We start from the raw sequence: 59,221 nt of genomic DNA on the forward strand, positions 1-59,221 counted from the left end.
GCCCCTGATTTTCCCACCCAATTAAAAACCGGTATGGAATAGCTAACCAGAACCATAACAATATCTGACATTTATGAATATATGGCTTCTTTAACAGCGTACACACATTTGCATAAAAAATCGTATCTAACTTTAACGGAATGTTCGGTACCCCTTTTCCCCCATCGGCAACCTCCTGATACATTTGTACTCTCTTTACGTACTCGTAACCTCCCCATATAAAGTTAAATATTCCCCTCATTATTTGTGCTCTAAATACTTGTGGCATCGGGAACACATAGCCTAGATACAATAATTTCGGCACCACCTCACTCTTTATCACTAACACCTTCCCAGTAATTGTAAGCTTCCTCATTTTCCATAGTCGTAATTTCCTTTCCACCTCTGCCATCTTCCCCTTCCAGTTCCAAATAGCATCGCCCTCATTATTCCCAAAAGAAATTCCTAGAATGTCCATAGGACCTTCACACAAAGTATAATCACAAATATTTTCCCTTCTACCTTCCCACGTCCCCAAGTACTTATATTTTGTCTTTTCCTTATTTATTTTTGATCCTGTAACTTCTTCATATATTTTTAATATTTCCACAACTTCTCTTAAACTGTCGTCGTCCGCTAAATATAGTATAGTATCATCCGCATATTGAGATATTTTCAAACATTCCCCCCCCGGCATCATTATCCCCCTCACTCTTTTATTTTCCCGAATCGCACAAGCCAATGGTTCAACATATAATACATAGAGTACCACCGATAACGGGCACCCTTGTCTCAACCCCCTCGCTTGATGAACTTTTTCCGTGAGGAACCCGTTCAATTTGATTTTTGAATATATCTCTTTATAAAGGATCCTCACCCACCTTATAAATTGTTTTCCCAAGCCCATCTTAGTCATTACCTCCCACAAAATTTCGTAATCTAGCCTATCAAATGCCTTTTGTTGGTCTAAACTTACACAGATTGCCGCCATTTTTCTATCCTTTACATATGCAAGTATGTCTCTATGTAATTGTATATTCCATGAAATTTGTCTCCCCTTCACCCCACACGTTTGATCACTTCCCACTATATCCGACATTACCCCTACCAATCTATTTGCAATTATCTTACTTAAAATCTTATAATCTACACATAACATAGTGAGCGGTCTATAATTATCAAGTAAATGAGGATTCCCTTTCTTAAATAATAACGAAATCACACCCGTCCTCATACTCTCCGCCATCTCTTCCCCCTCTAATATTTCTTTAAAGACCTCCAACAAATGTAACCCTATCACTCCCCAAAATACCTCATAAAATTCTTTCGTTAATCCATCTATTCCTGGTACCCTATTTACCTTCATTCCCTTCACCACCTTATATGCCTCTTCCATCGTTATTTCCCTTTCCAGAAACTCCCTATCTTCCTCTACTAATCTCCTCTTTAATGACCCCAAAAGAACATCTCTTTTTTCTGTCCCTACTTTTTCTTTTCTAAATAAATCCTCGTAATATTCTTTTACTACCCCCAACATGCTTTCCCTCCCTATAATCTCCTTCCCATCCTTTTCCAATTTCTCTATAACCCCCCTTTTATCCCTACTTTTCATCTTTTTAAAAAAATATGCGGAACACCTTTCATCTTCCTCATACTCTTTCTGTTTTAATTTATATGTTTCTGCTCTTGCCTTCCTCTCTAATAACTCTTCTTGCCTCACCTTTAAGTCTTCAATTTTCAAATCTACATTTTTTTCCTTCCCCTCCTTTTGTATAACATAAATATGTTCTATCTCTTTTTGTAACATATTAAATTCTTCTTTTCTACGTTTAGATCTATCTGTACAATATTCTATCGTAAATTTTTTTATCTTGCATTTTACATCCTCCCACCAATCCCCTTTTTTTCCATAAAGTTCTTTTACTTTCACCCATAAAGGGAAGATCTCTAAAAATTTATCCCTATAATCTTTTTCCTTTAACACCTCATTATTTAATTTCCAATATCCCTTCCCGTATTCCATCCCTTCTATCTCCAAATCCACCTCTACCGCCTGGTGATCCGTGAGTAGAACCGGAATCGTTTTTCCCCCTTTAATTTTACACTTTTTATCTATCAAAATATAGTCCAACCTACTCTGTACCCCCCTTGTATTTCTCCATGTATACCCTACTTTTTTCCCCAGAAGTCTGCCCATAACATCCGTTAACCCGTATTGTCTTATAAATGTCTTTAATGGGAGAGAAAATTTTTCTTTTTCTAAAGATACATTAAAATCCCCTCCCACTATAATATTTTTCCTTGTAATAAAACAAGTGTCCATCGACAAAAGGAGTTCTCTTCTTTGTTTTGGATCCACATGTGCATACACATTTATTATCCGGCTTTGGACCCCGTTTTTTTCTACATCTACCACCATCACTCTTCCCTGTATCACCGTATAACTTTCTTTTATTTTTATACTTTTATTTCCACACAACACTCCCACCCCTGTCCCATATACTCCTCCTATACTCCATGCCGATTCACCCCCCCTCCACTGCTCCGAAAAAATAACAACATCCTTCTCGTCCTTCAAATGTACCTCCTGTAATAAACATACATCAAAATTATAAAACAACAGAAATTCATATACCATTTGTCTTTTTCTGGCATTTTTTAACCCCCTTACATTTAACGTAATTATTCGGAACCTCACCATTTTGTAGTAAAAAAAGGGGTATCTATACACCTAAACAGAGGGCACTTAATAATTTTATAACAAAGAAACAAAAGAAAAAAACAGATACCATCTCCTAGTTGTCTTTTTGATCTTCATATCCCCTGAAAAAAAGGAAAACTTTACAAAATTAGAGCCGAAAAAGAAAAAAAAAGAAAAACCTCTGTCGTCCATTTTCCCCTCCCTTATTAGTCCATGTTGACTTGCGCCAGCAAATTTTTTATAAATGAATCTTCCGATCTTTCTTCACTTTCTACTTCTTCTTCTTCAACGTCTCCATCACTCGTTAAATCACTCATTGGTGTGTGCATACATTCAGTCTGCGTCCCTCTCAACACATACGCTCCCATCTCCCCTCCCTCTTCCATCCGCTCTCCTTTACCTTCTTTCAAATTAGTCTCTCCTGGAGGGACTCCCGAGCTCACTTTCCTACGCCTTTTGGCCGACTTTCTTCGTGGCTTAGCTGCCACTTCCCATATTTGTCCTTCTTCGCACTGCTTCTCCCCATTTTTCTCCCCCATCTTATCGCCTTCTTCTTTTCCTTGTTCGGCCCCATCCTCTCCCCCCCCCCCTTCTTCCTCATTAGTCTGATTCCTTTCTGCTGGTGGCGCCTCTTGTGCGCTTTCCCCAATATTTGTTCCTATATCCGTTTCTTCATACCGCTCTACCTCGGTCCCTGCTTTAGCTGCTTCCGAATATGATCTGGGCCTAGTGCAATCTCTTGCCATATGTGTATCTGAGCCACATAAGTGACACCTTCTAGGCTCTTTGCAGTCTCTTGTGATATGGCCATTTTTCCTGCAGCTCCTACACCTCACCTGCTCACAATTGTCTGCATTATGTCCCGTACTGCCGCATTTTCTGCATGCTTGTGGCTGTCCTGCATACACCAAAAAACCTCTGTCTGCTCCGATGGAAAACACTGCAGGCGGGTGGCAGTATCCATCTTCCGTTGTCATATCCATTTTAAGTTTTACCCGAAACTGTCTTTTTCCAGTCCATAGGCCTAGCCCGTCCTTTATTTTTCGTACCCCTGGGAGCACTGTAACGTACCGCCCCAGGAAGTACTTAATGGTCTCTTCTGTAACCCAGGGATTATACATGTGCACCGTTAAAATCCTATAATCGTTCCTGTATAACGGGGTTACCATATATTTTTTTAGTTCTTCATTTTCTTCTGTACCACATCTCTTTCTCACCTCCTCCGCGTACTCTCCCGTGCAAAAAGTCACGTCATAGTGCTTACTTGCCGTGCTTTGCTGGAGGCAGTAGATTTCCTCTGGTTGTACCTTCAATGCATCATAAAGAATCCTTCGTCCGAAGTTAATTCTGTCATGGAAATCCTTTTCTTTATCCATTAGTTCGAATCTCAAGGTATTCCTCGTTCCATACGACCATGTATTCCTCTCCGAAAAATTGGCCGACGTCGCCGCCATCCTACATTGCTTCTCGCCTTGTAACTGATAAGAACAGATACTACACTTGATCTTAGCCAAAAGGCCGAGAAACGATACCCACATATCGCACGACAGAAACGACTCATTCTGCTTACTGCAACTCTAACTCATGGTTACAATGAAGAACACAGTCGCCTTCTAACAAATGGTAGAGGACAGGTCGATGTTTTACTGACGTTTTACCTCCGAAACATCACAATATAACTATGGTCGGCATGTTTCAGTTTTTAAACGGCGCCACATATATGACGACACTTTAGTTTCTGAAACGCCGGTCAGCGCATGCCGGTTAATGAGATTCAAAATCACGTGGTCGCCTGCAGTCCAATCAGCGGTCGTTGAGACGGAGCGTCTTCAATTCATTTTTATAACTTTCTTGGCGTTATAATTGTTTTCATAATATGATAATTACATACTGTTACATTTTTAATGTTTCTCCTCCCGGTAACTGTATTCCTGTTATGTCTGGGCTTTCCCTAATTGCACAAGCCAACGGTTCTACATATAACATGTACAGTAAGACTGAGAGGGGGCGACCTTGGCACAGACCTCTCATTTGTCTTTCATCCCAGCTTTTTTGGGGGTGACTGGGTGGGGGGATATTGCTCACAGCAAATTCCTAAAAACTCCTATTGATCATTGTTGCTCCCATAGATACATTTCAGTTTACCAGTCATGAGGCTCCAAATTATACCAGGAGTGGGGTTTGAACCCACGAGAGCATGCGCTCATTGGAGCTTAAGTCCAACGCCTTAACCACTCGGCCATAGGGTTTACAGGGATGGAGGACTCAAATGAGAAAATATCCAGCGAGCAGCAGTTTTTGGTGCAATGTTTCAAAACAAGCTATGCAGAAGAGCATGTTTGGGAGCACCGTACATCTGACTTTGAAGCAGATGGGCTACAGCAACAGAAGGCCAAAATGAGAGCCACACTAACAGCTACAACAACTTTTTCAAGAATATTATTTTATGACAGACTTGAGCATGAATGATGAATATGAATCGGAAACAACAATGAACAACAATGTGAAACTGCTCATGAATCATTTAATCTATGAGTGAAAGTAGTTTTCTTTAATCTCCTCCTCCTTTAGTTTGCCTCTCCTCTTTATAAGCTCCAGCTCTCTTCTCCTACTCACATCTCTAAACAGTAAAGATCATTTACACCTCACACTGACAACATGCTGTGGACCTTCTGCACTCTCATCACTGCTCTAACATGTAAGATCTTCTTATTCCATTTTTTAGTCCATATTTAGAGCTAAACTTTAAACTTCTATTTTTTCTGTGTTTCCTGGCAGATGTTGATGCAGTGATTGTGTTGACCCAAACACCTGCTGTCCACACAGTTTCTCCAGGTCAAGAAGTTGTTCTCAACTGTAACATAGAGAGAGATGATGGGAATTCTGTTAGATGGTATAAACAAGTTCCTGGAACGGTTCCTCAGTATGTTCTAAGATTTTATCATTCTAGCAGCTCACCCAGCTTTGGTACAGGATTCTCCTCAGACAGATTCAACTCTAAGTCCTCATCAAACATTGATTACCAGTTCATTATCAAGCGAGCAGAGACAGGAGACTCTGCAGTGTATTACTGTCAGACATGGGATGACTCTGCCAGTGCAGCTGTACCACAGTGATTTAGACAGTGACAAAAACCTCCTCATTAGTACTTCTGCTTTTTTAGAAACTTTCACATGCAAAAAAAAAAAAGACCCATAAAAGAAACCCTGTAATGTGCTATTAAACACTAAATCCTCCATTTTTAAATCCTTTTTAATCTTCATTATTAAGGCATAAAGAGGAAAGCACTGAAATATGTACATCTCATTTACTCACATCAGATCACATAAACCAAACTATCCAACATATAGTATTATATGTTGCTGCAAGCTATTCTTAATAACAGAAATTTTATAGATACTACTCACAGGTCTAACTGTCCAACAGCAGTTTAACTTATCATTTAAAAAAAAGTGTAGTTAACATGCAGTTTAAAAAATATATATAAAGCTATACTGAAGCTAGTTTAGAGCTTCTACACCATCTTCATTTACATTTAGTTTTGATTATTCAGAAACATATTTTTAAGGCAGAAGGAAAATATAGAAGTGTGAGGATAAGGACACTAGTGATAAATGTTTGATTCTTTTACAACCATTTTTAAGAACACGGTGTGATTTATTGTAGCTATTGTATTATTATGGTATATATTTTTCTATCATTTGTAAAAATGATGACGATCAAACTGACTGACATAATACTCATGGGAAGGAAATATACAGTATTTACTCAGTGTCTTTTCTGCACACTGCAATTCTGTCAAGAATACTTGAATGTGTTTTAAGTATTTTACTATTGGGTGGCTGTAGCTCAGGTGGCAGAGCAGGTCAGCCACTAATCAGATGGTTGGTGGTTTGATCCCAGGCTGCCTCCTGGCTGCATGCCAAATATCCTTGGGCAAGATACTAACCCCATGTTTGCCTACTGGTGGTGGTCAGAGGGCCCGGTGGCGCCAGTGTCCGCCTCTGTCAGTGCGTCCCAGGGCAGCTGTGGCTACAATGTAGCTTGCTATCGCCAGTGTGTGAATGACTGAATGTAGTGTGAAGCGCTTTGGGGTCCTTAGGGACTAGAAAAGCGCTATACAAATGCAGGCCATTTACTTGTTTAAATGATTAGCACTAGTGCTCATAAACCACAACGTAATGATCTGTGAATGTGCTTGAAAGCGATTGTTTACAGTACACAGCAGTTATGTTAAAAATATGCTTCTCTGTTATCCGAAATAGAAATACAAAAACTAAAAGTTTTTTTATTTGCAAAAACTAACAGATCGAAAAAATACATTCCCCAAACAAACAAAACAAACTTTGTTGTTGATGACTGATGAATAAAAATAACAAAAAAGAATGCAGTACAGTAGAATTGTATTGCATGGGATCATTTTACAAATAAACTAATGCCAACAAATAACTAAAGCACAATAAACAAACATTGAGCTTATTTGAAATTCATCCATCCATCCATCCATCCATCCATTTGCTTCCGCTTATCCTTTTCAGGGTCACGGGGGGCGCTGGAGCCTATCTCAGCTGTCATAGGGCGAGAGGCAGGGTACACCCTGCACAGCATCAGGAAAAAGGAGCACGAGAAGCTTGAGAAATACCAAAGGCTCAGAGAAGAGCTCGAGAAGATGTGGAGGGTTAAGGTAACAGTGGTCCCAGTGGTAATTGGAACACTCGGTTTGGTGACTCCCAAGCTAGGTGAGCGGCTCCAGCAGATCCCAGGAACAACATCAGAGATCTCTGTCCAGAAGAGCGCAGCCCTAAGAACATAAATAAACATAAATCAGAATAAATTTGATAGTATTGACATTATATAAATTAGAGATGGACCGATCCGATATTACGTATCGGTATCGGTCCGATACTGACCTAAATTACTGGATCGGATATCGGAGAAAAATAAAAAATGTAATCCGATCCATTAAATATCACGAAATCACCTCGCAAAACTTGCAACATGCCGTAACTCACCTCAGAACGTTAGCACGTCGGAGCAGTATGCATCACGTGATATAGCGGCTGTGGCATGCGGGACCTGTCGGTGGTCTGGATAGCATTTGGAGCTTCGCTAGCAACCTGGCATTTCATCTCCGACAAAGTTATCCCCGAGAGAAGTAAAGCAAGTGTGTAAGTCCATCTCTGAATGTTTGTAAAGCATTCCTGCGTTAAGCTTAATAAGCGACTGCCTCTTCTTGCTAACAAATGCACAAAAAACCCCCCAAAAAGAAATCTTTCTACCTTCTGCAAAGTTCATCGCCCCAGAAAGACAAGTCAAAACAAGTAAAAAAAAAATAAAAATGTAACAGCCTCCCGATTATGACCAATATATCATTTACGTCACTGATACATCCGTAACTGAAATTAACTCAGAACAATTTGTTTATTTTTTTAAATGGTCATTCAGAATCAGAAGATTATTTACGGTGATGTTTTTGGTGGGAGTGAAACAACAATCTACTGATAAAACCAATAAAAATAAGATATGATAATAAGAAATAACCACTGTTGGAAGCCTTATTTACTCTTATCGCCTTAATCATGTGCAGTAATTAAAGTTGAAATGAGAAACTTTGCATTTGAAAGATGCTCTTCTACTGGGCACTCAAAATGCTTTCTTACAACAAGCATCATTCATCCACACCTTCATACATAATGTGCGCACATTTTAAATATAAATTAATATTACTGTAGCAGTATTTTTTTTTTTTAAAAAAAGATAAAATGGCCACATTTAAGAAGGCAGGACCTGCAGTTATTGTCCTTTTCCAGACATTTATCTGGCACTTACTTTGGGGTTTTCTGCAGCTCGTCCTCGGGGCCCTCCAGACACAGAGACAGCAGGTCGTAACCCAGGATCTTCTGGGCTATGGTGAACATTTCTTTAATGTTGGGGTATTTCAAAAGTCCTCTGCCCATGCCCACAAACTGGCTGCCCTGACTGGGGAAGAGGAGCACGGAGCAGCCGCTGCTTTTGGGTGAGGTGCCGCGGCTGGCTCGCTGTTCGGGGGAAAAGCGGGGGCTTCAGCCGGAGGAGGGTAATCTCCAGCCGTGGAACCGGGCTTGTTGGTGGACAGCGTCCTGCTCAGAGAGACCAGCGACCTGACCTTCCCTCTGGAAGATGCCGCCATCCTGACTGCCACTGATGCCAACATGAGCTGTTCCTCATCCAACGACGTGTCTGCAGATGAAATAAGACGCACAGCCCGCCCGGACAAACTGTAATCACCAAAAGAGTCAACTCAATTCTGACATCTGCTCGGCATGACACCTCACAGGGAGACGAAAACAACCGCCAGAGGAAAGAAAAGAACAAAATCTTCAGCGAAGGAAGATGATATCTCCAATAAAACTATTTTTGAAGCCATTATGGGACTTGACAAAAAATTTGAAGCACAACTGGAGGATATCAAGGAACAAAACAGACAAAGTGCAGCTATGGTTGCCAGCTTGGCTAAGGCTGTAGAGTTTAACGCTGCAGAGATAGCTGATTGCAAACTGAAAGTTGTTAAACTGGCAAATGCGAATGAACTGCTGCTTAAAGAAAACGAAGACTTGAAAAGAAGAGTGAGAGAACAAGAGCGCTACCGAATGAGGTGGTGCCTAAAACTGAAAGGGGTGAAGGAAGACAAAGACGAAAACATTAGAGTGAAGGTTTTGCAAACGCTTCAGAAGATTGCCCCTGACTTGAACTTAGAAGAGGCTGTTGATATTGTCCACCGCTTAGGGAAACAAGTTGATGGCAGAAACAGAAACATCATTATTCTATTCACACAGAGGCGAATTAAAGAAGAATTGTGGAGGCGCACCAAAGATTCTTCAACCTGCAAGCAAGAAGGCATCAGCTTCACAGAGATGTTGCTGCAGGAGGACATACAAGATCGACAGCGCCTATGGCCTCTGGTGGAGGAAGAAAGACGTGCAAAACTACAAATATCTGTAGTTTCCACTCCGTATATTTTCAAAACAAACTCGTTACTTTGGGTTTAACGCATTTGGGGGAAGTTAATATTTCACGTCACTGCAGGCCTTCAAACAATGAGATTTGAGCCTAAACAGTGAAAGGCAGTCGCGTTTTAATCAGTAGAGGATGTCGCATAAAAAGAGATGAAAGAACAAACCATGTACTGTAGTGTTGATTTATTTATTTTTAGCACAACACCAGAACAACCCCACGTGCCCATAATTTGCGGTACTTCAGAAAAAAAGGAGTGAACATAAAAGGGAGTAAAATGTTGTGTCAGGTAATTTCAAATGCAGCATTTCTATCACCTCAACAAACACTAACTGTGTTACAGTGTGTTGCTATCTAAAGCTCTACTTGCTGTATTTCACAGGAAGAGAAAGAATGAGAGCTAACTTCACTCAGAGATATAGAAAGAAAGAGAAAGAAACCAGGCTGTATTTAAAGGTAAGGACTGCTTAGTGATATTTGATAAAATGTAGTTGTATTTTCACAGGGACATAAAGTGCTTGTCTTACTCCCTTCTTCTAGCTCGAAATTACTTGCCAAGTGGTAAGGACCGTTCATGGTCACACGGTGAGAACATTGGTGTTGACTATGAAGAGATAGGGTCAGACAGGGGAGGGGCCAGTCAGATTTATCAACTCAACCTCCTTAAAGCATGGAGAGAGGCTGAAACCAATCTCTGGTGAGCCCGGTTAAGGAAAGAGATGAGTTGGTGCCTGAGATGCCAAATTCCAACATCCTCATTCCCGCCATTGAGATAACACTCTCACACAGGCCCAGAGAGCAGATGTTGCTGCATTGCAGATGTGTTATACCCCCTGCCCAGCCGAATGACTCTCAAAACGAAAATTTTGCAGAAAATCAATGTGATCGCTTGAATCACTGGAATTATCATCTCGATATCTCTTGTCCTTCTTTCATTTCAGACGTCTTGAAAACAAGTTTTAACAAAGTCCTGGAGAAGTGCCCAATGCTGGAGGACCTCCTGCTTTACCCCTGGCTCAGATAAACTCCTCTCTGACACAAACACACACGCATACTGAATTCACATCTTGCCATACAAATGTGATACAGTAACCAACTTTCTTTCTTTCAGAAAGAAAGAAAATTGGGAGATTCAAAAATTTCCTCACAGTAATGTTTGCATCAGTCTATCAGACGAATCCCCTCCAAGTCCAATATTTACATCAGTTACAGTGATAATGCTTGGTGTCTACTTTCAGCCACCGCAGTAGAATGCCAGGAATGAATCTCATTGAAATTGTAGTTGCATTTGCTATTTCATTTAATTGTCATGGATGATACACAGATAACCCAACAGCAAACAGAGGAAAACAATGGGCTTAAATACACAGAGGGATAAATGAGGGAATAAGACACAGGATGAGAGCACAGCTGCGAGAAATCACAAACAACAAGACCATGGGGAAGGAAAACTGAAAACACTAACATAGTCTAAGGAGCTTAGAAAGAAAACGTCTGGACTTCTTTAAGTTGCTTGAAGATGTTCAAGCAAAGTTTAAGTTCTTTTCATCCGAGAAGGTGAAACATCTTCAAGCAACTTCAAGTCCAGACGCTTTCTTTCCAAACTCCTTAGACTACGATGACCTAGATGACTGAGAACCTTCACAGACATGAAAACACTAACACAGCACACATGACTATCAAAGTAAAACAGCAAACAAGAGACTTTTACAAAGACACAGAGTTGACACAGAGACATGACTGACTGGGGAGAAATTGGGGAACATGGAAACAAGAGTGACTAGACATGACACGTGGGACACAGGGGCAAGGCAAAGTAACAGAAACCTAAAGCCTAAGAATATAACACAAGAAGAAAACAATAAAGAGAACCAAAAACATACATAAGAATAATCAATGAATATAAATGAACAAACACAAAACACTGGGTCACAGACTCACTACCATGACAGTTAAATGTACATAATAAATACTTTAAATCAGATGACAATGTAGCTGACACTGTGTTTATTATAATGTGTGTGGTCAACCACAAATCTTCATACTGTCATCCATAGATGAGGTCTTTATACAAATGATGAAAGATAATGAAAGAAACTGTTTAATTGATATGAAATGATTGAATTATAAGAAATATTATGGCTTTGTCTGCCAGTGTTTTTCTGTAAACTACTTTGAACTACTGGCAGTCAGTGAAGTCACTGAAAGGCAAGATTCTATGTTGTGTTGCCGTAGTTTCCAGAGTTTACTTATAAAGCTCACTTACAGAATTCAGTTAGAAAAGTCAAGCATTTGAAGGGTGCACATTTGAAGGAATATTAACTCAATCTTAGCTCATTACGGTTTACATTTTCGATTTTAAAGGGTCTCCGAAATTACAATGAAAAAGGAAACAAGAAAAATTGCCACTCCAGCCGATAAGAAAGATTCGGGAGATCAAGGTAAGTAAAATAATAAAATCAAATCCTGGTAAAATCCAAATCCTAGAAATGTTGACACTGTGTGAATCATTTTTGGAGCAATTGAATCATATGTTTAATTGAAAATAGCTTTAATACAAGATGTCTAATCAAAGAAAGGTTACCGGTCTTTTGGTAAAATAATGTAATAAGTTTATTCTTGGACTCAACAGTAAAAACAGACCAACAAGTGCCATCAAGATCTAAGACTTAGTAAACCTAGTATCAACTCGCACTGATCAGTTATTTTTTTCATCCCAAGATTAAACTTGTGATCATTTAAGCAAAAGCAATTTCAAATTCTTTGCCATCAAACTGCTTCCAGTCTTGATGTCGGGGACTCTTTTTCACCACTGTGTTGTTGTCGTTTATAGATTGTAAGAGCAGGACTGCTAAAAGAAAGGCCAGTCCTGAAAAGAAGACCCCAATGAAAAGGAGGAGGGTCGCTGAGCAGGCTGGTCCTTCCACCAGCTCAGATGTGGTCAAAGGAGTGAAGCGCAAGGTTGTGCAAGATGAAGAGGACACAACAAAGAGAGCAAAGAGGGCTAAACTTCTTGACCATATGAGCGGTGACAAGGAGCAAGCATCCTCCTCGTTGGACTCTGGTAAAGGTAGGCTAATTAGTTGAATAAGGGGGTAGATTAAGTGTGGTTGCTAGGTTTAAGATATTGGTGTTTAGTGTTTGTGTCTATCATCCAGTGAGCTGATATGCTTTTGGTGTTTTCCACATCTCCAGACTTGAACAACAAACAGGTGTGCGCAAAAAATGGCAAAAGAAAGGCCACGGGAGACGACAGAGAGTCACCCAAGAAAAAAAAAAGGAATGTGGACCAGGACAAAAAATCAGTGGCAGACCAAAAACGTAAGTAGCAAGCAGCTTGGGTTTTATATTCAGGGGAAGGGCAAAAGGAACATTTAGGCTACAGAGGAGAGTAATTTGTGTCACAGCTGTAATAAAACAAGATTTGCTGTTTTGTCTGTTCAGGTGAATTCCAAGCCAGATATGTGGAGGAGCACCAGCTCGGAGAAGGAGGCTGCGGAGCAGTGTTTTCTGGCTACCGGATAGAAGATCGTTTTCCAGTAAGTGTTCAGATGATGGTAGTAAGACAGGCAGTAACGCAGATAATGGATAATATCGTAAACTGAGACGTCTGCTGTGTTTCCACCTTTCATTATGTCATACTGAGGAAATGCTCACCAATGCTCTGTGTCTTCTAGGTTGCCATCAAACACATTCCCAAAAATAAAGTCTACTGCAAAGTGGCGGTAAGCGTCCAACACTTGAATTAGTTTTACATTACTGGATTGAATGCGGCGTTCCTCATCATCCACTTTGTTGTAATATTTCAGGATGAAAGCGGGAAGATGCTCTCGGTGGAAGTGGCCATTATGGTTAAACTTGCAGGTGAAGCAGAAGGGTCAGTGGGAATATCAGCACCTGTGTCCTTGCTGGAGTGGTTCGACCTTGGCACAGAGCTGATCCTGGTGCTGGAGAGACCTGTCCCCGCTGTGGACCTGCAAAAATACAAAGCAGAATATGGAAGAACCTTACCAGAGGACAAGGCCAAGGTAGGTTGACTGGGAGAGCCTTAGACTGTACAGCATTCAATCAAGGCAGAAAAGCATTAACTCATTATTGTGTTTTTCATCTTTTCCAGGTCATTCTGAAGCAACTAGTTGATGCTGTAAAGGAACTTGAGGATAAACACATCTTTCATCGGGACATCAAGGGAGAAAACATTCTGATTGAGACCGGCTCCGATGTGCCTCGAGTTCGCATCATTGACTTTGGACTGAGCTGCTTTGTTAAACAGCGATCTCTGTATCGCGTCTTCTATGGTAACATATTCTGCTCCTGCTTTTCACAGATGTAGCAATTTGTGTCTTTTGTTTTAGAAGAAATTGTAATTGTGTCTGTTTGTTAGGCACTCCTCTTCACACCCCTCCCGAGTGGTACAGGAGGAGCTGCTACAGGTGTGGACCCACCACGGTGTGGCAAATGGGAGTGGTGTTGTATGAAGCGCTTCATGCACGGCACTTTAGTACCGAGAGGTTCCTCGCAAAGAAACTGAGCATCAAAAAGCGTCTGTCCACAGGTAAGAAAACTTCACACTTCCAGATTCACTGATGCCTTGGATCACTAGAACTATCATCTTCATCTTTTTGATCTTTTCTTTCTTTCAAGAATGCCAGAATTTCTTGGAGGCATGTTTAACTATAGCCCCGGAGAAGCGCCCAACACTGGAGGAGCTCCAGCTTCACCCCTGGCTAAGATAGCACACACAAACACACAATTCACACCTTATCATATAAGTGTGATACATTGTGGTAACCTCCTTTCTTTTTTCTGTTGGACAGGAATGGGTCAATCTTAAAAAATAAATAAATAAAAAGTTAGCTTTTTCGGACTTCCTGTAACCCCCCCAGCCATCCCAGGAAAGGGGATCTCTCTTTGAATGGGCTTTCCCGAGGTTTCTTCCCATCGATCTGGCCCCCTGGGGAGTTTTTCCTCGTCTTCATAGAGAGCTTGGGCTGGGTCAGGAGCTCCATCAAAACTGTCTTTATTTGATGACATTAAAGTCATCAAATAAAGATGTGTTTTACTTAAAGTAAAATTGGATCAAAATAAAACTTGTTTAATTCATCTTTGCTGAGGATTCTCCTTCATTACTATTTTGTTTTGTTTTGTTTTTTTTACCCATGGTGCATTTTGACAAATAAGAAAACTGAATCAGGTTAAAGTGTGCACAAAGACAGTCACACTGCAAATGATCTGAAGACTTGCATCTGTTGCTCTAACCCCCAACTAGTTTAGACAGATTTCCAGGTTCTACCAGAGGTTTTTTCCTTCAAGAAGGGAGTTTTTCCTTCCCACTGTTGCTGAGTGTTTGCTCATAGTGGGTTGTAAAAGCATAAAAGTTAATAAGAGGCATTCATAGCAGAGTTATCACAGAGGGAACTATATAGCTTAAATGTACAATTTCTACAGGACGAATTATAACTTCATTATGTATAAAAGCTTCTGTGGATAATTACTCCTATTTGTAACTTTACACAAGAGAAAGTTTGGTGTCACACTATTTATAACAGGTTGGGTTTTGTCCTCTGAGTTGAGCCTTTGGTTGCAGTTTATTGAAGAATTTCCTCTAAAGTAGCTGTTGATAAAGATTTAAAGTCCTGTTTATATACAGAAATATGCTTTAGTTCATGTTTTTTACATGTCTGCCTCAGTGGATCAGTAGAAGATCTGGCACAGGAAACTAGATGATGAAAAAAGGGTACGAATACACATATATATCTATATCTATATAGATACAGATATATAAACACACACACACACAGGTTGCAACGTAGTATTTTCATTTTTTCTTAGCATTTCTTTAACGCCTTGGTGCAAAAGAATACCTTCATCTGTGTGTTGGAAAAAAGAACTACAAATTTGGAAAGGAATTTATTCATGTTCTTACTCATAGATGGAGTACATGGTTTAAAAAACACTGAGGAAACAGATATGAGGCGGCTGTATTAACATAAAAACATTAATACAGTTAAAAATGAATAAAAAGTTGCACGCTTAAACTTATTTCTCTACAGTTTGTACAATTAATCCATGTAACAATAGGTTCTCCCTTAATATAGTAGTTATTAAAATATCTTTACATAAAAATAAATTTTTAAGTACTCTCCAGTGGAAGTCTGTTGTGGCTTATGTTTCTAAATGACACAACCATAAAGCAGCCCACAGAATATACAAATATGTCTTTGATAAGTGAATGTTGGCTCCCACAATGGCCTGTTAAGTTATTGCAAAAATAATTTACTGCATAATATGTCAGATTAGAACATGTTATGAGCACAAAACTGAAGGGGAAACAATAAAAACAAAAATGAAAAAACAAATACTAAATTAAGTTAAAGGATATTTCTTACTATACTATATAATTGTATAATGTTGCGTTTGATTGCAAAAGAAAACCCACCAAGAAAAAAAGAAAGAAAGAAAAAGAGAGAATAGTTTAATATATTCAAAACACATTCTTTTCTTTTATTTAAGCTGTAGCGAGATTCAGATGGACAAAAGAGAAAGAAAATTATTACAGATTTGTTTTATTAATCATGAATAAACTTTATTATACACAACTCTAAATTTCAGTTGGTCTTAGTCAGATGTGTTTTTAATTAAATCCTGCAACACTGTGCTCGCTGCCATCACTTTATATCTTAGTGTGCAATTCAAATATATACTTATTACAATATTTTCCCCCTTAACTCTCAACTCGCGTTTTTAAAATGTCTGTGATCATATTTGTCCGTTGACTTCTGTCTGGGCCTCGAACGATTCATCAGACAGGTTGGCAGCCTCCAACTGATGCTCCAGACTTTCATCATCGCCTCTATTCTGATCAACTCTTATCTTAAACTTAGTGATGAACTCATTACTGGCCAGCGCGTCCTCCTTTTTAGGGCATGTGGGCTTTGATAACAGCCGGCTTTCCAGTCGCTCTGCAAAGAAAATTCACAAAACATTTCTTATTTGGTAAGCTTGTTAACAAATTTTAGTTCAGTTTTGCTGAAAGTTATAGCATGCATCAAGTAAGAAGCAATTGGTTTTTAAAAAGCATATACATTCCCCAAAACATTTTTATTATGTGCATTTTGGAGAATAAAAGATTGTACACAATTTCCCTTTTTAAAGTAAAAAGATTATTAAGTCTAATTCTTACTTATTCAGTAGATTAAAGTATTGAAACATCATTATTCATAAAATATGCACATTACAAAATTAAAGTTATTCAAAAACTACTCAAGTACTTACTCCAATACTCACATTATTCAAGTAAATTTAATTTTTGCCAATGTAATGTCACATAAAATCTTAATCTGAATAAGGGATTTGAACCCCACTGTCACGGCCAGGGGATCAGCAGGCCGCTGACTAGTAGTGTTCTCTCTCTCTCTCTCGCCAGGGCGGAACTCATGGTGGGTTCACGCCCTCGGCCCACGCCCCTCTGAGGAGGAAACACCTGGGCCTCATCAGTGCAGCCAGCATTTAAGCCAGGGAGTGGCTTCTACTCATCACTGGATCGTTGTGTGTGACTCGCGTCAGTGCAGCCCGGCTCTGAGCAAGTTCTCTTTTGCTTCCCTGTGCAAAACCTCTAACGTGTGTTTCCTTCTGTACATAGATCCCCTGGACCCGACTCTGCATCCCCCGAGCGGTGTTTGGAGAGAGAGTCAGAAGAGGAGCAAGTGTCTTTTCCCTACCTGGATTTCCCCAGAGCCTTTTCCCTGTCACCGCTTTGTATATAGCACTATCCCCTGCACTGTTTGTATATACACCTGGTGGAACTGTAATAAATACAGACTGTGCCTCTGAGTCCTGCGTGTGAGTCCTCAAGCGAACCGTGACACCCACACAGATGAGAGCTTAGCAGTGAAGCTCTCTCTTAAAATTTGAGTTATAAAGTCAGAAGTTATCACTGACAGAGATCCATGTTCTTTTAACATAAGAAAGAATATTTGCTGAAATTGACATTAATCCAAGCCCTTAAAACGCCATTTTGGATTAAGCATTTCCTTTTAGAAAAGTCTTCAATGAGCAGGAAGCTCCAGTACTGAAAAAAGAAGCCAACATCAACTGCTAAACGTGCTAAAAGTAAGTAAGTCCCCGTAGACTCCTATGATCAAAACACATACAGTATAAAAGTTATAGGTTACAGATCTGAAAAGTAAAACAAATGTCAAAGTGCAAAAAGACTTATGGTCCCATAGAAGTCTATTCCATTTGCCTGGAATTAGGTGAACACCTTTGTGACAAATTTAATGGCTCAGTCATTTGTTTCATGTCATATTTAATAAAAGACTGACATGGTGGCATGTGGAATTGTCCATTTTGCACATATTTGGTCATTCTAAGCGTCAGAAGGGGAAAGATCATTCTGGGAATGCCTACTGGCGAAGGATGTGTGACTGACAAGTCCAGTGTGTGAAGTTTAACTACAGTCTAAGGAGCTTGGAAAGAAAAGCATCTGGACTTCTTTAAGTTTCTTGAAGATGTTTCACTTCTCATCTGAGAAGCTTCTTCAGTTCAGAATTTCTTCAGAGAACTGAAGAAGCTTCTTGAATGAGAGGTGAAATGCTCCTTTTCCTTCACCTGCATCTCAGCCTGCATGCTGTCTTTTATCTATGCACACACACACACACAGCTACATAAACAGATGCACCAACAGAGCGGTATAAACTGACCTATTCCTGAATTACCTTTTCCTGGACTGTCATAACCATTTTTCCAAATCATTAAAGACTAGGTGTGAATTTTATAATGACAGTCAACATTTTGCTGGAGTTCTCAAAGATCAAAGTCAAGGAGAAAAGACTCTGTACATAATTGGTGTCAAGTGGAAAACTTTTTTTTTTACCATCACAGCCTCTTTCAGCTGTCTTTCCAGTTCCAGCTGCACCTCCCTCTGCTTCCTCCGCTCTCTCGCCTCTGCCTCCCTTCGGCGAGTTTCCAGTTCCCGTGCATGCTGTGAAACAGATGAAAGAGACATTGTTTGCTTTGTGTTTTCACCTCTATCCAGCAGGTGACACTAGGCCATCAGCTTCGAGGTTCAACGTATTGTGCTTTCAGCGGTGCTCTTCTTGATAACTTGGTTGAAGTAAGTGGGTATTTGAGTTCATGTTGCTTTCCTTACAGCTGTAAGTAATCTGCTCATTCCGCTTTTGATCTTTGGCACCAACAAGTGATTTTTTCCCAGAGAAGTGCTGCTCACAGGAGATTTCCTCCATTTCAGACCATTTTCTATAAACCGGTTAGATGGTTGTACAGTTTCTGAAATACTCAGACAAGCCTGTCCGACACAAACAACAATGCATGTTCAAAGTCATTTAAATCCCCTTTGACCTTCAGCAGGTCATCTTATTAATGTATACATGCCTAAATGCACTGAGCTGCTGCTATGTGATAGGCTGATTAGGTATTTGACCTAATGAGCAGCTCAACAGGTGTATCTAACAAAAATTTGGCCAGTGAGTGTACAGTGGGGCAAAAAAGTATTTAGTTAGCCACCGATTGTGCAAGTTCCCCCACTTAACATAAGAGTTATGAGTTATAAGATGCAGGTCGATGTGTAAAAATAACTCAGTTGTTTGGTGGTGGCTATGGCAGGGCTTCCACAGAGGCCAGCAGGTGGATGAGGGAAGGGGAAGCAGGAGGAGAGCCCCGAGGCGGCCACCAGTCCGAGTGTCAGGTGAACTGAACTTCAGGTAAGAAGTTATGACCTGCAGTCTATCTGGGTCAGATATAAACCAAGTTTAGGTGGAGTTTATTTTCGTTGTGCTGACTTTTTACAGTCAGTTACAATACCTCATACTGTGTGAGCTAGCATGACAAGTTTATACAGATGTTCGGTTGCTATGATGTTACTGATAGTGAACTTTATTTTATTCATAAGGTTAGTTAGTAGAGTTGCCAACAGCTCCTTAAAAAATGGAATGGTCCCTCATTCAGAGAAAATATTACGCGTTTGGTATTGAGCTGAGAAGAGACGCAGTTTGTCCCGGACTTCAGCTAGGATGGAAAAAGACACAAAACTGGAGTTATTCTGTCTTTACGCTGCACAGCTGCCTCTTCTCCTCTCATTATCTCTCCTCTCTCTCCTGTTGCTACTTCAATCATGAAACTGATCAATGATCAGCTGATCGTCTCTCTTGTTTGTTTATCACCCACTTTGAGCCAGAAAGAGGAAACCAGCAGATGTCGCGCTAAACAGCAGCAGCACGTTTAAGCTTGATCAGCTGTTGTTAGAATTTATTTAGTTAGAATGTTTGCTGGAGCCACAGCTGTAAAGCTGTAAAGCTGCTGGTCATGATGTCGGTTTGGATATGTGGTGAGAGGGAAACATGAAGATGAAACCAGGAGATGTCCTTACTGAATCATCAGAGCTGAACAGGTGATGGAGAAACAGGTTTACCTTTTAGGTGACAGGAATGAGTTGAAGTTATGAACTGTTTCTGAGAGATAAATAACACCAGGATCCTTTTTTTATGTAGCTGACAGCTGGTAACTGTGCAGGGGCGGGTCTAGCAAAGTGTTGCCAGGGGGCCAGGTAGGGCATTAACAGGGAAAGGTGGGCACAAAGAAATACTTTTCTTTTTTATTCTCATTTAAAATATCTAGCTTTTATTAAATAATTATCTGAATCTTGTGAAGAAAGTTTTTATCTGACGTAAAATGTATGGAAATCATACATATACCAAAAAGACTGTACATCACTGTCACAACAGCATTTGTTTTCATTCAAAGGCTTTATGGCTTTAATACCTGGTGGGCCAATCTGTAGTGAAAATGCCCAATTTTTTGTCCCAGTCCAGCCCTGCAGGTTAATACTGGCAGTGTCACCATGCCAGCTGACTGCATTTCATCATCAGCCAGTGTTGTTCTCAATATTACCAAAGTAAGGCAGCATATAAAGTATTTACTTGCTTTCAGGTTTTATTCAAATGTTAGTCTTTTCAGTTGTTTCTCCACTTTTTTCCTGTTTCAAAATCAAACACCAGTTTGTGAGAAGATTATCTTCTTTTTTTTTTTTAACAGGCATTGGTTTTGCATTGGAATTGGCTAATTTGCCAATTGTATGTTAAAAATGTTCGTATTTTAATATTCAAAAATGTTTTTGCCCAAAACACATGTGCACTACATGTCAGTAAAAATACTATGCAAATATTGATGTCCTTGAATGCTGAATAAACACTGACTGATTGTATCTCTTGTACTTAATCAACACAGTATCTAAACACTTTGCACCGTAGTGGTTAAAATCTCATTCTAATAAGGTTACGGTTATTAGGTTTACAGGGTTATTGAATTATGGTGAACGGTTGGTAGAATTGTTTTTAACATTATCTGCCAATTACATCTGCCACCCTTCTCCAAATCTGTGCCCCTACCTGGCCCCCCCAACAAAAATTTTCTAGACACGCCACTGCATCCTGGTGCATATATATTGTGCATGCGTGTTCCTTTAGGAAACAGGAAGATTGGTAGGAGAAAGAAACGTATTAATCTTGTTTGTTAGGATCATAGCCATAAATGGAGGACTCTTATAAAGTCCATGGATTTTCATTCACACATATTACATGAGGTATCTACTCTTTACACACTAAGGATCCACACTACCAGGGCTACGGCACACAGCTGTTTTATAAATCATCAAAACCAATACTATCCTAAGATTTATTATATACAAAAATGATCTGTTCCAAAATGTTTTCATGTAATCCTGAAAACAGAAAAACAATCTTCTGCACTATTAACCATCCACAAATGGAAACAACAGACAATACAGGTGATTTTAGCTAAAAAGCCAAGAAAAAATTGTGTGGTGTTTTTTTTTTTCAAACGATGTAATTTACAGCCACAGAGGACAGAAAGCTGCAGTATGTAGAGAAAGAGAAGAGTTAAACCTATAATCAACATGAGTCCTTGTAGATGGCAGCCTCCGGTTTTTAAAGACTTCTATTGGTCTCTAGTGGACAACAGAGGTAACTGCAGGATTGGAGCCAGAATAGTGTAACTGCAGTTGAAAACGACATATTTTTTTGATTTCCCATAGAAAGTGTGTGTCCAGCCACGTGTCAGTCCAAGTGGCAGGATTTAGTAATTGTGGTAATAGTTAAATGTAAGTCATTCACAAATATTAAGTCGCAAGATTTCAGTCTGACTAACCTTGGAAGATTACACGAAGACAATGTCCAGATATGCAGACGCACGCATATATCTAGCGTATAAGAAATTTCTTTGCACAAACTGTTGAGTCAAATGCCATTTGTTTTTCACAGCTTCAGGGGGTGCACCGTTCCTAGAAATACTGCAATACCAGGTCGATGCGTGGAGTGGACGGAGCAAGCCCCTATTCCATCTCCCTGCTCCAAAAATCAATTTAATATATGGTCCCCGGGTAGGGGACGTATCAGATATTAAACTGATAAGAACAGATTTTTTTTTTTTTTTTTTAAGAACAGATTTTTTCCTTTTTTATTTTTACTTACAACACCATCTTACATTTCCATTTGCTCAACATTCCATTGAATACTTTTCATATTTCACAAAAACATCTTTTACATCATTCATAATAATCCTTCCACCTGTCCTTAATCGTGTCTATTCCCCATCTTTGTAATTCATGCCGATATATCCCCTCAAATTCCCTCTCTATATCCTTTATTGTTCCCATCTCTTTCCATTCATACCCCCCCCTATACTTTTGTTTCCACATAACACTCCGACCCCAGTCCCGTGTACCCCCCCTATACTCCAAGCCGATTCACCTCCTCTCCATTCCTCCGTAAAAAGGTCAATATCCCCCTCATCCTTTAGATGTACTTCTTGCAGTAGGCAAACATCAAAATTATAATGTAACAAAAATTCATAAACCATTTTCCTCTTTCGGGCGTTTTTAAGCCCCCTTACATTTAAAGTAATTATTCGGAATTTTCCCATATCTTAACAACAAAACTAAATCATTACCAAACAAAAACATGGGAATACGTTTATAATTAAAGTCCGGAGGAAAAAATTAAATAACTGCATTAAGTAACCTAAAAAATCTTCTTTTATTCCGAAATCCCCATTTTTAACTCTCCATATTAACTTGCGCCAACAAGTTTTTTATAAAGGAATCTTCCGACTTTTCTTCACTTTCGGCCTCTTCCCCCGTATCCCCATCACTAGTTAAGTCACTTAAAGGCGTGTGCATACATTCAGTCTGTGTACCTCTCAGAACATGTCCCTCCACATTTTCCACCTCCTCGGTCCGTTCCTCTCTGTCCTCTCTACTTTTCATTTTAGTCTCTTCTGAAGAAGCGCCCGAGCTCACCTTTCTTCGCCTCTTAGCTGATTTTCTCCGAGGCTTCGCTACTACTTCCCACACCTGTCCGTCCTCCCCTTGTTTCTCTCTCTCGGCATCCAGTTCGCGTGGATTTCCTCCCTCCTCCTTTCTCTGCTCTGCTCCACCTTCCTTGCTCCCATCTCTCTCCTCATTAGTCTGATCTTCGGCAGCCGTTGGCGCCTCCTGTGCTCTCCTTTCAGTATCAGTTTCTGTGTCCGTTTTTCTATGATATCCGTCTTTAGTTCCAGATTTTGCCGCTTCAGAATATGACCTTGGCCTAGTACAGTCTCTTGCCATGTGCGTCTCCGAATCACACAAGTGACATTTTCTAGGCTCCTTGCAGTCTTTTGTTATATGGCCTATCTTTCCGCAACTCCTGCACCTCATTTGTTCGCATCTGTCCGCATTGTGTCCGGTGCTACCACATTTTCTGCACGCTTGGGGCTGCCCGGCATACACTAGGAAGCCCCTATCCGCTCCAATAGAGAACACCGCGGGCGGGTGGCAATACCCGTCTTCGGTGGCCATATCCACATTTAATTTGACTCGAAATTGTCTTTTTCCGGTCCATAGGCCTAAGCCATCCTTTATTTTCCGCACTCCTGGTAGTACTGTAACGTACCTTCCCAAGAAATACTTAATGGTCTCTTCAGAAACCCATGGGTTGTACATATGAACAGTTAGGATCCTATAATCATTTCTGTACATAGGGGTTACCATGTATTTTCTCAATTCTTCGTTTTCTTCTCCAATACACTTCCTTCTCACCTCCTCCGCGCATTCTCCCGTGCAAAAGGTTACATCGTAATGTTTACTTGCCGTGCTCTGCTGAAGGCAGTAGATTTCCTCAGGCTGTATCTTTAAAGCCTCGTATAGGATCCTCCGTCCAAAGTTAATTCTGTCATGGATTTCCTCATCTTTCTCCATCAGCTCGAATCTCAAAGTATTTCTTGTACCTTGCATCCATGCATTCCTCTCATGGAAGTTGGCCGATGATGCCGCCATCCTGCATTGCTTCTCGCCTTATCACTGATAAGAACAGATTTTTTTTTTTTCCTTTTTTATTTTTACTTACAACACCATCTTACATTTCCATTTGCTCAACATTCCATTGAATACTTTTCATATTTCACAAAAACATCTTTTACATCATTCATAATAATCCTTCCACCTGTCCTTAATCGTGTCTATTCCCCATCTTTGTAATTCATGCCGATATATCCCCTCAAATTCCCTCTCTATATCCTTTATTGTTCCCATCTCTTTCCATTCATACCCCCCCCCCCCCTTATATACCCCTGTCTTGCCCTCCATATCTTAAGTTTTGTAATTGATAACAACATACAACGTATTTTATTTTCCTCCTTCTTTTTATCCTTAGGCCTAAGATAAGTTATTTCCTCATATGTCAAAGCCTCTAGTCCCTTATACCTCCTCTTCATTCCAGCCCATACCTTTTTTGCATATTTGCACCCCCATAGGACGTGTTCAATCGTTTCTTCCTCTGTGCAATTATCCCTCGGACATTCTTTTAACTTCCCCAAATTATGTGCATACATCGTAGTCCTTACAGGTAATTTCCTATGTAGGTGCATCCAATTAAAATCTTTCAAAACATTCTTATAACTCTTATCCTGTGCGTATTCCCAAACTTCCGAACTCACTATCCCCTGGTTGTAGTTAGCATTCCTCACCAGTTTTTTATACAGAAGTTTATGATTTTGTATTGTATCCACCTCCCTGCACTCTATATGTCTCTTTCCCCACTTAACCATCCTCTGAAAGTATTCTGGTCTTGTCTCTGCCTTCGGCCCCTGATTTTCCCACCCAATTAAAAACCGGTATGGAATAGCTAACCAGAACCATAACAATATCTGACATTTATGAATATATGGCTTCTTTAACAGCGTACACACATTTGCATAAAAAATCGTATCTAACTTTAACGGAATGTTCGGTACCCCTTTTCCCCCATCGGCAACCTCCTGATACATTTGTACTCTCTTTACGTACTCGTAACCTCCCCATATAAAGTTAAATATTCCCCTCATTATTTGTGCTCTAAATACTTGTGGCATCGGGAACACATAGGGGACGTATCAGATATTAAACTGATAAGAACAGATTTTTTTCTTTTGGAAAAATTTTTATTGATACTCAGACATATAACAACATCATCATCATCTCATTTATTTTCATAAGCCCACCCCATTTAAAAGGATTACTTCTTTATTATCTCCCATCCCCTTTTAAAATACAACAGGAAAACAAATATTTAAATGTTTTTTCCTTTTTTTTTTTTTTTTTTTTTTTCATAGAGAATTTAAATTATTTAAAAAAAACCATCCCATCCCTTCACAAGCTTCCGGTGCTCAGAGGGGACTCTCCCCAACTTGCTCCTTCCACACCGACCTCTCCCGGAGAGCCAGGCTGTTGCTGCTTAGACCTTTCTATGTGCGAACCCGGCTCCTCCATCCGAATGGGCACAGAGGCGATTCTTCTTTGCGGCTGCTCTCTCAACTTAGTATTTCTGGCACAGATCTCTTTTACTGTTGCCATTCGGAGAGCAGCCACGGGGGGGATCTGCGTGTGCTTGCTCACCAACAAGTTTCTGGAGGTCCAAATGGCGTCTTTTATAGCAGCAAGGGCGAGCCACTGCTTTTCAAAGCCTTTTCTTTGCGTTTTCACTCCTTGGCTCACCCCATAGAGGATTAGGTTTGCTGTCAGGACCTCCCTTGCTGGTAAGTACGGGAAATTTAAGGAGCCGGCCATGTCCCACAGGTCTATAGCAGCACTGCACTCCCAGAGTAGGTGCCTCACCGTCTCAGGCGCGCCACAACCCGGTCGGGGACACATTTCTGTTGTCGACATTCCTCTGGAGTGCATGACAGCCCTGACTGGGAGAATCTCATGAGCCACCATCCAGGACACATCCTGGAGCCTGTTAGAAAGGACGGGATGGTTTGTCAGACGCCACACTTCTATGGCCTCTCCAATAGGGAGGCCTCTGACTGGGACCACCTCTCCCCTCTCCTGCACAACTGAAATGAGAGAATGATGTTTTGTTAAAATGTCCAAACTCTGATCTTCCAATTTAAAGGAGGTTAAAAAGGATTTCAGCTCTACATAGGCTTCAGGAACATCAAAGGAGACGGGGACTCTAAGATCTACTGGCAGGATTTTCTTTTGTCTTAGGTAGCTACCTAACCAAAATCTAACCCATGCCTGTGTCAGAGGATTACTATTAGGACTCGTAGCCTGTCTCATATGGCTACTTGTATAGAGGCTTCCCATGAATAAATACAGATCTGGGACTCCTTTGCCACCATCTTCCTTTAATTTCTTCATTATCCCTCTTTTAAGTCTCTCCCATTTGGAGTCCCATAGAAAGTAAAAGATGGCTCGTTCTAGTTTTAACAATACGTCCTTTGGTGGCAAAAAGACTGCGCTGACTAAAAGAAGCAAGGGTAAAATCACTGCCTTAATTACTAAAACCTTCCCTCCAAGAGTCAGCTTTCTCAGTCTCCATAGGCCTAATCGTTGATTCACTTTTCCTATCATTCCCGGCCAATTTGCCTTTCCTCCACCATCCTTATCAAATCTAACCCCTAAAATTTTTTGGTCGGTTTGTGTCACATTTATTCCAAGTCCAGTCAATTCTATAGTCTCCCATGGCCCGTAGAATTGTACCTGAGTCTTGCCCCTGTTGAGTCTAGAGGCCGAAGCCCTTCCGAACCAGTCCGTAACTTCAAAAGTCCTTCTCATCGAGGATATGTCTGTACACAGGATGCTAATATCATCCATGTACAGTACACACTTTGCCACCTGCCCCCCACTCCCAGGTATGTTCATCCCGTTTATACTCTTATCTTTCCTCAAAATTTGTGCCAGGGGTTCAATACAAATAACATATAAAAGAGCGGACAGGGGACATCCCTGTCGTAAACCACAGTTCACCTGAACTGCATTCGTCAGGGTCCCATTCATGACAAATCTGCTCTTTATATCTGTGTACAACAACTTTACCCAGGATATAAGCCTTTCTGGGAAACCCATCTTCTGCAAAACTTTAAAAAGGTACCGGTGAGATATTCTATCGAAGGCTTTTTCAAAGTCTAAATTCAAAAGAATCAGTCGCTTGTTTCTCTTTCGAGCAAAACAAATCGTGTCTCTAATCAACACCAGACTATCCGTGATCTTCCTGCCCTTTACAGTACATGCTTGGTCTTGGTGGATTATCTGGTCCAAAACCGGTCTTGTCCTTTCTGCTAGAAGCTTGCTGAATAATTTACAGTCACAGTTTAAAAGCGTAATCGGTCTCCAATTTTCCAAGAGAGTTTTATCCTTCCCTTTATGAACGAGTGTGACTAAACCCATTCTAAAACTTTCAGGCAGCTTATCTAATTCACTAAAATCTGTAAAAATTGAAAGTAAATCAGTAGCTAAAATATCCCAAAATGTCAGATAAAACTCAATCGGCAGGCCATCTAAACCAGGGGATTTTCCAGTTTTAAAACTCTTAAGACACTGACCTAACTCGGCTGTAGTAAAAGGTTGACTTAACATATCACTAGACTCAACAATCTTATCAATATATTCCAGGGTTTGCTCAATGACTCTTTCCTCCACATTTTTCTCCCCATACAGGTTTTCATAATATTCTTCAATCACTTTTATTATACCTTCAGTACTCACTACTTTTTCTCCAGCTCTGTTTCTTAGCTGAGAGACAGAGCCAGGTTTGTTCATAATTTTTTTGAAAAAGTATCTCGTACATTTTTCTCCCTCCTCTCTCGCTCTCTCTCTACTCCTTAGTATGACTCCCATACTTTTATCATTTGCTATTTTCTGCATTTCTTTTTTAACCTCTCTAATTTCTTCGTAGAAGTGTAAACCCCACCTATTTAAGAGATGGTACCTCTGTAACCTTTTCTGTAGTCCTCTCATACACCTGTCTTTTGCGGCCTTCTTTCTCTTTCCTGCTTGTTTAAAAAAGGACCGAGTCCTACACTTCACCATTTCCCACCATGAGACACGTGTTGCATAGAAATCCTGGAGAGTCTGCCATTCAGTATACCTCTCCTTATACTGTCTGAGCAGATCCTGATCCTCCAGTAGGGAGCAGTTTAACCTCCACACTCCCCTCCCCATTGTTATATCTAGTTCAAGGGAAATTTTAACAGTTAACATCAGATGGTCAGAAAAAAAGACGGGCATCAAAGTGGCCTCTACTGGTGAAAAGTCTCTAACAAAGATATAATCAATTCTAGAGGCCCTGTCACCGTTTCCACTATACCAAGTAAAACCCTCCTCCATTGGATGAACCGTTGGAAAACAATCTATCAATTTAAAGTCTCTGACTAAACCTTGTAGTAAAAGTGACGTCTTATCAATCTTCACATCTTGTGTGGCTCTTCTTCTATCTTTCCTGTTTAAAATACAGTTAAAATCCCCTCCAAACACTAAAGGCGCTTTTCCCAACAAGTGGGGTTGCAAAGCCTCTAAAAGATCATATCTTTCGTGTTTGTCATTTGGGCCATAAATGTTCAAGAGCTTAAATTCCTTTTCCATATAAATAAGGTTAACAACAAGTGCTCTTCCATCACTTACTACAGTACTTCCCTTCACCGACACCAGAGGGTTTTTCACCAATATGGCTACTCCATCATTTTTATTTTCATTTGATCCACTCCAGATGGACATTTGTGGCCACATATCCTGCCACTGACCATATGCTTTTAGGAAAGGTATAGCACATTCCTGTATTAAAATAACATCTGATGTTACACTATTCAAGAAGGATAGAACACTTTGGGCTCTTACTTTAGACCTAACACTCCTGACATTTATGGATGAGAAGGTCAGAGCCATGAAGATTAATACAGAACACAAGCTAGTCATTATGAAACTAAGGAAAGATTGTTCTCTTCAAAGGCTCAACCCAAACTTTGGGGGGGCATACCATCAATTTATTTCTTGTGAGTGTAACTCTTCCTTCACCTCTCCGGGTTCCGAAGGGGGGACCGCCACTCTATTCCCTTTTCGTACTCTAGGTGACGGCCTTTGTCGCAGAGCTGCATTTACCATCCGCTCCTTTGGCGTTGACTGCAGAACTATGTTAAGGAAGGAAACCTCATTTGGTGAGTCAGAGGGGAAGACCCTGGAGTCCTCCCCTGAGGAACTCCCTGAAGGTGTTTCATGCCTCCCTCTCTTTCCTGAAACAATTGTCCCAGAAGACAGTTCTGCTGCAGTCCTCTTTGCCACCTGTGAATCAGGAAGGCCAGGGGGGACAGGGGGGGGCTGCCCTTGAGCATTTTCACTTTCACCACTTACTCCTTTCTGAACTCCACTCTCCTCCTGCCCTCTCTCCCCCTCCTCTGAGGGTTCTGGTTGGGCAGGTCTTCCATGCTCCTCCCCTTTTCCCTCCTCCTCCTGTTCCTCCCCTCCGTCTTCAGGTGCTGGGAACTGATTTAAAATATCTGTCCCAGCTGCATCAATCAAGACATCCTCGTTTACCATTGCAATCAGGTTTCCCTCATTAATCTGGTTTCCTTTTTTAAGTTTATTTGCAAAGGACCGCGGACAGTCCCTAAAGAGGTGACCTTCCCCTCCACACAAGTTACACTTACGGTCATTTTTACAATCAGCATACGTATGCCCTTTCTCTTTACATTTCCCACAGATGATTTCCTCGCATGCCTCTATCAAATGCCCATGCTCCCCACACCTCCGGCAGAGCTTTGGTTGGCCCTGGTAATGGATATAGCCTCTATTATCTCCCAAAACTATCATGGACGGGAGATGTTTTAAACCCCGGAACCCTTGGGGATCTTCCCATTGCTGTATTGGTACTTTCCATACACAATTCCATATTCCATCCACATCTCTCACCTTCCTCGGCTGACCCTTCACCGTACAATATCTCCCCAACCACACACAAATGTCTTGGGCATTCACCGTTTCATTAAACATTTTAACTATTACTGTTTTCATAGTATTGTCTGTCAGTTTCTCCACATTGAAAATTTCAAATTGTGGTCTCAAATTTTCGAATCTTCTCCAAAACTCTTCCAACAATTCGCTTGAGCTGAAACTTACATCAAAACCCCTGTTAAAAGGGAGGGTCAAAATGCAATTCAAGTCATTTGGTGAAAATCCCAACACCTGTTGAATCAATTTCCTGGAGAAATCCAGCCTGGACATCTTTGGCACTTCTCCAACCTTCTCAATTAAACTGAAGCGCACACAGTGGTGCCTCCGCATACTGGCATACCCAGCCATTGCGGAGGCACCAAAGGTTTAGAAAAAACACCTGCTACAAACACACAACAGAAGATTAAAAAGGAAACGTTTTCAATACAAACAAATAATTTCTATAAAAAACCACGTACCTTTGCGCTGCAATAAATAACCAAGGTTTCACCGCCCAGACACCCAAAGGAGAGGGTCGCAGTCCTAGACTAAGACCAAGAATCAAGTGTGAAATGATAAGAACAGATTTTTTTTTTTTTTTCTTTTTTTTTTTTACTTCTTTTATTTTCTTTCCACGACAGTTCAAAAAACTTTTTCCATTTCCATTACAAAGACATATTTACATTTCATTTCTTTCCCACATTCATTCATCGCAAACCAATCATTTTCATGTAACATATTCATATAACTTATTGCTTTTCATTGCTCCTTTTCCCTTTCTCCCTTCCTTACTCTTTACCTACCACCACTTTTCAGGTGCCTTCGCAGTAAAGAAGGAAGGGAAATCTTTCCATCTATCCTTGATCGTGTCTATTCCCCATTTTTGTAGTTCATGCCAGTATGTCTTTTCAAATTCCCTCTCTACAGCTTTAGTCGTACCTATTTCCCCCTCTTTATATCCTCCCGTTATACAACTCTGTCTTGCCTTCCACAATTTCATTTTTACAATTGTTAACAACATACAACGTATTTTGTATCTCTCTTTTTCTATGCTGTTAGCCCTGAAAAGGGTAATCTCTTCATAAGTCACCGTGCCCAAACCTTTATACTTCCCCTTTACCCTTTCCCATACCTTTTTTGCGTATTCGCATCCCCAAAGTACGTGTTCTATTGTTTCCTCTTCTACGCAGTTGTCCCTCGGACACTTTTTCTGTTTTCCCAAGTTATGTGCATACATGATGATCCTCACGGGTAACCTTTTGTGTAAATGCATCCAATTAAAATCCTTCAAAACATTTTTAAAGGTCTTATCCTGTGCACATTTCCACACTTCTGGACTCACCGGTACCTGGTTATAATTAGCTTTCCATACCATTTTCTTATATAAAAGTTTATGGTTTAGTACGGTATCCACCTCTTTACATTCAGCATGTTTCTTTCCCCATCCCAGCATCCTCTGAAAATATTTTGGTCTAGTTTCCGCCTTTGGTCCCTTATTTTCCCACCCTATCAAAAAACGGTATGGAATCGCTAACCAAAACCATAACAATATTTGACATTTATGGACATAGTTCTGTTTCAATAGCTTGCATACATTTGCATAAAACATTGTATCTAACTTCAAAGGGACATTTGGTACCCCTTTCCCACCATCTTCAATTTCTTGATACATTTGCGTTCTTTTGACATACTCATAACCCCCCCAAATAAATTTAAATATCGCTCTGGTTATTTGCGCTCTGTAGATCTGAGGCATCGAAAACACATAGGCCAGATGTAATAACTTCGGCACCACCTCACTCTTTATAATCAGAACCTTCCCCGTAATTGTTAATTTCCTTGCTTTCCAAAGGCCCAGCTTCTTTTCTACCGCACTTAACCTTTTTTTCCAATTGCTAAGCTCATCTCCTTCCTTATTTCCAAAGGTGATTCCTAAAATATTCATTGGGCCTTGACACAAAGTAAAATCACAGATATTATCTCTTCTACCCTCCCATGTCCCCAAATATTTATACATCGACTTCTCTTTATTTATCTTTGATCCAGTCGCTTTTTCATAAATATCTAAAATTTCTATCGCACCCTTTAAACTATCATCATCTGCCAGATATAATACTGTATCGTCCGCATACTGCGATATCTTTAAAACTTCCCCCCGCGGCATCGGAATCCCTTTTACTCTCTGGCTTTCCCTTATTGCGCAAGCCAAAGGTTCAACATACAGTACATAAAGAACAACAGATAATGGACATCCTTGCCTCAAACCCTTTGTTTGATACACTTTTTCTGTAAGGAATCCATTTACTTTTATTTTCAGACTTATGCCGTTGTATAAATTTTTTACCCATTTTTTAAATTTCTCTCCCAAGCCCATATACTGCATTACCCTCCACAAAAAATCATAATCTACCCTATCAAAGGCCTTTTGTTGATCTAGGCTCACACATAGTGCTGGCAAATTTCTATCTCTAACGTATGTGAGTATGTCTCTGTGTAGTTGCACGTTCCAAGACATTTGCCTCCCCCTGACCCCACACGTCTGATCCTTCTCCACTATTTGCATCATTACTCCCGCGAGTCTATTTGCCAATATCCTACTCAGGATCTTATAATCCACACATAGCATAGTTAACGGTCTATAATTATCAAGTTGTTGTGGGTTACCTTTCTTGAATAGAATAGAAACCACACCCGTCTTCATACTCTCTGTCATCTCCTTTCCCTCCATGATTTCCTTAAAAACTCCCAACAAATGTATCCCCACCATTCCCCAAAAAGTTTCGTAAAATTCCTTTGTTAATCCATCTATCCCTGGCACTTTGTTTGCCTTCATTCCTTTTAATACTTTATATGCCTCCCCTATTGTAACTTCCCCTTCTAAACTGTCGCTTTCTTCTCCCGTTAATCTCTTTTTTATTTTCTTTAAGAAAAAATCCCCTTTTTCTCCCTCTAATTTTTCTTTTCTAAACAAGACCTCATAATACTCCTTCGCCGTTTTAAGCATATTTTCCTTCCCTTCTATCATTTTCCCATCCTTCTCTAATTTTATTATAACTCCCTTTTTCTCCTTACTTTTCATCTTTTTAAAGAAAAAGGCCGAGCATTTCTCGTTCTCCTCATACTCCTCCTGCTTTATCTTATATGTTTCAGCCCTTGCCTTCCTTTCAAGTAGTTCTTCCTGCTTCAATCTTAAACTTTCCATAGTTAAATGGTTAAATAGTTAAATGTAAGTCATTCACAAATATTAAGTCGCAAGATTTCAGTCTGACTAACCTTGGAAGATTACACGAAGACAATGTCCAGATATTCAGACGCACACATATATCTAGCGTATAAGAAAATTCTTTGCACAAACTGTTGAGTCAAATGCCATTTGTTTTTCACAGCTTCAGGGGGTGCACCGTTCCTAGAAATACTGCAATACCAGGTCGATGCGTGGAGTGGACGGAGCAAGCCCCTCTTCCATCTCCCTGCTCCAAAAATCAATTTAATATATGGTCCCCGGGTAGGGGACGTATCAGATATTAAACTGATAAGAACAGATACTACACTTGATCTTAGCCAAAAGGCCGAGAAGCGATACCCACATATCGCACGACAGAAACGACTCATTCTGCTTACTGCAACTCTAACTCATGGTTACAATGAAGAACACAGTCGCCTTCTAACAAATGGTAGAGGACAGGTCGATGTTTTACTGACGTTTTACCTCCGAAACATCACAATATAACTATGGTCGGCATGTTTCAGTTTTTAAACGGCGCCACATATATGACGACACTTTAGTTTCTGAAACGCCGGTCAGCGCATGCCGGTTAATGAGATTCAAAATCACGTGGTCGCCTGCAGTCCAATCAGCGGTCGTTGAGACGGAGCGTCTTCAATTCATTTTTATAACTTTCTTGGCGTTATAATTGTTTTCATAATATGATAATTACATACTGTTAAATTTTTAATGTTTCTCCTCCCGGTAACTGTATTCCTGTTATGTCTGGGCTTTCCCTAATTGCACAAGCCAACGCTTCTACATATAACATGTACAGTAAGACTGAGAGGGGGCGACCTTGGCACAGACCTCTCATTTGTCTTTCATCCCAGCTTTTTTGGGGGTGACTGGGTGGGGGGATATTGCTCACAGCAAATTCCTAAAAACTCCTATTGATCATTGTTGCTCCCATAGATACATTTCAGTTTACCAGTCATGAGGCTCCAAATTATACCAGGAGTGGGGTTTGAACCCACGAGAGGATGCGCTCATTGGAGCTTAAGTCCAACGCCTTAACCACTCGGCCATAGGGTTTACAGGGATGGAGGACTCAAATGAGAAAATATCCAGCGAGCAGCAGTTTTTGGTGCAATGTTTCAAAACAAGCTATGCAGAAGAGCATGTTTGGGAGCACCGTACATCTGACTTTGAAGCAGATGGGCTACAGCAACAGAAGGCCAAAATGAGAGCCACACTAACAGCTACAACAACTTTTTCAAGAATATTATTTTATGACAGACTTGAGCATGAATGATGAATATGAATCGGAAACAACAATGAACAACAATGTGAAACTGCTCATGAATCATTTAATCTATGAGTGAAAGTAGTTTTCTTTAATCTCCTCCTCCTTTAGTTTGCCTCTCCTCTTTATAAGCTCCAGCTCTCTTCTCCTACTCACATCTCTAAACAGTAAAGATCATTTACACCTCACACTGACAACATGCTGTGGACCTTCTGCACTCTCATCACTGCTCTAACATGTAAGATCTTCTTATTCCATTTTTTAGTCCATATTTAGAGCTAAACTTTAAACTTCTATTTTTTCTGTGTTTCCTGGCAGATGTTGATGCAGTGATTGTGTTGACCTAAACACCTGCTGTCCACACAGTTTCTCCAGGTCAAGAAGTTGTTCTCAACTGTAACATAGAGAGAGATGATGGGAATTCTGTTAGATGGTATAAACAAGTTCCTGGAACGGTTCCTCAGTATGTTCTAAGATTTTATCATTCTAGCAGCTCACCCAGCTTCGGAACAGGATTCTCCTCAGACAGATTCAACTCTAAGTCCTCATCAAACATTGATTACCAGTTCATTATCAAGCGAGCAGAGACAGGAGACTCTGCAGTGTATTACTGTCAGACATGGGATGACTCTGCCAGTGCAGCTGTACCACAGTGATTTAGACAGTGACAAAAACCTCCTCATTAGTACTTCTGCTTTTTTAGAAACTTTCACATGCAAAAAAAAAAAAGACCCATAAAAGAAACCCTGTAATGTGCTATTAAACACTAAATCCTCCATTTTTAAATCCTTTTTAATCTTCATTATTAACGGCATAAAGAGGAAAGCACTGAAATATGTACATCTCATTTACTCACATCAGCCCGAACAGATCACATAAACCAAACTATCCAACATATAGTATTATATGTTGCTGCAAGCTATTCTTAATAACAGAAATTTTATAGATACTACTCACAGGTCTAACTGTCCAACAGCAGTTTAACTTATCATTTAAAAAAAAGTGTAGTTAACATGCAGTTTAAAAAATATATATAAAGCTATACTGAAGCTAGTTTAGAGCTTCTACACCATCTTCATTTACATTTAGTTTTGATTATTCAGAAACATATTTTTAAGGCAGAAGGAAAATATAGAAGTGTGAGGATAAGGACACTAGTGATAAATCTTTGATTCTTTTACAACCATTTTTAAGAACACGGTGTGATTTATTGTAGCTATTGTATTATTATGGTATATATTTTTCTATCATTTGTAAAAATGATGACGATCAAACTGACTGACATAATACTCATGGGAAGGAAATATACAGTATTTACTCAGTGTCTTTTCTGCACACTGCAATTCTGTCAAGAATACTTGAATGTGTTTTAAGTATTTTACTATTGGGTGGCTGTAGCTCAGGTGGCAGAGCAGGTCAGCCACTAATCAGATGGTTGGTGGTTTGATCCCAGGCTGCCTCCTGGCTGCATGCCAAATATCCTTGGGCAAGATACTAACCCCATGTTTGCCTACTGGTGGTGGTCAGAGGGCCCGGTGGCGCCAGTGTCCGCCTCTGTCAGTGCGTCCCAGGGCAGCTGTGGCTACAATGTAGCTTGCTATCGCCAGTGTGTGAATGACTGAATGTAGTGTGAAGCGCTTTGGGGTCCTTAGGGACTAGTAAAGCGCTATACAAATGCAGGCCATTTACTTGTTTAAATGATTAGCACTAGTGCTCATAAACCACAACGTAATGATCTGTGAATGTGCTTGAAAGCGATTGTTTACAGTACACAGCAGTTATGTTAAAAATATGCTTCTCTGTTATCCGAAATAGAAATACAAAAACTAAAAGTTTTTTTATTTGCAAAAACTAACAGATCGAAAAAATACATCCCCCAAACAAACAAAACAAACTTTGTTGTTGATGACTGATGAATAAAAATAACAAAAAAGAATGCAGTACAGTAGAATTGTATTGCATGGGATCATTTTACAAATAAACTAATGCCAACAAATAACTAAAGCACAATAAACAAACATTGAGCTTATTTGAAATTCATCCATCCATCCATCCATCCATTTGCTTCCGCTTATCCTTTTCAGGGTCACGGGGGGCGCTGGAGCCTATCTCAGCTGTCATAGGGCGAGAGGCAGGGTACACCCTGCACAGCATCAGGAAAAAGGAGCACGAGAAGCTTGAGAAATACCAAAGGCTCAGAGAAGAGCTCGAGAAGATGTGGAGGGTTAAGGTAACAGTGGTCCCAGTGGTAATTGGAACACTCGGTTTGGTGACTCCCAAGCTAGGTGAGCGGCTCCAGCAGATCCCAGGAACAACATCAGAGATCTCTGTCCAGAAGAGCGCAGCCCTAAGAACATAAATAAACATAAATCAGAATAAATTTGATAGTATTGACATTATATAAATTAGAGATGGACCGATCCGATATTACGTATCGGTATCGGTCCGATACTGACCTAAATTACTGGATCGGATATCGGAGAAAAATAAAAAATGTAATCCGATCCATTAAATATCACGAAATCACCTCGCAAAACTTGCAACATGCCGTAACTCACCTCAGAACGTTAGCACGTCGGAGCAGTATGCATCACGTGATAGAGCGGCTGTGGCATGCGGGACCTGTCGGTGGTCTGGATAGCATTTGGAGCTTCGCTAGCAACCTGGCATTTCATCTCCGACAAAGTTATCCCCGAGAGAAGTAAAGCAAGTGTGTAAGTCCATCTCTGAATGTTTGTAAAGCATTCCTGCGTTAAGCTTAATAAGCGACTGCCTCTTCTTGCTAACAAATGCACAAAAAAACCCCCAAAAAGAAATCTTTCTACCTTCTGCAAAGTTCATCGCCCCAGAAAGACAAGTCAAAACAAGTAAAAAAAAAATAAAAATGTAACAGCCTCCCGATTATGACCAATATATCATTTACGTCACTGATACATCCGTAACTGAAATTAACTCAGAACAATTTGTTTATTTTTTTAAATGGTCATTCAGAATCAGAAGATTATTTACGGTGATGTTTTTGGTGGGAGTGAAACAACAATCTACTGATAAAACCAATAAAAATAAGATATGATAATAAGAAATAACCACTGTTGGAAGCCTTATTTACTCTTATCGCCTTAATCATGTGCAGTAATTAAAGTTGAAATGAGAAACTTTGCATTTGAAAGATGCTCTTCTACTGGGCACTCAAAATGCTTTCTTACAACAAGCATCATTCATCCACACCTTCATACATAATGTGCGCACATTTTAAATATAAATTAATATTACTGTAGCAGTATTTTTTTTTTTTTTAAAAAAGATAAAATGGCCACATTTAAGAAGGCAGGACCTGCAGTTATTGTCCTTTTCCAGACATTTATCTGGCACTTACTTTGGGGTTTTCTGCAGCTCGTCCTCGGGGCCCTCCAGACACAGAGACAGCAGGTCGTAACCCAGGATCTTCTGGGCTATGGTGAACATTTCTTTAATGTTGGGGTATTTCAAAAGTCCTCTGCCCATGCCCACAAACTGGCTGCCCTGACTGGGGAAGAGGAGCACGGAGCAGCCGCTGCTTTTGGGTGAGGCGCCGCGGCTGGCTCGCTGTTCGGGGGAAAAGCGGGGGCTTCAGCCGGAGGAGGGTAATCTCCAGCCGTGGAACCGGGCTTGTTGGTGGACAGCGTCCTGCTCAGAGAGACCAGCGACCTGACCTTCCCTCTGGAAGATGCCGCCATCCTGACTGCCACTGATGCCAACATGAGCTGTTCCTCATCCAACGACGTGTCTGCAGATGAAATAAGACGCACAGCCCGCCCGGACAAACTGTAATCACCAAAAGAGTCAACTTTGCTTGAACTCAATTCTGACATCTGCTCGGCATGACACCTCACAGGGAGACGAAAACAACCGCCAGAGGAAAGAAAAGAACAAAATCTTCAGCGAAGGAAGATGATATCTCCAATAAAACTATTTTTGAAGCCATTATGGGACTTGACAAAAAATTTGAAGCACAACTGGAGGATATCAAGGAACAAAACAGACAAAGTGCAGCTATGGTTGCCAGCTTGGCTAAGGCTGTAGAGTTTAACGCTGCAGAGATAGCTGATTGCAAACTGAAAGTTGTTAAACTGGCAAATGCGAATGAACTGCTGCTTAAAGAAAACGAAGACTTGAAAAGAAGAGTGAGAGAACAAGAGCGCTACCGAATGAGGTGGTGCCTAAAACTGAAAGGGGTGAAGGAAGACAAAGACGAAAACATTAGAGTGAAGGTTTTGCAAACGCTTCAGAAGATTGCCCCTGACTTGAACTTAGAAGAGGCTGTTGATATTGTCCACCGCTTAGGGAAACAAGTTGATGGCAGAAACAGAAACATCATTATTCTATTCACACAGAGGCGAATTAAAGAAGAATTGTGGAGGCGGGTACCAAAGATTCTTCAACCTGCAAGCAAGAAGGCATCAGCTTCGCAGAGATGTTGCTGCAGGAGGACATACAAGATCGACAGCGCCTATGGCCTCTGGTGGAGGAAGAAAGACGTGCAAAACTACAAATATCTGTAGTTTCCACTCCGTATATTTTCAAAACAAACTCGTTACTTTGGGTTTAACGCATTTGGGGGAAGTTAATATTTCACGTCACTGCAGGCCTTCAAACAATGAGATTTGAGCCTAAACAGTGAAAGGCAGTCGCGTTTTAATCAGTAGAGGATGTCGCATAAAAAGAGATGAAAGAACAAACCATGTACTGTAGTGTTGATTTATTTATTTTTAGCACAACACCTGAACAACCCCACGTGCCCATAATTTGCGGTACTTCAGAAAAAAAGGAGTGAACATAAAAGGGAGTAAAATGTTGTGTCAGGTAATTTCAAATGCAGCATTTCTATCACCTCAACAAACACTAACTGTGTTACAGTGTGTTGCTATCTAAAGCTCTACTTGCTGTATTTCACAGGAAGAGAAAGAATGAGAGCTAACTTCACTCAGAGATATAGAAAGAAAGAGAAAGAAACCAGGCTGTATTTAAAGGTAAGGACTGCTTAGTGATATTTGATAAAATGTAGTTGTATTTTCACAGGGACATAAAGTGCTTGTCTTACTCCCTTCTTCTAGCTCGAAATTACTTGCCAAGTGGTAAGGACCGTTCATGGTCACACGGTGAGAACATTGGTGTTGACTATGAAGAGATAGGGTCAGACAGGGGAGGGGCCAGTCAGATTTATCAACTCAACCTCCTTAAAGCATGGAGAGAGGCTGAAACCAATCTCTGGTGAGCCCGGTTAAGGAAAGAGATGAGTTGGTGCCTGAGATGCCAAATTCCAACATCCTCATTCCCGCCATTGAGATAACACTCTCACACAGGCCCAGAGAGCAGATGTTGCTGCATTGCAGATGTGTTATACCCCCTGCCCAGCCGAATGACTCTCAAAACGAAAATTTTGCAGAAAATCAATGTGATCGCTTGAATCACTGGAATTATCATCTCGATATCTCTTGTCCTTCTTTCATTTCAGACGTCTTGAAAACAAGTTTTAACAAAGTCCTGGAGAAGTGCCCAATGCTGGAGGACCTCCTGCTTTACCCCTGGCTCAGATAAACTCCTCTCTGACACAAACACACACGCATACTGAATTCACATCTTGCCATACAAATGTGATACAGTAACCAACTTTCTTTCTTTCAGAAAGAAAGAAAATTGGGAGATTCAAAAATTTCCTCACAGTAATGTTTGCATCAGTCTATCAGACGAATCCCCTCCAAGTCCAATATTTACATCAGTTACAGTGATAATGCTTGGTGTCTACTTTCAGCCACCGCAGTAGAATGCCAGGAATGAATCTCATTGAAATTGTAGTTGCATTTGCTATTTCATTTAATTGTCATGGATGATACACAGATAACCCAACAGCAAACAGAGGAAAACAATGGGCTTAAATACACAGAGGGATAAATGAGGGAATAAGACACAGGATGAGAGCACAGCTGCGAGAAATCACAAACAACAAGACCATGGGGAAGGAAAACTGAAAACACTAACATAGTCTAAGGAGCTTAGAAAGAAAACGTCTGGACTTCTTTAAGTTGCTTGAAGATGTTCAAGCAAAGTTTAAGTTCTTTTCATCCGAGAAGGTGAAACATCTTCAAGCAACTTCAAGTCCAGACGCTTTCTTTCCAAACTCCTTAGACTACGATGACCTAGATGACTGAGAACCTTCACAGACATGAAAACACTAACACAGCACACATGACTATCAAAGTAAAACAGCAAACAAGAGACTTTTACAAAGACACAGAGTTGACACAGAGACATGACTGACTGGGGAGAAATTGGGGAACATGGAAACAAGAGTGACTAGACATGACACGTGGGACACAGGGGCAAGGCAAAGTAACAGAAACCTAAAGCCTAAGAATATAACACAAGAAGAAAACAATAAAGAGAACCAAAAACATACATAAGAATAATCAATGAATATAAATGAACAAACACAAAACACTGGGTCACAGACTCACTACCATGACAGTTAAATGTACATAATAAATACTTTAAATCAGATGACAATGTAGCTGACACTGTGTTTATTATAATGTGTGTGGTCAACCACAAATCTTCATACTGTCATCCATAGATGAGGTCTTTATACAAATGATGAAAGATAATGAAAGAAACTGTTTAATTGATATGAAATGATTGAATTATAAGAAATATTATGGCTTTGTCTGCCAGTGTTTTTCTGTAAACTACTTTGAACTACTGGCAGTCAGTGAAGTCACTGAAAGGCAAGATTCTATGTTGTGTTGCCGTAGTTTCCAGAGTTTACTTATAAAGCTCACTTACAGAATTCAGTTAGAAAAGTCAAGCATTTGAAGGGTGCACATTTGAAGGAATATTAACTCAATCTTAGCTCATTACGGTTTACATTTTCGATTTTAAAGGGTCTCTGAAATTACAATGAAAAAGGAAACAAGAAAAATTGCCACTCCAGCCGATAAGAAAGATTCGGGAGATCAAGGTAAGTAAAATAATAAAATCAAATCCTGGTAAAATCCAAATCCTAGAAATGTTGACACTGTGTGAATCATTTTTGGAGCAATTGAATCATATGTTTAATTGAAAATAGCTTTAATACAAGATGTCTAATCAAAGAAAGGTTACCGGTCTTTTGGTAAAATAATGTAATAAGTTTATTCTTGGACTCAACAGTAAAAACAGACCAACAAGTGCCATCAAGATCTAAGACTTAGTAAACCTAGTATCAACTCGCACTGATCAGTTATTTTTTTCATCCCAAGATTAAACTTGTGATCATTTAAGCAAAAGCAATTTCAAATTCTTTGCCATCAAACTGCTTCCAGTCTTGATGTCGGGGACTCTTTTTCACCACTGTGTTGTTGTCGTTTATAGATTGTAAGAGCAGGACTGCTAAAAGAAAGGCCAGTCCTGAAAAGAAGACCCCAATGAAAAGGAGGAGGGTCGCTGAGCAGGCTGGTCCTTCCACCAGCTCAGATGTGGTCAAAGGAGTGAAGCGCAAGGTTGTGCAAGATGAAGAGGACACAACAAAGAGAGCAAAGAGGGCTAAACTTCTTGACCATATGAGCGGTGACAAGGAGCAAGCATCCTCCTCGTTGGACTCTGGTAAAGGTAGGCTAATTAGTTGAATAAGGGGGTAGATTAAGTGTGGTTGCTAGGTTTAAGATATTGGTGTTTAGTGTTTGTGTCTATCATCCAGTGAGCTGATATGCTTTTGGTGTTTTCCACATCTCCAGACTTGAACAACAAACAGGTGTGCGCAAAAAATGGCAAAAGAAAGGCCACGGGAGACGACAGAGAGTCACCCAAGAAAAAAAAAAGGAATGTGGACCAGGACAAAAAATCAGTGGCAGACCAAAAACGTAAGTAGCAAGCAGCTTGGGTTTTATATTCAGGGGAAGGGCAAAAGGAACATTTAGGCTACAGAGGAGAGTAATTTGTGTCACAGCTGTAATAAAACAAGATTTGCTGTTTTGTCTGTTCAGGTGAATTCCAAGCCAGATATGTGGAGGAGCACCAGCTCGGAGAAGGAGGCTGCGGAGCAGTGTTTTCTGGCTACCGGATAGAAGATCGTTTTCCAGTAAGTGTTCAGATGATGGTAGTAAGACAGGCAGTAACGCAGATAATGGATAATATCGTAAACTGAGACGTCTGCTGTGTTTCCACCTTTCATTATGTCATACTGAGGAAATGCTCACCAATGCTCTGTGTCTTCTAGGTTGCCATCAAACACATTCCCAAAAATAAAGTCTACTGCAAAGTGGCGGTAAGCGTCCAACACTTGAATTAGTTTTACATTACTGGATTGAATGCGGCGTTCCTCATCATCCACTTTGTTGTAATATTTCAGGATGAAAGCGGGAAGATGCTCTCGGTGGAAGTGGCCATTATGGTTAAACTTGCAGGTGAAGCAGAAGGGTCAGTGGGAATATCAGCACCTGTGTCCTTGCTGGAGTGGTTCGACCTTGGCAAAGAGCTGATCCTGGTGCTGGAGAGACCTGTCCCCGCTGTGGACCTGCAAAAATACAAAGCAGAATATGGAAGAACCTTACCAGAGGACAAGGCCAAGGTAGGTTGACTGGGAGAGCCTTAGACTGTACAGCATTCAATCAAGGCAGAAAAGCATTAACTCATTATTGTGTTTTTCATCTTTTCCAGGTCATTCTGAAGCAACTAGTTGATGCTGTAAAGGAACTTGAGGATAAACACATCTTTCATCGGGACATCAAGGGAGAAAACATTCTGATTGAGACCGGCTCCGATGTGCCTCGAGTTCGCATCATTGACTTTGGACTGAGCTGCTTTGTTAAACAGCGATCTCTGTATCGCGTCTTCTATGGTAACATATTCTGCTCCTGCTTTTCACAGATGTAGCAATTTGTGTCTTTTGTTTTAGAAGAAATTGTAATTGTGTCTGTTTGTTAGGCACTCCTCTTCACACCCCTCCCGAGTGGTACAGGAGGAGCTGCTACAGGTGTGGACCCACCACGGTGTGGCAAATGGGAGTGGTGTTGTATGAAGTGCTTCATGCACAGCACTTTAGTACCGAGAGGTTCCTCGCAAAGAAACTGAGCATCAAAAAGCGTCTGTCCACAGGTAAGAAAACTTCACACTTCCAGATTCACTGATGTCTTGGATCACTAGAACTATCATCTTCATCTTTTTGATCTTTTCTTTCTTTCAAGAATGCCAGAATTTCTTGGAGGCATGTTTAACTATAGCCCCGGAGAAGCGCCCAACACTGGAGGAGCTCCAGCTTCACCCCTGGCTAAGATAGCACACACAAACACACAATTCACACCTTATCATATAAGTGTGATACATTGTGGTAACCTCCTTTCTTTTTTCTGTTGGACAGGAATGGGTCAATCTTAAAAAATAAATAAATAAAAAATTAGCTTTTTCGGACTTCCTGTAACCCCCCCAGCCATCCCAGGAAAGGGGATCTCTCTTTGAATGGGCTTTCCCGAGGTTTCTTCCCATCGATCTGGCCCCCTGGGGAGTTTTTCCTCGTCTTCATAGAGAGCTTGGGCTGGGTCAGGAGCTCCATCAAAACTGTCTTTATTTGATGACATTAAAGTCATCAAATAAAGATGTGTTTTACTTAAAGTAAAATTGGATCAAAATAAAACTTGTTTAATTCATCTTTGCTGAGGATTCTCCTTCATTACTATTTTGTTTTGTTTTGTTTTTTTTACCCATGGTGTATTTTGACAAATAAGAAAACTGAATCAGGTTAAAGTGTGCACAAAGACAGTCACACTGCAAATGATCTGAAGACTTGCATCTGTTGCTCTAACCTCCAACTAGTTTAGACAGATTTCCAGGTTCTACCAGAGGTTTTTTCCTTCAAGAAGGGAGTTTTTCCTTCCCACTGTTGCTGAGTGTTTGCTCATAGTGGGTTGTAAAAGCATAAAAGTTAATAAGAGGCATTCATAGCAGAGTTATCACAGAGGGAACTATATAGCTTAAATGTACAATTTCTACAGGACGAATTATAACTTCATTATGTATAAAAGCTTCTGTGGATAATTACTCCTATTTGTAACTTTACACAAGAGAAAGTTTGGTGTCACACTATTTATAACAGGTTGGGTTTTGTCCTCTGAGTTGAGCCTTTGGTTGCAGTTTATTGAAGAATTTCCTCTAAAGTAGCTGTTGATAAAGATTTAAAGTCCTGTTTATATACAGAAATATGCTTTAGTTCATGTTTTTTACATGTCTGCCTCAGTGGATCAGTAGAAGATCTGGCACAGGAAACTAGATGATGAAAAAAGGGTACGAATACACATATATATCTATATCTATATAGATACAGATATATAAACACACACACACACAGGTTGCAACGTAGTATTTTCATTTTTTCTTAGCATTTCTTTAACGCCTTGGTGCAAAAGAATACCTGCATCTGTGTGTTGGAAAAAAGAACTACAAATTTGGAAAGGAATTTATTCATGTTCTTACTCATAGATGGAGTACATGGTTTAAAAAACACTGAGGAAACAGATATGAGGCGGCTGTATTAACATAAAAACATTAATACAGTTAAAAATGAATAAAAAGTTGCACGCTTAAACTTATTTCTCTACAGTTTGTACAATTAATCCATGTAACAATAGGTTCTCCCTTAATATAGTAGTTATTAAAATATCTTTACATAAAAATACATTTTTAAGTACTCTCCAGTGGAAGTCTGTTGTGGCTTATGTTTCTAAATGACACAACCATAAAGCAGCCCACAGAATATACAAATATGTCTTTGATAAGTGAATGTTGGCTCCCACAATGGCCTGTTAAGTTATTGCAAAAATAAATTACTACGGACGTGGGTTACTGACCTGGCAACCTGGCTGCCCCTGGGTGGGTCCGGGATGGGCGTGAGGTTCTGGGGGCGCTCCGTCTCTGGGCTGGGGCCCGGGCCGGGCCTCGGGGGCTTGGGTCCTGGTTGGTGTGCTGCCGGGGTTGTGGGCGGGTGGGTGCATGGGGGCTCGGCCCTGGAGCAGGGTGCCGCCGGTGCATCGAGCCGCCTGGGGGGCTCTTCAACTGGTGGGGGGGGATGGTCACATCTTGCAGGAGCTTTCTTCTCTTCAGGAACTCTCTGCAGGAGGGGGAGATACAGGAGAGGTGGAGGAAGATCTCAGCCTGGGCGTTTACCGTCTTATGTAGTCTGGAAGATGTGTGGATGGTGGGGTGGGTGCAGTTTTCTCTGTGGTGGGGTTGGGTGGACTGTCCAGGGCTCTGTGGAGCCGGAGGGCGCTACTGCACTGGGCCCCGGTCTGATGGGCCTGGGCCCCCCTTCCCTGGCGGGTCGCGGAGGGTGGGAGTGCCTACTGGGGTCAGCGGGGGAGCTGGCCCCAGGGAGGGGTTACCTGCCCCTCCCTTCCTTCCCTCCCCATCTCCAGCTGCCTCCCTCTTCCCGCTCCTCCACAACCACCCACACATGCAGGGCCTTGGAGTGGGGGTATGTCACCAGGGTGCAGAGGAGGCTACCCCCCCCCCCCCCCCCCCCCCCCGTCCCCTTCTGGCTGCCTCTGCCTCAATTTTATCCCACAACTTAGACATTCACATTATTCACACTCTCATTACACATACATATAGGATCTTGGGGGTGGGCACAATCACGGAGTCCAAATTACCATCAGGGTGTATACCTCACCCCTGACGTCGTTGCCCACCTCTCAATTTTAAATACACTTAGTCATTGAGGGCTAGCAGGAGGGACTATGCGCTTACCTGCTGCTCCTTGGCAGGTAGCTCCATGCCCTCCTGGGTTTTAATTACACCTTAGAACACACATGCATCAACACTACAATGAGCGGGTGGAGGGAGGTTTGGAGTCTTCTCCCACTCCCATTCTCTGCGGCCTGCTGGAGCGGGAGGGCTAGTGGGAGGAGTTGGCCGTCCGACTGCGGTCTGGGGTGTGGGGCCTCCCTGCTGCTGCGGAGTCGGGGCGGTCTGCCTCTCCCCACCGCAGGGAAAAGGGTAACACCACCTGGGTCTGGGTGCAATTCCCCCCTCCAGGGGCAAGGGTACCTAGACCCGGTTTGTAGAGTACGCTTGGGGAGTGTGATCGTGTGTACAGCGTCTCTTTATGTCTGTCTCCACGTTGGTTGAGTGTGGAGTGAGTGCATATGAGAGCATGAGGGTGGGAATGGATGTTTGTGTCTGTGGGTGCCTGTATGTCTGTGTCTATATGTCAGGTTGGGTATCAGACGCCACCTCTCTGGGGACACCTCAGGCCCTCCAAGGTTTGGAGGCCTATCTCCACCCACCACCACTTCCCCTGCCGGTGGCGGACTCCCTCAGGTGTCGGTGTGTTGGTGGTTCTTTGTGTCTGGGGGTGGGCGTCCGGGTACACACCGGCTCACTCCTTGGCGGCCGCTTGTCGGGGCCTGGGGCCTGGGGCTCGCTCGGGCCCATTTGGAGGTGGGGTGCCCCCGGCCTCTCGGCCTGGGGCTCGGTCACTCAGGCACAGCTGGGGGCCGGCGGAGCTCACGGGCGCGTCACTGCAACTCCCCCTGACTTCTGCTCCGCGGCTGCTGGGCGAGCCCTCATCTGGGACTCTCCTCAGCTCTTACTGGAACAGTGGCGCGGCTGCCCCTCTGTTGGTCTTCCATGGTCTCTTGTGTTCTGGGGGCCTCTGGATATCTGGAGTTTTGATCTCCTCCATACCCGCTTCACACCCTGGAGGACGGGGCTGTGGCCCCCCCACACTCCCTAGCAGATCATTACATGGAGAAACCTTTGGAATGCAAGCATGCTGATCCACACAGGTATGCACACATGGGTATTCACAGACGCGGACTAAAGCTTTCTTGGCTGCTGCCTCAAAGCACACTGTGCGCTGTCTATCTTGCGTGCTGCACAATATCGTTTATTATTTAGTAAATATTGATATCTATGACTAGCTAGTTTATTGTGATGGTGCTTTGTTTTCTCTATTATTATGTTGCTCTTTGTTGTTTGCTGTCTCCTCTGTTTGTTTGTTTTTGTTTGTTTGTTTTTTCTCCATACAGGTGACCCAGGAGTTCTTTTTTTTTTTCTCTCTCTCTTCCCCCCCCCTCTCACCGTCTCTTCTCCCCTTTGGTTTTCTTTCTTTCTCTCCCCCTCTTTCTCTCATTCATTCCCCCTGTCCTATTTATAAAAAAAAAAAAAAAAAAAATAATAATAATTTACTGCATAATATGTCAGATTAGAACATGTTATGAGCACAAAACTGAAGGGGAAACAATAAAAACAAAAATGAAAAAACAAATACTAAATTAAGTTAAAGGATATTTCTTACTATACTATATAATTGTATAATGTTGCGTTTGATTGCAAAAGAAAACCCACCAAGAAAAAAAGAAAGAAAGAAAAAGAGAGAATAGTTTAATATATTCAAAACACATTCTTTTCTTTTATTTAAGCTGTAGCGAGATTCAGATGGACAAAAGAGAAAGAAAATTATTACAGATTTGTTTTATTAATCATGAATAAACTTTATTATACACAACTCTAAATTTCAGTTGGTCTTAGTCAGATGTGTTTTTAATTAAATCCTGCAACACTGTGCTCGCTGCCATCACTTTATATCTTAGTGTGCAATTCAAATATATACTTATTACAATATTTTCCCCCTTAACTCTCAACTCGCGTTTTTAAAATGTCTGTGATCATATTTGTCCGTTGACTTCTGTCTGGGCCTCGAACGATTCATCAGACAGGTTGGCAGCCTCCAACTGATGCTCCAGACTTTCATCATCGCCTCTATTCTGATCAACTCTTATCTTAAACTTAGTGATGAACTCATTACTGGCCAGCGCGTCCTCCTTTTTAGGGCATGTGGGCTTTGATAACAGCCGGCTTTCCAGTCGCTCTGCAAAGAAAATTCACAAAACATTTCTTATTTGGTAAGCTTGTTAACAAATTTTAGTTCAGTTTTGCTGAAAGTTATAGCATGCATCAAGTAAGAAGCAATTGGTTTTTAAAAAGCATATACATTCCCCAAAACATTTTTATTATGTGCATTTTGGAGAATAAAAGATTGTACACAATTTCCCTTTTTAAAGTAAAAAGATTATTAAGTCTAATTCTTACTTATTCAGTAGATTAAAGTATTGAAACATCATTATTCATAAAATATGCACATTACAAAATTAAAGTTATTCAAAAACTACTCAAGTACTTACTCCAATACTCACATTATTCAAGTAAATTTAATTTTTGCCAATGTAATGTCACATAAAATCTTAATCTGAATAAGGGATTTGAACCCCACTGTCACGGCCATGGGATCAGCAGGCCGCTGACTAGTAGTGTTCTCTCTCTCTCTCTCGCCAGGGCGGAACTCATGGTGGGTTCACGCCCTCGGCCCACGCCCCTCTGAGGAGGAAACACCTGGGCCTCATCAGTGCAGCCAGCATTTAAGCCAGGGAGTGGCTTCTACTCATCACTGGATCGTTGTGTGTGACTCGCGTCAGTGCAGCCCGGCTCTGAGCAAGTTCTCTTTTGCTTCCCTGTGCAAAACCTCTAACGTGTGTTTCCTTCTGTACATAGATCCCCTGGACCCGACTCTGCATCCCCCGAGCGGTGTTTGGAGAGAGAGTCAGAAGAGGAGCAAGTGTCTTTTCCCTACCTGGATTTCCCCAGAGCCTTTTCCCTGTCACCGCTTTGTATATAGCACTATCCCCTGCACTGTTTGTATATACACCTGGTGGAACTGTAATAAATACAGACTGTGCCTCTGAGTCCTGCGTGTGAGTCCTCAAGCGAACCGTGACACCCACACAGATGAGAGCTTAGCAGTGAAGCTCTCTCTTAAAATTTGAGTTATAAAGTCAGAAGTTATCACTGACAGAGATCCATGTTCTTTTAACATAAGAAAGAATATTTGCTGAAATTGACATTAATCCAAGCCCTTAAAATGCCATTTTGGATTAAGCATTTCCTTTTAGAAAAGTCTTCAATGAGCAGGAAGCTCCAGTACTGAAAAAAGAAGCCAACATCAACTGCTAAACGTGCTAAAAGTAAGTAAGTCCCCGTAGACTCCTATGATCAAAACACATACAGTATAAAAGTTATAGGTTACAGATCTGAAAAGTAAAACAAATGTCAAAGTGCAAAAAGACTTATGGTCCCATAGAAGTCTATTCCATTTGCCTGGAATTAGGTGAACACCTTTGTGACAAATTTAATGGCTCAGTCATTTGTTTCATGTCATATTTAATAAAAGACTGACATGGTGGCATGTGGAATTGTCCATTTTGCACATATTTGGTCATTCTAAGCGTCAGAAGGGGAAAGATCATTCTGGGAATGCCTACTGGCGAAGGATGTGTGACTGACAAGTCCAGTGTGTGAAGTTTAACTACAGTCTAAGGAGCTTGGAAAGAAAAGCATCTGGACTTCTTTAAGTTTCTTGAAGATGTTTCACTTCTCATCTGAGAAGCTTCTTCAGTTCAGAATTTCTTCAGAGAACTGAAGAAGCTTCTTGAATGAGAGGTGAAATGCTCTTCAAGAAACTTAAAGAAGTCCAGATGCTTTTCTTTCCAAGCTCCTTAGACTACGATGACCTGAACGACTGAGAACCTTAACAGACAGTTCTTCCCTTCATTCATCATGCCTGATTTCAAAACACCAAGATGGCAGTCGTGAAAACACTCATCTTGAGTCTTCATGGGACTATGGTGAGATCAGTTATGCCTCTTATGATGCTGTCCCAGACTTCAAAGCAGTATAAAACATGTTTGCAGCCTGTAACAACTGTGCATGCGGTTATTTTTCGTTTTAAGATTTCCGTGTTTAAATCATAATAAGATTTATTTTTAATTTTAATTAACTTGAGGTGAGTCAGATTCTTTCATTCAAGTCACTGAATGAATCTCTTGACATGTTTGGGGGTAGGTGCCTTTTGTAGCATTTTAATGCAATTATCTGACAGATTATATGGTCTACACCATAGGTGTCAAACTCTGGCCAAATTTGGCCCGCAACCTAATTACATTTGGCCCGCGAAGCCATACCAAATTACTATTAGAGCTGGCCTACTGGTATTATACAGCTAATATATATTGTTTAGTATTAAGCTTTGCTTGTTCCATATTCAGTTTTTCAGCAAAATGTGTTTGAGTCCATAAGAAAAGATTCATTCTTATATCTGGAGGAATAAATATATTTCAATAAATATTAAAGTTAGCCCACGACTTTGATCCAGTTTTGAATTTTGGCCCACTGTGTATTTGAGTTTGACACCCCTGGTCTACACTGTTATTAACTATACTAACACTCTGTTCCAGAAGTCTGTGCTGCAAAGAGGCAAAGTGAATACCGCACCTGCAGGAGTAATGGGGGTCATCAGTCGGTTCAGCTGGATGTTCCAGTGCCGTACCTGTTGACTGGCATTCCTCAGCCTCTCCTGAACCTCCTGGAAACAAAAATCATGCAGGCATCTTCATCAGTGTTGTTTTAGAAGAGCACTAAATAAGATGCTGCTCACAAAGCCAGTCAAAACAAACTTGTTCACCTCCAGACGCTGGTGACTTCTTTGGCGAGATGCCTGCAGATCCTGGAGCTCCTGAGAGGCAGAGTTGAGGGCTGAGGGGGTGTCCTCATCGGGACTGCCATCTGACAGCTCCTGTATGGGGCTGAGGTTTTGCATTGTACGTTGCTGCTCCTGGAGGAGCTGGAAATGTTTCCTCTTTTCATCTTCAGCCTGCAGCAACCTGAAGGAGGGGAAAAAGGGAAGAAGCAACAGAAAATGTTAATACTTCTCATGGATATCTCAGATCTCCATCACAAATAAAATAATAAAGGGCCATAATAAGAGTTAGAAATCCATTGTTACCGCTCAAGCTCCAGTCTGGCCCTCTCCTCCTCCAGCCGAGCCTGGATCTCCATATTAAGGGCAACTTCCAGCTGCTGCTGTGTCAGCTCCAGCTCCCTGATCCTCTTCTTCTGTTGTTCAGCCTCCTTTTCCTTCACCTGCATCTCAGCCTGCATGCTGTCTTTTATCTATGCACACACACACACACAGCTACATAAACAGATGCACCAACAGAGCGGTATAAACTGACCTATTCCTGAATTACCTTTTCCTGGACTGTCATAACCATTTTTCCAAATCATTAAAGACTAGGTGTGAATTTTATAATGACAGTCAACATTTTGCTGGAGTTCTCAAAGATCAAAGTCAAGGAGAAAAGACTCTGTACATAATTGGTGTCAAGTGGAAAACTTTTTTTTTTACCATCACAGCCTCTTTCAGCTGTCTTTCCAGTTCCAGCTGCACCTCCCTCTGCTTCCTCCGCTCTCTCTCCTCTGCCTCCCTTCGGCGAGTTTCCAGTTCCCGTGCATGCTGTGAAACAGATGAAAGAGACATTGTTTGCTTTGTGTTTTCACCTCTATCCAGCAGGTGACACTAGGCCATCAGCTTCGAGGTTCAACGTATTGTGCTTTCAGCGGTGCTCTTCTTGATAACTTGGTTGAAGTAAGTGGGTATTTGAGTTCATGTTGCTTTCCTTACAGCTGTAAGTAATCTGCTCATTCCGCTTTTGATCTTTGGCACCAACAAGTGATTTTTTCCCAGAGAAGTGCTGCTCACAGGAGATTTCCTCCATTTCAGACCATTTTCTATAAACCGGTTAGATGGTTGTACAGTTTCTGAAATACTCAGACAAGCCTGTCCGACACAAACAACAATGCATGTTCAAAGTCATTTAAATCCCCTTTGACCTTCAGCAGGTCATCTTATTAATGTATACATGCCTAAATGCACTGAGCTGCTGCTATGTGATAGGCTGATTAGGTATTTGACCTAATGAGCAGCTCAACAGGTGTATCTAACAAAAATTTGGCCAGTGAGTGTACAGTGGGGCAAAAAAGTATTTAGTTAGCCACCGATTGTGCAAGTTCCCCCACTTAACATAAGAGTTATGAGTTATAAGATGCAGGTCGATGTGTAAAAATAACTCAGTTGTTTGGTGGTGGCTATGGCAGGGCTTCCACAGAGGCCAGCAGGTGGATGAGGGAAGGGGAAGCAGGAGGAGAGCCCCGAGGCGGCCACCAGTCCGAGTGTCAGGTGAACTGAACTTCAGGTAAGAAGTTATGACCTGCAGTCTATCTGGGTCAGATATAAACCAAGTTTAGGTGGAGTTTATTTTCGTTGTGCTGACTTTTTACAGTCAGTTACAATACCTCATACTGTGTGAGCTAGCATGACAAGTTTATACAGATGTTCGGTTGCTATGATGTTACTGATAGTGAACTTTATTTTATTCATAAGGTTAGTTAGTAGAGTTGCCAACAGCTCCTTAAAAAATGGAATGGTCCCTCATTCAGAGAAAATATTACGCGTTTGGTATTGAGCTGAGAAGAGACGCAGTTTGTCCCGGACTTCAGCTAGGATGGAAAAAGACACAAAACTGGAGTTATTCTGTCTTTACGCTGCACAGCTGCCTCTTCTCCTCTCATTATCTCTCCTCTCTCTCCTGTTGCTACTTCAATCATGAAACTGATCAATGATCAGCTGATCGTCTCTCTTGTTTGTTTATCACCCACTTTGAGCCAGAAAGAGGAAACCAGCAGATGTCGCGCTAAACAGCAGCAGCACGTTTAAGCTTGATCAGCTGTTGTTAGAATTTATTTAGTTAGAATGTTTGCTGGAGCCACAGCTGTAAAGCTGTAAAGCTGCTGGTCATGATGTCGGTTTGGATATGTGGTGAGAGGGAAACATGAAGATGAAACCAGGAGATGTCCTTACTGAATCATCAGAGCTGAACAGGTGATGGAGAAACAGGTTTACCTTTTAGGTGACAGGAATGAGTTGAAGTTATGAACTGTTTCTGAGAGATAAATAACACCAGGATCCTTTTTTTATGTAGCTGACAGCTGGTAACTGTGCAGGGGCGGGTCTAGCAAAGTGTTGCCAGGGGGCCAGGTAGGGCATTAACAGGGAAAGGTGGGCACAAAGAAATACTTTTCTTTTTTATTCTCATTTAAAATATCTAGCTTTTATTAAATAATTATCTGAATCTTGTGAAGAAAGTTTTTATCTGACGTAAAATGTATGGAAATCATACATATACCAAAAAGACTGTACATCACTGTCACAACAGCATTTGTTTTCATTCAAAGGCTTTATGGCTTTGGTGGGCCAATCTGTAGTGAAAATGCCCAATTTTTTGTCCCAGTCCAGCCCTGCAGGTTAATACTGGCAGTGTCACCATGCCAGCTGACTGCATTTCATCATCAGCCAGTGTTGTTCTCAATATTACCAAAGTAAGGCAGCATATAAAGTATTTACTTGCTTTCAGGTTTTATTCAAATGTTAGTCTTTTCAGTTGTTTCTCCACTTTTTTCCTGTTTCAAAATCAAACACCAGTTTGTGAGAAGATTATCTTCTTTTTTTTTTTTAACAGGCATTGGTTTTGCATTGGAATTGGCTAATTTGCCAATTGTATGTTAAAAATGTTCGTATTTTAATATTCAAAAATGTTTTTGCCCAAAACACATGTGCACTACATGTCAGTAAAAATACTATGCAAATATTGATGTCCTTGAATGCTGAATAAACACTGACTGATTGTATCTCTTGTACTTAATCAACACAGTATCTAAACACTTTGCACCGTAGTGGTTAAAATCTCATTCTAATAAGGTTACGGTTATTAGGTTTACAGGGTTATTGAATTATGGTGAACGGTTGGTAGAATTGTTTTTAACATTATCTGCCAATTACATCTGCCACCCTTCTCCAAATCTGTGCCCCTACCTGGCCCCCCCAACAAAAATTTTCTAGACACGCCACTGCATCCTGGTGCATATATATTGTGCATGCGTGTTCCTTTAGGAAACAGGAAGATTGGTAGGAGAAAGAAACGTATTAATCTTGTTTGTTAGGATCATAGCCATAAATGGAGGACTCTTATAAAGTCCATGGATTTTCATTCACACATATTACATGAGGTATCTACTCTTTACACACTAAGGATCCACACTACCAGGGCTACGGCACACAGCTGTTTTATAAATCATCAAAACCAATACTATCCTAAGATTTATTATATACAAAAATGATCTGTTCCAAAATGTTTTCATGTAATCCTGAAAACAGAAAAACAATCTTCTGCACTATTAACCATCCACAAATGGAAACAACAGACAATACAGGTGATTTTAGCTAAAAAGCCAAGAAAAAATTGTGTGGTGTTTTTTTTTTTCAAACGATGTAATTTACAGCCACAGAGGACAGAAAGCTGCAGTATGTAGAGAAAGAGAAGAGTTAAACCTATAATCAACATGAGTCCTTGTAGATGGCAGCCTCCGGTTTTTAAAGACTTCTATTGGTCTCTAGTGGACAACAGAGGTAACTGCAGGATTGGAGCCAGAATAGTGTAACTGCAGTTGAAAACGACATATTTTTTTGATTTCCCATAGAAAGTGTGTGTCCAGCCACGTGTCAGTCCAAGTGGCAGGATTTAGTAATTCTGGTAATAGTTAAATGTAAGTCATTCACAAATATTAAGTCGCAAGATTTCAGTCTGACTAACCTTGGAAGATTACACGAAGACAATGTCCAGATATGCAGACGCACGCATATATCTAGCGTATAAGAAATTTCTTTGCACAAACTGTTGAGTCAAATGCCATTTGTTTTTCACAGCTTCAAGGGGTGCACCGTTCCTAGAAATACTGCAATACCAGGTCGATGCGTGGAGTGGACGGAGCAAGCCCCTATTCCATCTCCCTGCTCCAAAAATCAATTTAATATATGGTCCCCGGGTAGGGGACGTATCAGATATTAAACTGATAAGAACAGATTTTTTTTTTTCTTTTTTATTTACAACACCATCTTACATTTCCATTTGCTCAACATTCCATTGAATACTTTTCATATTTCACAAAAACATCTTTTACATCATTCATAATAATCCTTCCACCTGTCCTTAATCGTGTCTATTCCCCATCTTTGTAATTCATGCCGATATATCCCCTCAAATTCCCTCTCTATATCCTTTATTGTTCCCATCTCTTTCCATTCATACCCCCCCCTTATATACCCCTGTCTTGCCCTCCATATCTTAAGTTTTGTAATTGATAACAACATACAACGTATTTTATTTTCCTCCTTCTTTTTATCCTTAGGCCTAAGATAAGTTATTTCCTCATATGTCAAAGCCTCTAGTCCCTTATACCTCCTCTTCATTCCAGCCCATACCTTTTTTGCATATTTGCACCCCCATAGGACGTGTTCAATCGTTTCTTCCTCTGTGCAATTATCCCTCGGACATTCTTTTAACTTCCCCAAATTATGTGCATACATCGTAGTCCTTACAGGTAATTTCCTATGTAGGTGCATCCAATTAAAATCTTTCAAAACATTCTTATAACTCTTATCCTGTGCGTATTCCCAAACTTCCGAACTCACTATCCCCTGGTTGTAGTTAGCATTCCTCACCAGTTTTTTATACAGAAGTTTATGATTTTGTATTGTATCCACCTCCCTGCACTCTATATGTCTCTTTCCCCACTTAACCATCCTCTGAAAGTATTCTGGTCTTGTCTCTGCCTTCGGCCCCTGATTTTCCCACCCAATTAAAAACCGGTATGGAATAGCTAACCAGAACCATAACAATATCTGACATTTATGAATATATGGCTTCTTTAACAGCGTACACACATTTGCATAAAAAATCGTATCTAACTTTAACGGAATGTTCGGTACCCCTTTTCCCCCATCGGCAACCTCCTGATACATTTGTACTCTCTTTACGTACTCGTAACCTCCCCATATAAAGTTAAATATTCCCCTCATTATTTGTGCTCTAAATACTTGTGGCATCGGGAACACATAGCCTAGATACAATAATTTCGGCACCACCTCACTCTTTATCACTAACACCTTCCCAGTAATTGTAAGCTTCCTCATTTTCCATAGTCGTAATTTCCTTTCCACCTCTGCCATCTTCCCCTTCCAGTTCCAAATAGCATCGCCCTCCTTATTCCCAAAAGAAATTCCTAGAATGTCCATAGGACCTTCACACAAAGTATAATCACAAATATTTTCCCTTCTACCTTCCCACGTCCCCAAGTACTTATATTTTGTCTTTTCCTTATTTATTTTTGATCCTGTAACTTCTTCATATATTTTTAATATTTCCACAACTTCTCTTAAACTGTCGTCGTCCGCTAAATATAGTATAGTATCATCCGCATATTGAGATATTTTCAAACATTCCCCCCCCGGCATCATTATCCCCCTCACTCTTTTATTCTCCCGAATCGCACAAGCCAATGGTTCAACATATAATACATAGAGTACCACCGATAACGGGCACCCTTGTCTCAACCCCCTCGCTTGATGAACTTTTTCCGTGAGGAACCCGTTCAATTTGATTTTTGAATATATCTCTTTATAAAGGATCCTCACCCACCTTATAAATTGTTTTCCCAAGCCCATCTTAGTCATTACCTCCCACAAAATTTCGTAATCTAGCCTATCAAATGCCTTTTGTTGGTCTAAACTTACACAGATTGCCGCCATTTTTCTATCCTTTACATATGCAAGTATGTCTCTATGTAATTGTATATTCCATGAAATTTGTCTCCCCTTCACCCCACACGTTTGATCACTTCCCACTATATCCGACATTACCCCTACCAATCTATTTGCAATTATCTTACTTAAAATCTTATAATCTACACATAACATAGTGAGCGGTCTATAATTATCAAGTAAATGAGGATTCCCTTTCTTAAATAATAACGAAATCACACCCGTCCTCATACTCTCCGCCATCTCTTCCCCCTCTAATATTTCTTTAAAGACCTCCAACAAATGTAACCCTATCACTCCCCAAAATACCTCATAAAATTCTTTCGTTAATCCATCTATTCCTGGTACCCTATTTACCTTCATTCCCTTTACCACCTTATATGCCTCTTCCATCGTTATTTCCCTTTCCAGAAACTCCCTATCTTCCTCTACTAATCTCCTCTTTAATGACCCCAAAAGAACATCTCTTTTTTCTGTCCCTACTTTTTCTTTTCTAAATAAATCCTCGTAATATTCTTTTACTACCCCCAACATGCTTTCCCTCCCTATAATCTCCTTCCCATCCTTTTCCAATTTCTCTATAACCCCCCTTTTATCCCTACTTTTCATCTTTTTAAAAAAATATGCGGAACACCTTTCATCTTCCTCATACTCTTTCTGTTTTAATTTATATGTTTCTGCTCTTGCCTTCCTCTCTAATAACTCCTCTTGCCTCACCTTTAAGTCTTCAATTTTCAAATCTACATTTTTTTCCTTCCCCTCCTTTTGTATAACATAAATATGTTCTATCTCTTTTTGTAACATATTAAATTCTTCTTTTCTACGTTTAGATCTATCTGTACAATATTCTATCGTAAATATTTTTATCTTGCGTTTTACATCCTCCCACCAATCCCCTTTTTTTCCATAAAGTTCTTTTACTTTCACCCATAAAGGGAAGATCTCTAAAAATTTATCCCTATAATCTTTTTCCTTTAACACCTCATTATTTAATTTCCAATATCCCTTCCCGTATTCCATCCCTTCTATCTCCAAATCCACCTCTACCGCCTGGTGATCCGTGAGTAGAACCGGAATCGTTTTTCCCCCTTTAATTTTACACTTTTTATCTATCAAAATATAGTCCAACCTACTCTGTACCCCCCTTGTATTCCTCCATGTATACCCTACTTTTTTCCCCAGAAGTCTGCCCATAACATCCGTTAACCCGTATTGTCTTATAAATGTCTTTAATGGGAGAGAAAATTTTTCTTTTTCTAAAGATACATTAAAATCCCCTCCCACTATAATATTTTTCCTTGTAATAAAACAAGTGTCCATCGACAAAAGGAGTTCTCTTCTTTGTTTTGGATCCACATGTGCATACACATTTATTATCCGGCTTTGGACCCCGTTTTTTTCTACATCTACCACCATCACTCTTCCCTGTATCACCGTATAACTTTCTTTTATTTTTATACTTTTATTTCCACACAACACTCCCACCCCTGTCCCATATACTCCTCCTATACTCCATGCCGATTCACCCCCCCTCCACTGCTCCGAAAAAATAACAACATCCTTCTCGTCCTTCAAATGTACCTCCTGTAATAAACATACATCAAAATTATAAAACAACAGAAATTCATATACCATTTGTCTTTTTCTGGCATTTTTTAACCCCCTTACATTTAACGTAATTATTCGGAACCTCACCATTTTGTAGTAAAAAAAGGGGTATCTATACACCTAAGCAGAGGGCACTTAATAATTTTATAACAAAGAAACAAAAGAAAAAAACAGATACCATCTCCTAGTTGTCTTTTTGATCTTCATATCCCCTGAAAAAAAGGAAAACTTTACAAAATTAGAGCCGAAAAAGAAAAAAAAAGAAAAACCTCTGTCGTCCATTTTCCCCTTCCTTATTAGTCCATGTTGACTTGCGCCAGCAAATTTTTTATAAATGAATCTTCCGATTTTTCTTCACTTTCTACTTCTTCTTCTTCAACGTCTCCATCACTCGTTAAATCACTCATTGGTGTGTGCATACATTCAGTCTGCGTCCCTCTCAACACATACGCTCCCCTCTTCCATCCGCTCTCCTTTACCTTCTTTCAAATTAGTCTCTCCTGGAGGGACTCCCGAGCTCACTTTCCTACGCCTTTTGGCCGACTTTCTTCGTGGCTTAGCTGCCACTTCCCATATTTGTCCTTCTTCGCACTGCTTCTCCCCATTTTTCTCCCCCATCTTAT

At 40.7% G+C, this 59,221-nt stretch overlaps 3 protein-coding genes, 2 non-coding genes, 2 pseudogenes and 1 gene segment (V, D, J or C); 3 read left to right on the forward strand and 5 right to left on the reverse strand.

The window, feature by feature from the left end:
* Positions 1-4,094: 4,094 nt before the first annotated feature.
* LOC147312643 (U2 spliceosomal RNA) lies at positions 4,095-4,210 on the reverse strand (annotated as a pseudogene).
* An 801-nt stretch (positions 4,211-5,011) lies between these two features.
* LOC147312644 (immunoglobulin kappa variable 3D-20-like) lies at positions 5,012-5,884 on the forward strand. The segment is given in 2 exon segments: positions 5,012-5,378; positions 5,459-5,884. Coding segments are annotated over 2 exon segments (378 nt in total).
* Positions 5,885-11,194: 5,310 nt separating this feature from the next.
* LOC147312645 (serine/threonine-protein kinase pim-1-like) lies at positions 11,195-16,031 on the forward strand. The gene is made up of 9 exons (XM_086264241.1): positions 11,195-12,114; positions 12,507-12,743; positions 12,869-12,994; positions 13,118-13,212; positions 13,351-13,398; positions 13,483-13,701; positions 13,791-13,971; positions 14,058-14,228; positions 14,318-16,031. The coding sequence occupies exons 1-9, from the start codon at positions 12,054-12,056 to the stop codon at positions 14,407-14,409; spliced, it is 1,230 nt and encodes a 409-aa protein (XP_086120367.1). The 5' UTR covers positions 11,195-12,053; the 3' UTR covers positions 14,410-16,031.
* A 5,942-nt stretch (positions 16,032-21,973) lies between these two features.
* On the reverse strand, positions 21,974-22,154 carry LOC147312646 (U2 spliceosomal RNA; annotated as a pseudogene).
* An 11,166-nt stretch (positions 22,155-33,320) lies between these two features.
* LOC147312647 (U2 spliceosomal RNA) lies at positions 33,321-33,511 on the reverse strand. The gene has a single exon (XR_015125244.1). It is a non-coding gene; the product is annotated as a U2 spliceosomal RNA (small nuclear RNA).
* A 6,994-nt stretch (positions 33,512-40,505) lies between these two features.
* LOC147312648 (serine/threonine-protein kinase pim-1-like) lies at positions 40,506-44,132 on the forward strand. Its single transcript, XM_086264243.1, has 9 exons — positions 40,506-41,435; positions 41,828-42,064; positions 42,190-42,315; positions 42,439-42,533; positions 42,672-42,719; positions 42,804-43,022; positions 43,112-43,292; positions 43,379-43,549; positions 43,639-44,132. The coding sequence occupies exons 1-9, from the start codon at positions 41,375-41,377 to the stop codon at positions 43,728-43,730; spliced, it is 1,230 nt and encodes a 409-aa protein (XP_086120369.1). The 5' UTR covers positions 40,506-41,374; the 3' UTR covers positions 43,731-44,132.
* Positions 44,133-47,733: 3,601 nt separating this feature from the next.
* Positions 47,734-59,221, reverse strand: part of LOC147312649 (uncharacterized) — an 11,494-nt gene continuing 6 nt past the window's right edge. The window contains exons 1-6 of one of the 2 annotated variants that reach the window (XM_086264248.1): positions 59,078-59,221; positions 51,684-51,791; positions 51,282-51,448; positions 50,961-51,159; positions 50,771-50,861; positions 47,734-48,314 (exon numbers count right to left, since the gene is read on the reverse strand). The exon at positions 59,078-59,221 is cut by the window's right edge and continues 6 nt beyond it. In XM_086264248.1, coding sequence (XP_086120374.1) covers positions 48,112-48,314; positions 50,771-50,861; positions 50,961-51,159; positions 51,282-51,448; positions 51,684-51,686 — 663 coding nt within the window. In that variant the 5' untranslated portion in view covers positions 51,687-51,791; positions 59,078-59,221 and the 3' untranslated portion in view covers positions 47,734-48,111. Of the gene's footprint in view, positions 48,315-50,770; positions 50,862-50,960; positions 51,160-51,281; positions 51,449-51,683; positions 51,831-59,077 lie in introns of those variants that run through there. The other variant, XM_086264247.1, reaches the window with a different exon arrangement.
* Positions 55,102-55,286, reverse strand: LOC147312650 (U2 spliceosomal RNA). The gene has a single exon (XR_015125261.1). It is a non-coding gene; the product is annotated as a U2 spliceosomal RNA (small nuclear RNA).

Source organism: Aulonocara sp. 'chitande type north' Nkhata Bay, linkage group LG15 (genome assembly GCF_057382095.1).
Source record: "Aulonocara sp. 'chitande type north' Nkhata Bay isolate Kocher_YH1m ecotype deep benthic linkage group LG15, A_spYH_male_GT1.1, whole genome shotgun sequence".
Classification (NCBI taxonomy): Eukaryota; Metazoa; Chordata; class Actinopteri; order Cichliformes; family Cichlidae; genus Aulonocara; species Aulonocara sp. 'chitande type north' Nkhata Bay.

Bases quoted from the DNA above. Each gene is read 5' to 3' on its own strand.
- LOC147312645 (XM_086264241.1), top strand. From the start codon at position 12,054: ATGAAAAAGGAAACAAGAAAAATTGCCACTCCAGCCGATAAGAAAGAT. The intron at 13,702-13,790 runs GTAGGTTGACTG...CATCTTTTCCAG, and splicing joins TACCAGAGGACAAGGCCAAG to GTCATTCTGAAGCAACTAGT. The intron at 14,229-14,317 runs GTAAGAAAACTT...CTTTCTTTCAAG, and splicing joins CAAAAAGCGTCTGTCCACAG to AATGCCAGAATTTCTTGGAG.
- LOC147312648 (XM_086264243.1), top strand. From the start codon at position 41,375: ATGAAAAAGGAAACAAGAAAAATTGCCACTCCAGCCGATAAGAAAGAT. The intron at 42,065-42,189 runs GTAGGCTAATTA...CCACATCTCCAG, and splicing joins CTCGTTGGACTCTGGTAAAG to ACTTGAACAACAAACAGGTG. The intron at 42,534-42,671 runs GTAAGTGTTCAG...TGTGTCTTCTAG, and splicing joins GGATAGAAGATCGTTTTCCA to GTTGCCATCAAACACATTCC.